This window comes from Psammomys obesus, unplaced genomic scaffold (assembly GCF_907164565.1).
Source record: "Psammomys obesus unplaced genomic scaffold, mPsaObe1.curated_primary_1811, whole genome shotgun sequence".
In the NCBI taxonomy this organism is placed as follows: Eukaryota; Metazoa; Chordata; class Mammalia; order Rodentia; family Muridae; genus Psammomys; species Psammomys obesus.
In genome coordinates, this window is record NW_026588752.1 from 5,728,215 (window position 1) to 5,794,685 (window position 66,471).

General features: G+C 50.3%; 6 protein-coding genes across 18 annotated transcripts in view; 3 read left to right on the forward strand and 3 right to left on the reverse strand.

Moving 5' to 3' along the window:
* Positions 1-7,203, forward strand: part of Srrm2 (serine/arginine repetitive matrix 2) — a 20,474-nt gene extending 13,271 nt beyond the window's left edge. For 2 of the 7 annotated variants that reach the window (XM_055604494.1, XM_055604495.1), the window contains exons 11-15: positions 1-4,220; positions 4,938-5,225; positions 6,264-6,377; positions 6,490-6,597; positions 6,698-7,203. The exon at positions 1-4,220 is cut by the window's left edge and continues 2,355 nt beyond it. In XM_055604494.1, the coding sequence (XP_055460469.1) occupies positions 1-4,220; positions 4,938-5,225; positions 6,264-6,377; positions 6,490-6,597; positions 6,698-6,707 (4,740 nt within the window). In that variant the 3' untranslated portion in view covers positions 6,708-7,203. Of the gene's footprint in view, positions 4,221-4,449; positions 4,841-4,937; positions 5,226-5,499; positions 6,378-6,489; positions 6,598-6,697 lie in introns of those variants that run through there. The other 5 variants (XM_055604496.1, XR_008719807.1, XM_055604498.1 and 2 more) reach the window with 5 other exon arrangements.
* A 243-nt stretch (positions 7,204-7,446) lies between these two features.
* On the reverse strand, positions 7,447-12,260 carry Elob (elongin B). 2 transcript variants are annotated; one of them, XM_055604523.1, is made up of 5 exons: positions 12,174-12,260; positions 11,936-12,070; positions 10,513-10,618; positions 10,274-10,359; positions 7,447-7,621 (listed from the first exon to the last, which is right to left on the reverse strand). In XM_055604523.1, exons 1-4 carry the CDS (start codon positions 12,174-12,176, stop codon positions 10,301-10,303), a joined length of 303 nt encoding a protein of 100 aa, XP_055460498.1. In that variant the 5' UTR covers positions 12,177-12,260; the 3' UTR covers positions 7,447-7,621; positions 10,274-10,300. The 2 variants fall into 2 exon arrangements, with proteins under 2 accessions (XP_055460498.1, XP_055460497.1); XM_055604522.1 differs by lacking the exon at positions 10,274-10,359.
* Positions 12,261-17,513: 5,253 nt separating this feature from the next.
* On the reverse strand, positions 17,514-19,366 carry Prss33 (serine protease 33). The gene is made up of 6 exons (XM_055604514.1): positions 19,321-19,366; positions 18,936-18,959; positions 18,657-18,819; positions 18,240-18,511; positions 17,840-18,009; positions 17,514-17,672 (listed from the first exon to the last, which is right to left on the reverse strand). Exons 1-6 carry the CDS (start codon positions 19,364-19,366, stop codon positions 17,514-17,516), a joined length of 834 nt encoding a protein of 277 aa, XP_055460489.1.
* A 6,766-nt stretch (positions 19,367-26,132) lies between these two features.
* On the reverse strand, positions 26,133-38,498 carry LOC129674505 (serine protease 41-like). Of its 6 annotated transcripts, XM_055604510.1 has the most exons (8): positions 38,395-38,498; positions 33,889-34,019; positions 33,769-33,795; positions 33,652-33,687; positions 33,282-33,450; positions 32,287-32,567; positions 26,817-26,971; positions 26,133-26,514 (listed from the first exon to the last, which is right to left on the reverse strand). In XM_055604510.1, exons 2-8 carry the CDS (start codon positions 33,953-33,955, stop codon positions 26,275-26,277), a joined length of 975 nt encoding a protein of 324 aa, XP_055460485.1. In that variant the 5' UTR covers positions 33,956-34,019; positions 38,395-38,498; the 3' UTR covers positions 26,133-26,274. The 6 variants fall into 6 exon arrangements, with proteins under 6 accessions (XP_055460485.1, XP_055460483.1, XP_055460482.1 ...); XM_055604508.1 differs by having other exon boundaries at positions 33,652-33,795; XM_055604507.1 differs by having other exon boundaries at positions 33,769-34,019.
* Positions 38,499-39,540: 1,042 nt separating this feature from the next.
* Positions 39,541-45,671, forward strand: LOC129674507 (serine protease 27-like). The gene is made up of 5 exons (XM_055604513.1): positions 39,541-39,729; positions 40,160-40,322; positions 41,458-41,738; positions 43,231-43,394; positions 45,000-45,671. Exons 1-5 carry the CDS (start codon positions 39,600-39,602, stop codon positions 45,264-45,266), a joined length of 1,005 nt encoding a protein of 334 aa, XP_055460488.1. The 5' UTR covers positions 39,541-39,599; the 3' UTR covers positions 45,267-45,671.
* A 7,343-nt stretch (positions 45,672-53,014) lies between these two features.
* LOC129674513 (testisin-like) lies at positions 53,015-57,884 on the forward strand. Its single transcript, XM_055604525.1, has 6 exons — positions 53,015-53,150; positions 53,257-53,283; positions 53,549-53,714; positions 54,200-54,483; positions 57,230-57,384; positions 57,645-57,884. Exons 1-6 carry the CDS (start codon positions 53,045-53,047, stop codon positions 57,882-57,884), a joined length of 978 nt encoding a protein of 325 aa, XP_055460500.1. The 5' UTR covers positions 53,015-53,044.
* Positions 57,885-66,471: the final 8,587 nt, after the last annotated feature.

Sequence of the window (66,471 nt, forward strand, 5' to 3'; positions counted from 1 at the left end):
TCTGAATTAAAAGAGAAACTAGGTTTAATTCAAGAGGATGTTGCTGCCTCATCTTCTATACCAGGAGACAAATTTAGTCCTACACAGGACAGGCCTGAGTCCTCTACAGTACTGAAAGATATACCTAGAGTACTATTAAAAGAAAGAAGTGGAGCTGGCTCACCTCCAGACACAGGAGACCAAAATAGTTTGTTACCTAATTTAAGCCAAGATGAACTAATGGAAGTAGAAAAATCTGAGCAACCATTAAGTCAAGTTTTATCCAGTTCATCTCCAGAACATAAAGAAATGCCTGCAAGCAACTTTGAGTCATCTCCTGAGCTAGAAGAAAGGCCTGCTGTATTGTCTGCTCTTGACCAAAGCCAGTCACAACCTTCTTCAAAAGCAGTGGAAATCCCTGCAGTATCTTCATGTTGGAGTGGACCACAGATTTCTCCAGAACTTAAAGAACTGTCTCATTCTCCCCCCAGGGAGACTAGCTTTGAGTCACCTTTAGAGTTTAGAAACTCAGGCTCTGTTTCAGAACTAAATACTGGATTTTCTCCTGAAGTTAAAGAAGAATTGAATGGACCATTCCTTAATCAAACAGAGACAGAGCCATCTCTGGACATGAAAGAACAGTCAACGAGATCCTCCAGGCGCAGTAGTTCAGAGTTATCCCCAGAAGTAGTAGAAAAGGTAGGAATATTTTCAAGTCAGAGTGTGTCTTCTCCTGTACATGAGACTGTACGTAGAACACCTTCAAGAGAAAGAAGTAGTTCCGCATCTTCTCCTGAGCTGAAAGATGGTTTACCCAGAACTCCATCTAGGAGAAGCCGGTCTGGGTCTTCTCCAGGACTTAGAGATGGGTCTGGGACTCCTTCTAGGCATAGCCTATCTGGATCTTCTCCTGGGGTCAAAGATACTCCTCAAACCCCATCCAGGGGACGAAGTGAATGTGACTCTTCCCCTGAACCAAAAGCATTGCCTCAGACTCCCAGAGCACGAAGTCATTCTCCATCATCCCCAGAGCACAACAACAAGAGTGTTACCCCTCAGAGAGAAAGGAGTGGGTCAGAATCATCAGTAGAAGAGAAAACTGTGGCTAGGACCTCTCCTGGGCAAAGAAGTCGATCTGGGTCTTCCCAAGAGCTTGATGGAAAACCCAGTCCATCCCCACAGGAAAGAAGTGAATCAGACTCTTCTCCAGATTCTAAACCTAAGACTCGCACTCCTCTTAGACAGAGGAGTCGTTCTGGATCATCTCCAGAGGTTGACAGCAAATCTCGACACTCTCCTCAGCTCAGTAGGTCTGGTTCATCTCCTGAAATGAAAGATAAGCCAAGAGTGCTACAGAGAGCTCAGAGTGGTACGGATTCTTCCCCTGAACACAAAATACCTGTCCCGCGGGCCCTGCCTAGACGTAGTAGATCAGGTTCATCAAGCAAAGACAGGGGCCCTTCACCTGAAGGAAGCAGTAGTTCTGAGTCCTCTCCAGAACATCCACCCAAATCCAGAACTGCTCGAAGAGGCTCCAGGTCCTCAGTGGAGCCAAAGACAAAGTCTCGCACACCACCTCGACGTCGGAGTTCTCGTTCGTCTCCTGAGCTAACCAGGAAGGCTAGGGTCTCTCGTAGAAGCCGCTCTGCTTCCTCATCACCAGAAACCCGCTCCAGAACTCCACCAAGACGACGAAGAAGTCCTTCAGTATCTTCACCAGAGCCAACAGAAAAGTCAAGGTCTTCACGGCGGCAGCGCTCAGCTTCATCTCCCCGTACTAAGACAACTTCAAGGAGAGGCCGGTCTCCTTCACCAAAACCACGTGGACTCCAAAGATCCCGCTCCCGCTCACGTAGAGAGAAAACCAGAACAACTCGACGCAGAGATAGGTCTGGATCATCTCAGTCAACATCACGGAGAAGACAGAGGAGCCGGTCCAGGTCCAGGGTTACTCGTAGACGGCGGGGTGGCTCTGGTTACCATTCAAGATCACCTACCAGACAGGAGAGTTCCCGAACCTCTTCTAGACGCAGAAGAGGCCGCTCTCGGACACCCTTGACCAGTCGGAAGCGCTCTAGGTCTCGAACATCACCAGCTCCATGGAAGCGCTCTAGATCTCGAGCTTCACCAGCTACCCATCGGCGATCCAGGTCCAGAACACCCCTGATCAGCCGGCGCCGGTCCAGGTCTCGGACCTCACCTGTGAGTAGGAGACGGTCAAGGTCAGTGAATAGGCGTAGATCTCGATCAAGAGCATCCCCAGTGAGCCGAAGGCGATCCAGGTCTAGAACACCACCAGTAACTCGCCGTCGTTCAAGGTCCAGAACACCAACAACACGTCGTCGTTCTCGTTCTAGGACTCCTCCAGTGACTCGAAGAAGGTCCAGATCTAGGACTCCACCTGTAACCAGGAGGAGATCTAGAAGCAGAACTTCACCTATTACTCGCAGAAGATCAAGATCCAGGACATCCCCAGTCACTCGGAGAAGATCGAGGTCTCGCACATCTCCAGTCACCAGGAGGCGGTCCCGTTCTCGAACCTCTCCTGTGACACGCCGCCGTTCCAGGTCCCGAACTCCTCCAGCTATTCGGAGACGCTCTAGGTCTCGGACACCACTGTTACCACGCAAGCGCTCTCGAAGTCGCTCACCACTTGCTATCCGTCGCCGTTCTCGGTCTCGTACTCCTAGAGCAGCTCGAGGCAAACGGTCCTTAACAAGATCTCCTCCAGCCATCCGTAGGCGGTCTGCATCTGGAAGTAGTTCTGATCGGTCACGTTCTGCTACTCCTCCAGCAACAAGGAATCATTCCGGATCTCGGACACCTCCTGTAGCACTCAGTAGTTCTAGAATGAGCTGTTTCAGTCGTCCTAGCATGTCACCAACTCCTCTTGACCGATGTAGATCACCTGGAATGCTTGAACCCCTTGGAAGTGCTAGAACACCCATGTCTGTCCTACAACAAACTGGTAGCTCAATGATGGATGGTCCAGGTCCCCGGATTCCTGATCATCCAAGAACATCTGTTCCAGAAAACCATGCTCAGTCTAGAATTGCACTTGCCCTTACAGCCATCAGTCTTGGCACTGCCCGGCCACCTCCATCTATGTCTGCTGCTGGCCTTGCCGCAAGAATGTCCCAGGTTCCAGCTCCTGTACCTCTCATGAGCCTCAGAACAGCCCCAGCTGCCAACCTTGCCAGCAGGATTCCAGCAGCATCTGCAGCAGCCATGAACCTTGCTAGTGCCAGGACATCTGCTATTCCAACATCCGTGAACCTTGCTGACTCACGAACACCAGCTGCTGCAGCAGCCATGAACTTAGCCAGTCCCAGAACAGCAGTGACTCCTTCAGCTGTGAACCTTGCTGATCCTCGAACCCCTGCAGCCACGGCTGTGAACCTAGCAGGAGCTAGAACACCAGCTGCATTGGCAGCTTTGAGTCTCACAGGCTCTGGGACACCCCCAACTGCTGCAAATTATCCGTCCAGTTCCAGAACACCCCAGGCTCCTACCCCAGCAAACCTGGTGGGTCCTCGATCTGCACATGGCTCAGCTCCTGTGAATATTGCTGGCTCTAGAACCCCTGCAGCCTTGGCTCCCTCAAATCTTTCCAGTGCCAGGATGGCTCCAGCGTTGTCTGGTGCAAATCTCACAAGTCCCAGAGTGCCCCTTTCTGCTTATGATCGAGTCAGTGGCAGAACCTCACCTCTATTGCTTGACAGAGCCAGGTCCAGAACACCACCATCTGCCCCAAGCCAGTCTAGAATGACCTCTGAGCGGGCTCCTTCCCCTGCTTCAAGAATGGTCCAGGCTCCTTCACAATCTCTTCTCCCTCCAGCACAGGATCGCCCTAGGTCCCCTGTGCCATCTGCTTTTTCAGACCAATCTCGTTCAGTTGCCCAGACCACTCCTGTAACAGGGTCTCAGTCCCTTTCATCTGGGACTGTAGCAAAGTCCATATCCTCTGCTAGTGATCACAATGGCATGCTTTCTGGCCCTGCCCCTGGGGTGTCCCATGCTGAAGGTGGGGAACCACCTGCCTCTACTGGGGCCCAGCAGCCTTCTGCATTGGCTGTTCTGCAACCAGCTAAGGAACGGCGGAGCTCTTCCTCCTCTTCGTCGTCATCTAGCTCCTCCTCTTCCTCATCGTCATCATCGTCATCCTCTTCTTCCTCTGGCTCCAGTTCTAGTGACTCTGAGGGTTCCAGCCTTCCTGCTCAACCTGAAGTGGCACTGAAAAGGTGAGAGAATTAAGGAATCTAGGGAGACAGGGATTTACAATGGATGAGGGAGTTGGGAGGGAGAAATTTGTCACAAGTACTTGGCTTTGAGAAAGTCTAGGGGACCTTGGCCTTCAAGCGGGGATTAAAAAGAATGCTGGGTGGGGGCTTTGTGGGGAGGAGTGGGACAGATAAAAGTCTCCAAAGGTTAATTCTCCAGAGGATAATGATAAGTTTTCCATCTCTACAGAGGACAGAACTAGAGGAAATGGACTTAATTTTACAGCAGGAGGGATGGCAGTTAGACCTCAAGAGGAACTCCCTGGGCTGGAAGGATCTTCAGAGGTCATCCCATCCCTCTCCCTGCCTCCAGGCAGGACGGCCCCTCCCCAGCCAACCTGCACACACAGGGGCCTCCCCAAGCTGCGGCTCTCCAAGGAGGAGACCACCCAGCTTCAGCTTCCACATCTGAGTCCAGGGTCCTTATTCCTTCATCAGGGACATTCTTGAGGTTTAACCTTGATCCCTTGTGCTTCGGGCCCCAGCCTGTTGCTTGTGTTAGCAGAGGTTTGGTCAGCTCCGTGCCACTGCTCCAGAGAAGTGCTCACTGGCCTGCCTTCAAGTGTTCCCAGGGCCTTTCTCAGGCACCCCTCCCCCACTGCCGTTCCTCCAGGCCAAGGAAGGTAGGGTTGGGGCTGGGGCATTTTGTCTCCTTGTGATACCTTTCCTCTCTCACAGGGTTCCCAGCCCCGCCCCAGCCCCAAAGGAGGCTGTTCGAGAGGGACGCCCTCAGGAGCCAACCCCAGCCAAACGGAAGAGGCGCTCTAGCAGCTCTAGTTCCAGTTCCTCCTCCTCCTCTTCTTCCTCCTCCTCTTCTTCCTCCTCTTCCTCTTCCTCCTCTTCCTCCTCCTCTTCTTCTTCCTCCTCCTCTTCTTCTTCCTCCTCCTCCCCATCCCCTGCTAAGCCTGGCCCTCAGGCCTTGCCCAAACCTGCAAGCCCCAAGAAGCCACCCCCTGGCGAGAGGAGGTGAGTGTTTTCTTACCTGTTGTGGAAGGGGGATTGGGGGTGAGTTCTCCAGTAAAGGGACCCTGGGTGAGGTTCCTCGTGTGGACGTCTGTGTCTGGTTGTACGGGAGGAGCTCGGCACTCCTCCCATTCTCCCACAGTGTTGTATTATGAAGGGCTGCACTATCCATCTGAGGGCCCAGGCCTGGGAAGTCATTCTTCCTCCCTCTCCCCTCCCCTGACAAGCAGCCTGGTCCCAGAGGTTCTAGCTCTAAGTCTCCCCATTGCTGCTGCAGGGCTCTGGTCTGGCCACCGTCATCTTCTCCCGACTCTGTCCACAGCCTCCTCCCTGTCTCCCTGCCTCCACGCCATTCTCTTCCACACGTAGCCAGAGGGATCTTTCTAAAACGCACATCTGGTTACTTCCCTTCACTCCACAAATCCTTCCGGAACGCCCTGTGGCCTGCAGGATAAAGTGCCACCTCTGCGGGAATGGCGTGTGAGGCTCTTCACCAGCTGCCCTTGCCCGCCCTGTGTTCCTCCTGCCCGCCCCCACACATGCCCTGTGCTCCGGCCATACTCAGCGCCTTGCAGTCTAAGGAGAGCCCCATGCCTTTGGAATGCTGTTCCTTCTGCCTGGGATTTCCTTGTCTGCCTGGTGAACTCGTTCTGCAAGACTGCACTCAAACAGCACCTCCAAGAAGACTGCCCTGCCATTTCCCTGTCCTGCCCAGGCCCATGCATATCCATCCCTGCTGGGCTGTTTCCTATTTAGGGGGCGTGTGTGCCTTCATTGTTGACCTCCTTTACTACCAAACAAAATTCCTCCAAAGGCAGGGACTCTTTTATCTTTGCATCCCCCGCTGCACCCTGTGCCCTGTCCACTGGGGCACTCGGTGGATGGTGTGCGGGCGGATGGGTGAGTGCGGACAAAGGTGGGTCTGAGGCTGGCCCTGTGTGGTGTGAGGTTTGGTGGTCAGGACCTGGGTGGGTGGTCCTGAATGCTTGGCTGGTGGGTTTAGGAGGATGTGGTGCTATAGAGACCTACTCTGCTCCCTAGGTCTCGAAGCCCTCGAAAGCCAATAGACTCCCTTCGGGATTCCCGATCCCTCAGTTACTCACCTGTTGAGCGTCGCCAGCCCTCGCCCCAGCCCTCACCAAGGGATCAACAGAGGTACGGCCCGTAGCAGGTGCTAGTAACCTGGCTCATCTAGTCACCATTAATTTGTAGGCAAAGGGTTATTTTATTGGTCCTGTTCTAGTGCCTAATTTCTGTTCTCTTGTAGCAGTGAGCGGGTTTCCTGGAGAGGCCAGCGAGGGGACAGCCATTCTCCTGGCCACAAGCGTAGAAAGGAGACGCCTAGTCCCCGGCCTAATCGACACCGCTCCTCCAGGTTTGTCTCCTTGAAGTCTGGCCCTTCTGAGAGCCAGTAGTTAGTTGGGACCAGAATAAAGTCATGCTTGGTGATAGTTAATCAGTCTTCTCTGTTGCAGGTCCCCATAATCTGGATTCCACCTCGTGCTCTGGAGACATGAGTATTCTTTTTCCCAGAAAAATCATGGGAGGAGTCTTTGTCTGCCTTCCCTTGAACCTTGGCAGCATCTTGAGGGGAGGGCAACTTCCCCCTCTTTTTTTTTTTTTGTTCCTGTGAAATGTTGGTATCTGTGAGTTTTTCCTAGTTCATGTGTTTTGGGGGGTTGGAGTGGGAGGGAATGTGAGTTTAGGGAGGGAGGGGCACAGTTCCTGACACCTAGGCCCTGGAATTGTAATGACCCAGGGAAGCTTTTCCCCAAGTTCTTGGGGGGGTGACTGATGGTTTAGGACTTGGTAAGTCATGTGTTCTTAGAAGAAAAAGGAGTTGAAGTTGGTTAGCCCTGCTACACCCCCTTGACAAGGTGTGACACCCTCCCCCCATCTTTGTTTCTTAAGGCATTTTGGTTTTTTAAAATCTGTACAGCAAAAGCAACTTTTCTGTCAAATAAAATGAGAAATGCAGTGATTGGTCTGTAGACTTTACTTTTGAGTCTGAAGTAGAAGCCAGGTGGTAGCACATACCTTTAATCTCTGTGTTTGGGAGTCAGATCTCTTATCAGCTTAAGGCCAGCCTGGTCTACAGAGGAAACCTGTTCTTTAGTCCTTGGCCCAACAGGCTGGTCCAGAACTAGGCTTTCAGTCCTAGTGTTCGGTTTGGCCCAGTAGTATATATATAGTCTTAAGGGAGCAGAGAAAGTCAACAGCCAGGTAGACAGCCAAATCTTTTTTTTATTGGGGAAATGGGTCTCTAGGGGGTGGGGCCTGGGGCCCTCACTGCACAGCTTGTTCATTGGCACTTCCTCCAGAATCCTGTGGCTTCATAACATCTGGAAGCTCTGGAGGGCTGGAGAAGGGCTCAATGCGCAGGGCTTCAAAGGCATCATCTGTGGAAGGGAACAGACAAGTGGTTTTTTACATAAGCACCCTTAAAAATGCCAAGGCCATGACCTTCCCTAGGTTGCCTGTCCCCTAGGGACTGTTCCATTTGGTATTCTATGGTTCAAATCAACCAGTGTGTCCAGGATACATAGCTTTTCTGTCCCCAAATTACTGTTGCCCTCCACTGGGATTTCAATTCCCTTGACACCAAACACCAATTGACAATTGAAAATACCAGGCATTTTTTGTTCTGACTTTAAGGCTGCCAAATTCAGGCTAGTTGCTGCTATGCATTCACATTGGAGTTCAATTCAAATGTCACTTAGTACTTAGGCTGAACTGTGCTTGGGGGGAAAAGTCAGGGTTATGTACCCAGAGTAGCCAAGGAGAACCTTATGTTACCCTTATCTGTCTGAGATCACAGGCATATGTAGTATCTGGTTTCTTAAAATACAGTGTTACAGATTAGATCCCCAGTTCATGCCTGTCAGGTTTAGTGCAAAACACCCCCCCCCCATCCCTACCACCAATCTTTTTCTCCTGTGCTTGTACCCATGACTCAATACTGTTGGTTTGTATAACTAGGGAAGGAGGAGGGGAACAGCTGGGACTGCTTCCAGGAAGACAAGGATAGGCTGCCTGTGAGTGCTTGGACCCAGGTGCTCTGTAGGAGCAGCATGTATACAATTAAGCACTCTGGTCACAGCCAGCAGTGCTGAGACCAAGAAACTGACCCACTGCCCAAGTGGTGGTGTGTGCCTTTAATCTCAGCACTTAGGAGGCACAGGCAGGTGGACCTCTTGGGTAAAGTATCATAAAACAAAAGGGCTAGAGAGATGGCTCAAAAATTAAGAGCACTGACTTCTTCCAAAGGTTCCCAATTCAATTCCCAGCAATCACACGGTGGCCCATAAGCATCTGTGAGATCTGGTGCCCTCTTCTGGCCTGCTGGTACACATGCAGGCAGAATAGTCTATACATAATACACCATAAAAAGCCATTTAAAAAAGCTACAAGTCTACACTGATACAGCTCTTACTCCCTCATTCCAGTTACCAGTCTAGTTAAAAAATGGCCACTTCATAAAAAACAAAAAAACCTAATAGCAGTTATTGGACAGTGAATGGCAGAGGGAGGGAAGACACCCTCCTCAGAGGGAGTCTGCTCCATATCCAACACAACATAAATCATGAAAACACAAGTCACTGCCCCTACTTTGACAACTATAAAGGAACCTGTGGTCTGTTCTGCTTCACTAGCCCTACAAGTATCTCAGTGTTAACCTCAAAGGCAGTTTCTAGGGGGAAAATTCTCATAACGGCATTTGTAGCAGGCCCTGCTTGGAGTGCCCTGTGGAGATGGAATTCCAGGCTGGGTGGGGCAAGAGTGACAATTGCTACAGCTGAAGATAGCTTGCTGGGCTAAGATTTACTTTACAAACACTAAAAACTAAACTAGAACTATACTTTTCCCATCTAGGCTTTGGTTACATTTTCTTTGAAGATAGTATTTTTGGAACTGGAATCATGAATGGTCATATGAAAGCTGCCATGTGGGTAGTGGGAACTGAACCCAGGTCTTCTGCAAGAACCAGTGTTGTTAACTGCTGAGCCATTTTCCCACATTTTCTTGCCCATCATATACACAGCACCTGGGTCCACAGCCGTGAGAACAAGCCCTATGACTCTTGTTTAAATTCCCAGAGGCAAATAATAAAATTTTTAAATCTTGCCCTTACATCCAGGCAGGGTCTCTACATTGCCCTGGTTGTCCTGGAACTCCCTTTGTAAAACAGGCTGGGATTAAAGGTGTGTGTGCATCAAATGCACAATATGTGATCCATCTTTCCCAACTCACTTTACCTGTCCTTAAAATCTGGGGTGCCTTTAATCTGAGACAGACAGGTGGATCTCTGAGTTAGAAGTGATTTGCTTGCTTATATAGTGCCTGGCACGGTATCCGACTCCTTATATAGCTTGCCTCTCACCCATAGCACCTCAAGTCTTGGCTTCCCTGTCTTCAAAGTAAAGACAATGACCTCCTAGGACTACTGTGAAAAGATTAGGTGGAACTGGGTGCCATAGTGAATTTTTTAATCCCAGCAATTTGGAGACACAGGAAATTCTAGAACAGCCAGTACTATATAGATAAAACCTGTCTAAAAACCAAATAGTACACACCTTTAATCCCAGTGCTCTGGGAGACAGAGGCAGGCAGATCTCTTGAGTTGGAGGCCAGCCTGTTCTACAACAGCCAAGGCTGCACAGAGAAACCCTGTCTCAAACAAACAGACCCAAACAAACAAGATGAGGTGCGAAAGAGCCATATACTCAATAAATCCTATAAATGTGGCTGGTACCAGAAACCTGCAAATCATCCTTAATTTCCAAATTTCCTTTTGGTGTCTAATTTTTTAAAATTATTTTTCATGTATGTAGACATTTTGGCTGCATGTACGTCTGCTCCATGTATATGCCTGATGCTTGAGGACACTGGAAGAAGGCTTCAGGTCCCCTGGACCTGAAATTACAGTTCTGAGCTGTCATGTGGGTGCCAGGAATGGAACCCAAGTCCTCTGAAAGAGCAGCCAGTGCTCTTAATTGCTAAGCTATGTCTCCACTCCTTAATGTTTTGCTTTTTAATAAGGGAACAAATACCTTAGCTGGGCATGGTGGTGCACGCCTTTAATCCCAGTGCTCAGGGAGGCAAGTGGATCTCTGTGAGTTCTTGAGGCCAGCCTGATCTACAAAGTGAGTCCAGGACAGTCAGAGCTACATAGAAAAACCCTGCCTCAAAAACAAAACAAAACCCAAATACTTCATGCTCTTTGTGAACTGGGAAGGCATTTCCTGAAAGCTACAAGCTCCCCAAAGTCCTTCCAGGTTAGCCATCTTACCTGCTCGGAAGGCCAGGCCCACTGTGGCTGGGGCCTGTGGCCGTGCTGTCTGGCTAGTGAAGCCACACTCGCCCAGAGTTTTTCCGTCATCGAGGAGCTGGTCATCCTGAAGAGAGAAGCAGGGTTTGGAAAGAGGTCCTAAAGGGACAGGTCCCAAAAGAGGGCTTGTTGGTCAGCAACTGGGGAGAGTCATCCCTTAGTCCAAAACACACATTCCAGAACTATAGCCAAGAATTTCCAAATCTGGCTGAGTGATGGCTAACAGCAGTTAAAAGCTCTGGCAGAGATTCCCAAGTATATTTTCTAGCACCCATATAGATTGGCTCAGAACTCCATTTCCATTTCCATGGGATCTGATGCCTCTGGCTTCCACAAGTACCTGGACTGTGTGTGGGGGGGATGGGGGCCAGCCAGGTACCACACAAAAATAAAGCTCACAAGGGCTCTGAATTCTGTCTTTTCTGAGCTCTCTAGGTAAAGCTAACCCAAAAAGGTAGCTGGATTTTTTTTTTTTGAGAAAAGATTTCATACAGTATTTCTTGAACTTCTGATCCTCCAGCCTCTATCTCCCAATAGGATTATTGCCCAGTTTTCCCTCGGGCTCCATGCAGGCTGTTAGCACTCAACAGAGCTGCATCCCTGACTCCTATCAAGTTTCTATTTTAAACCAGCCTTAACTTTAAGATGGGAGTTGCTGGCATTCCCAACTCACTCTGCCGGAAGTTTTGATAATCCGGGCCGGGGGGGGGGGGGGGGGGGGGGGGGGGGGGGGGGGCACGGAAAGCAGTACTCAGAACCCTACGTGATTCCTAGAATAGCAGAAAGGTCCTTCAAGAAAAAGCCCTTTAGAGACGGGAACCCAGGCTCTAATCTGGAGCACAAGGTCAGCTCCCACTTAACAGCGGGAATTAGCTCAATGTACTTAGGTATCTGACATCATGCTTCTGGGAAACCTGAATTGGATTTGAGGCATGAAGATCAACTCCACAGCCTAGCTTACTGAAAACTAGAGCTGACTTCTCAAATAAAAAAGCGTGCTTGAATGCGAGGTGGTTCTAGAACATCAAGAGACTGGCGAGGATAAACACTGGCTAGGTGAATCACTAGAGGGATCTTGACCTACCTTCTAGACAACACTAGCACTCACGGAGTTCCACCCCACCCTCTGGCAGTGGGATTCCAGTGGGCTCCCAGCAGGACGAAGATTAGGCACACGATGGTGGCTAGCTAGGAACAAACCCTGGCTCCTCCACGACCTTCGGATGCATAAGATTACCGAGGCCTCGGTTTCCCCAACCGTTAAGCAAGGCCGCCTGGCAGGGCGGGGCGGCTGGCCCGGGGACCCGATGCACGATCTGAGACCCCCTTTCTGAGCGTCCTGCTTGGCACCCACGCGCGCAACCGCCACGCCCGCTCCTCGTACCTTGTACAGCCGCTGCTCGTCCGGCGGCCGCTTGAGGATGCCCTCGACGATGCGCTTCAGCTCGAACACGGTGCTCGATTCCTTGGCGTCCGTGAAGATGGTGGTCTTGTGACGCCGGATCATGAGAAACACGTCCTGAGAACGGCGAGCCCGCGTCAACGATAGCCCGCGGCCCCCGGCCGGGCCCCGGAGCCCCCGCCACCCCCGGCCCGCGCCCCTCCCCCCCGCGCCCGCTCACCATCCCGGCGGCTGCTTCTGGCTCGACGCGCCGGCGCGGCCGCGCTCCGCCCCTTCCCAGCAGCCCAAGCGCGGCCCGGCGTTCCCTGCGCCGCCCGCTCCGCCCCTTATCGCCCTCAGCCTCGCCCACACTGTCGCCGCCATCTTAAGCGATCCGGAAGTGACTGGCTCTGTGTGGCCGCCATCTCGGTGTCTGGGCTATAGATGGGCAAAAGCTGAAACCCTCACGAGTTCGGGGCGCAAGCCTGGCTTGCTTTAGATCGTAGAGCGAATCAGGGAGAGCGAGTCAGGCGCATCTGCCATAAAATTTTTATATGAGTTTTTTAAATCTGCATTTATGCCTTTGCACTAATTACATGCAATGCTTGGGGAGGCCAGAAGAGGGCGTCGGGTCCTCTAGAATTGGAATTACAGACGGTTTTGAGCCCCCATGTGGATGTTGGAAATTAAACCTAGCTAGCTCCTGGAATAGAAGCCAGTCCTCATAATCACAGAACCATCTTTTCAGCCTACATTTGTTTAAGAGTCAAGCTCACGTAAGGTTGCGAGGGGGCTAACTTTACAGCCATTTTGAGGTGTACAATTTTGAATTTTGTCGCCACTGTGTGTTGTCCTCATTTAGCCTCAGACTTGGGTCTAAGGGTTTGTTAAATCCAACTCAGGCTATGTTTTGTGGCCTGTTAGGAGCTAGAGAATGTGTTGCTTTTAGAAACTAGGCCTGTTGTTATTAGGGTCAATGCCTGGGTCTTGTCAACCCTAACTGGCGGTATACCTAGTATACCTGGTATACCTAGTCCCAGTATACCAACTAAAAAGTGATAATAGTGAAAAGCAGAGACAGATTTATTAACTGTGGCCACATGAGGAAGAGGAATAGTGGTGCAGGGATCCAATAACTCTCCCAAGTCTGTTGTGGAGCTCTTGAAAGGTTTTTAATCTGAAATGGAATAAATAAGCATTCCTAGGAAATGTGCAGCCTGTCATCTGACTGTCATTGTTTCAGCTAAAGTCACTCCTACAAGCTTGCCTGATGAGCTGTGACATCTATTTCAGGACATGAGAATCCTGTGAAATTCTGATTACTTGGGGACAATTGTTTTTAACAGTCTGATAGCTGAAGGGGGCTGTCATGGTGGGGTGCCACGAGTAGCTCTTTGGATTATCTTCATTCCTTTGACTATCTCAGGTACACTTCCTGGGATTGAAGAAAACAGGATAGTGTCCCCAAGACACTTTGAAGTTGTAGGGTCCTTGAGAATGGACAGAGCCTGGGATTGTTAGGGAGGGAGGGACTCAGTGCTAAGCAGCTCTATTTGTAGCAAGTTTCCAAGACAGTGTTTCTCTCTGTAGCCCTGCTTGTCTTGGTACTTGCTCTTAGAGGAGGCTGGCCTTGAACTCCATCTTTCTGCCTCTGCCTCTCTAGTCCTGGGATTAAAGGCACTGTGAGCCACCATGCCTGGCTAGAGTGAGCTTTGGTCATTATCTTACTGTAATACTAAGCTCTCTGCTAGAGGTGTTCCCACCCTATGAAATAATTTCATGTTAAATTGTGTGTGTGTGCGGGATATGTGCATGTGCACGTGGACGGCGGGAAGTGAACTCAGGTCCTCCGCAGACAGGTCCTCCGCGGAGCGTTCGGACTGCTTTAACCGATGAGTCATCTCTCTAGCCCCAGCTTATTTATTTTGGTAGGCTGGACTGGCCTTGAGTTCTTGATTCTCCTACCTCTAACCCCCTGAGTGCTGGGATTACAGGTGTCTACCACACCACCTCCTGTTTGCCCTGGAACTCGCTCTGTAGACCAGGCTGTCCTCTTAACTCAGTGATCCTCCTGCCTCTGCCTCCCCAGTGCTGGGATTAAAGGAGGTGCCACCACCACCAGCTTTTTTGTTAGTTAGTTTGTTTTGTTTCTCTGTGTAGCCCTGACTGTCCTGGCCTCCCTTTGTAGACCAGGCTGGGCTCAAACTCACAGAGATACACCTGACTTTGCCTCCCTGAGTGCTAGGATTACAGGCATGTGCCCGGTTTCATCTTTTGTTTTAAACATGCAACGGGACTGAAAAGAGCGTTCTGCACTGCTTTAACCGATGAGTCATCTCTCTAGCCCCTACTTTTTTATTTTGGTAGCCTGGCTGACTCAGCCCCCATGATAACAGAAATTATTGCTCTTGAAGAGTTCTGTTTCCAGTACTCGCAGCAGGGGGCTAACAATTGCTTGCAGCTCCCACTCAGGGGATGTGATGCCTCTGGCATTTGTGGGCATCTGCACTCATGTGCACAGAGAGATATACATACTCACACACATAATTTTAAAAAATAAAAATAAATAATATTTTTTAAAAATGCAAACATGAGCTGGGCATGGTGGCTCACGCCTTAATCCCAGCACTCAGGGAGGCAGAGGCAGGTGGATCTCTGAGTTCAAGGCCAGCCTGGTCTACAATGTGAGTCTAGGACAGCCAGGGCTACACAGATAAACCCTGTCGTCTTGAGAAACAAACAAAAATAAACATGCAATTATGCTGGCAGGTAGAGCACAATTTAATCCTAGCACTTGGGAGGCAAAAGAAGGTAGATCTCCGTAAATTCAAGGCCACCCTCGTCTACAGAGTGAGTTCCAGGCCAGATAAGATGGCACAGTAAGACACTGTCTCAAATTTTTCTTTTAAAAGTGAGGCTATGAAGCATGATCTCAAACTGTGCATATGCAAGAATGCACCTCTTATGATGACAAGTTTTTTTGGTATTAACTTTGGTGAGTCTTCTAATACATTTCCCTTTCTCCTTTTGTACTCGAGACACTGTTTAAGGAAAGTTCCCCAGGGCTCTCATTTGCTACAAGCAATCAAGCTTTCTTCTCTCTCTTATTTCCTGGCTTGGTTCAAAGTGAACCCACTGTGATACTGGCTTGGCCCTTCATTAGACTTGGTGACTGACTAAACTTGCTCCTGAGGTGAACTGCAGCTTTGATCAGCTAACCCCATCCAGGCCCAATTTTCTTTAATATGAGAGAATAGGGTTAGGGTGTTAGACTGTGGTTTGTGGGCTCTCCTGGCATGTACAAGGCTTTGGGTTCAGTGCAGGGACTCAGGGAGGTAACAAGGCTACCAAGTTTTTCCTTTTGTCTTTTGACAGACAGGGTCTCAAGTAGCCCAGGCTGGCTTTAAACTTTCTATGTAGCTGAGGATGACCTTGAACTTCTGATCCTTCTGCCTCTATCTCCCAAGTGCTGGGTTTATAGGGGTTTATATCATAATGCCCAGCTTTATGGGGTAGTGAAAATCAAACCGAGAACTTTGTGTATGCTAGGAAAGCACTCTAGCAACCGAACTCCACCGCAGCCTTCTGAAGTAGTAGTATAGGGCCGCTCCAAGTGTTAGCACTCAACATATGCTTCCTAAGGTATGACTAGTAATTGTTATTTTGAGCTAGTAGCCTCTGGCTCCTCAGGAACCCTCCGAAATCTCTTCTCATGTGTAACATCCCTCCCTCATCTTCATGGCAGTCCCCTAGTCCCTGAGTCTCTCATCCAGTCAACCAGAGGATCAGGCCTGCAGTGAGGGCGGTGGCCAGTGGATAAGCTGCAGCTCATAGCTTCTGATGGCTTCCGCAGGATGGTCGCACCCTGAATCTGGCCTTGCTGTCAGACAAGATGCAACAGACAGCATAGACCTGAGAGTTATGCCTGTCTAGCAGCGTGCACTGACAATCCAAGAATGGGCTGGGAGACCACACAGTTACTGAAGAACTTCGAGCTATGTTCTAGAAACTGTCTGGATCATGACTTCATCTGATCAGTTCTCTCTCTCCCTAAAAGACAAGGTGAAGAAAGCAATGGGCCACACGGAAAAGCAGACTGCGTAGGTCTCCCTCCCTGCCACTTGTGATTGGTCTCAGCTGTAACTTTGGGCTCCATTTTTCTCACTTGGCAAATAGGAAAACCAAGTATTTGATGAAGTGGTGCAGTGAGCCTCCTCCCTCTCCTCGCTAAGGCTCCTATCACAAGGCGTAGTGGTGTCATTAGCTGACCCCCCCCCCCCCCCCCAGTTCTCTGCTTTTAGAATCCCTCTTTGGCTGCCCAGTCATAACTAAGAAATGCTGGGCTCTCTGGATAGGGATTCATGATCTATATCACGGCAAGCCCAAAGCCCCGAGGTTGCTCTCTTTCAGCGTTTCCTCGTTACTACCCTCTTACGCTTCCTGGAAGATTGCTTGACTGGCCGAGGCAAGGATGATGGTGGTGGCAGGGGAGGGAGGGGCATGGGGTGATGTGCTCACAGTAGCATCCTGGGCAGTCAGTGTTCTCTCAGCAGGAGCTCCAGGGCCCTGCCGCAGACTGCCCACGGCCGTTTGTGGGTTGCCCTGCAGTCATTATGCGCCGTCCTGAGCACCCTCATCCTTTAACGGTGATCCGGTTCTGTTATACAGTGGACTGTTCTTAGACTTGGGCAGGAAAAGCAACCTTGAGCTCTTCTCCTACACAGCATCCTTCTTGGGGCCAGTGACCATCTCATACAGTATCTCTAGCATATAGGATGAGACAGAGAAGAAGAGGTAGGTGGGGAGGAAATAGACACTCAAGGCTTTGATCATTCTCCACCACATTTTCTGCTCCCGAGAGACAGCGTTGAAATCCTCTGGATCTCTCTGAGACTGCAGGAGCTAACCTCTATTGATATGAGCAGTCCTAGGCTCTGTGAGCCTAGAATGTGCTATACAAAAGATGAGCCCATTTTTCCTCTGGCATACCATCACAGTTGGGCTAAGTCTATATATACTAGACTTTATGGCCATGTAATAAATTGCCACAAGAGTAGCAGCTTAAAAACCACATAAATTTATTAAATCAAAAATCTGTGGCTCAAAAGCTTGGATGGCTCAGTTGAGGCCTCTGTTGAAGGCTTACCTAGCACAAAGCTAAGGGATTAGGAGATGAGGGAAATTTGTATCTAGTCTTCTGGCTGTTGGCAGCACGAGGTTCCTGGTAGCTGCCAGTGCCTTACAATGCCTGGCCCCTTGACCTTCAAAGTCAGCAAAGGGGAGTCTTCCTGGTGTTGCATCCCTCTTACGCTTTACATTTTCTGACTTCCTCTGGGAACAAAGGGCACACAGGCCAGATGGGCCACCAAGCTGGTCTGCCCATCTCTAAAGCTAAAAGAAGTAAATACTAGCCGAAAGGAGGGGGCAGAAGTGTAACCTCAGGGACTCACAGGAAATCCCTGAGTGAAGGAAGCTGAGCCTCAGGGAGGGGAGGAGGCAGGGAGCGGGCAACGTGTAAGAGACAGGAGCAGGGGGGCATGGGCCAGGAAGCTCTGGACTCATATTCTCAAACCCAGCAGCATCAGAGGCTCAGGAGAGCCTGGATCCAGGGAGTATACTTGGCCACGTCAGTATAGACACCTGGACGGTTGGGGAGGGCACAGCCCTTCCCCCAGCTCACCACACCCACCAGGACCCAGCGGCCGGACTCCAGACAAGTCAGGGGTCCTCCAGAGTCACCCTGCAGGAAAAAGGTGAGCTTAGGCCCTCTCTCAAGGCCACTTTCCCAGTGCCAGTTCCCTGGGGCAGCAGCTTTAGGTTGGGGGTGGGCAACCTCTATGGTCCTGGGTTCTAGTGAGATAAGCGGCTGGAGCAGCGATTCCAGAGGATGTGGGTTAGCAGACACACCTGGCAGGCATCCTTGTGGCCCCTGCGGTAGCCAGCACACAGGTTTCCTGGAAGCACTATGCGCTCATCCCGGGGCACACTGGCACCCACGTGGTAGAGGCGGTCACAGGCTCGAGAGTCCAGCAGCGGCACCCTCACCCCTTGCAAGGGTCGCCCCTCTGGGAGTGGTACTGAGGGAAGAGAGAGACCTGAGGATCAGGAGAGAGGAGAGCCTGAAGAGGGGCGACTTGGTTTGCAAGGGCCAGACTTGCAAACCAGGACTCCTTGAGTCTGAGTAGAAGGGAGGTTCGGGCCCACATGGCTCTGGTTCCCACACTGGGACTGTGATAGACCAGGGTTCACAGTCAGATGGAGGAGAAAGGGGTGCCCTGATGTCCGCACAGCCGGACTATAGGTTTACCTCCTGGCCTGAGGCTACCCCAGCCAGTGACCCAGCATGGAGACCCGGGTGGTGGAGGGGACCCTGGTGCAGGCAGGCAGACAGGCTGGATGCGGGCGCTCAGGGACACTGGGTGGCGCAGCCGCAGCAGCGCCAGGTCACCACGGGCCTCATCCTCGGAGTAGTCAGGAGGCAGCAGCACCCTCCGCACAGGGACCAAGAGCTCGCGGGATGACGCGCTGCCCAGACTCAGCGCTCCCAGGAGCACACTGTACTCTGACGGCAATACCGGCCTGCAGGATAAGCATGCGCGCTGCTCACAGTACCTGGACCACGGGGCCTGTCAGGAGCAGCACCGCCCGCACCTCCCCAGGCAGCGCCTCCACGCTTTCTTGGGCCTTGTTTCCCCGGGAGCTGGAACAGTGAGTGAGCGCTGACCTGGGGAAGCAGTGAGCTGCTGTCAGCACCCACTGGGGTGCAACGAGCGACCCTCCACACACGTGGGCTCCACGACGCTGGACGCTTGTTTGCCACGGCCACTCTCCATCGCGAGCATCCCGGCCCCCAACGATCCGGCTGGACATGCTGGGCTGCCCACAAGCTATGGCGGACAAGTGGGCAGTGAGCGTTGTCTGGGACTTGGGGTCTGGGAAGTAGGTGTAGGAAGGGGGACAGGGCCAAGCTGAGGAGGAAGTGGTGGTTTTCAGGCTTCCTTACCGGCACACTCCTGCACCCTGGCTCCTGTATGAGAAAGCAGGCAAGGTGCTAGATTAGGGGTTTGCTGCCAGGTAACGGCCTGGGTCAGAGATTAGGTAGGAGGTGGAATGTATCTGTTACACTGACCTCATGCTAAGCCTCAGTCCCATTGGTAGCCTCCATCACCCTCCCCAGAGTACAGGAAGGAGGGAGGGGAACTCAGGTACTACATGCACACAGCACCCTCAGATTTGGAGAGCCCACGGCCAGTGCCAGGGAGACCCCCTGCCTGGGATAAAGATCAGACGCCCCGAGGTGCTCAGGAGGCGCCAGGCTCGGGGGAGGTGAGGCAGGCGGCCTGTAAATCAGTCCCCTAGGAAGCACCCCTCGCCCTCACCCCACTCACCCAGCACCAACAGGAGCAGGATCTGGAGGCGGCAAGCATCCTTCATTCTATCTTCAGGGCTGGCCTGGGCTTGGTCTGCAGTCTGGAGGTGGCAGGGAGCAGAGAGGGGCATTCCAGACTAGGGAGCACGTCCTACCCAACCCTGTACCTGTGTGTCCGTTCTGTCTGCCCTTAGTTTCTACTTGGCCCTAGACCTGTCGCTGCAGCCCAGACTCTACACCTCTCCTTGCGCTTTAGACTTCATGTGACTGTGACCAAGCGCCAACCTCTGAGATCTGGGCACCTTAGACCTTAGCAGCAACCCTGGAGCCTCACCCTCTGCTTCCCATCAGTCATTTCCTAGCAGCCCTTGGGTCCAGCTCTTACCCTGGAGGCCTGGTGTCTTCTCTGATGACTGGGGCCAGGGGAGGACCTGGGGCTTAAAAGACAGAGGAGGTGGAGGCCCAGGTAATTAACGTGGCCAAGGCGGAGCTGTGGCCGCACCTGAACAGCTGCAAACAAAGATGCTTTGAGCCAAACTTAAGAGGTGTAGGAAAAGGACACCAGGTGCTAAGAAGTGGGGTGGGGCGGGGCCTGGGGGGCTGCGGTCAGGCCAGGAAGCTCCAGAAGATGCTTGGCAGCTCATCTCTAAACCTGATCCTGCTGCCTTGTGAAATCTACTCAAGGAGCTTCTGAGCTCTATTGTTCTGCTCAGTAATTCCAGCTCAACCAGGCCCGCTGGCCCCACGTGGAAGCTCAGGCCTGCAGCTGACTGCACACAGAACGCAGTCTGGCCAGGCCCATCTAAATCCCAGGTCTGTCTGTATGAGCTTGGCGCGAAGAATGACTGGGGTACCTTTTTTTTTTTTTTTTTTTTTTTTTTTTTTTTTTTTGTATTACAACAAATGACCAATTTCAAATTGCTACATGCTACATTTTGGTCACAAGCAGCGCTGTGCATTACACGGTGGAACAGTGTGTACTCTTTGGCTTGGGGGTGGCCAGGGTAGAGCAAGGAGCCCTAGAACTGAGCTGATGCCCGTGCCATGCCTTTGGATCTGTAAAACTATGAGATAAGAAATCTCTTTTCTTTATAAAGGTAACCTGCTTCTAGTATTTTGTTATCGTCATGAAAAGCTAATAAAGAAGGGGTACATTTGTAAGACCTGGGGTCTCACAGCTCAGGAGTTCAAGATCGTGCCCTTCCCAGAAACTCCCCCAGACCACGACTCCATTGCAAAAGCAAGAGGTTTATTAACCATTGCGCAATGGGGTCACCCCTGCCGGTCAGCAAAGAGTGGCACACTTTATAAAGGGGCTAGCAAATCTTATGAATCTCATTATCTTTTTAAAAACTTAACAGCAAAAAGCTTTACACACTGGGATCAAATAAGTTTTAGAACCAATTGCCTAACAGAACAGTACAGAACAAACAACAGTATAGAACAAACAGAACAGTATAGAACAATTTTAAACTGTATGAATTATTTTGTCCACATCAAACCTGTCAGCCAGAATTTTTTTTTTTTTTAAAGACCACAAGAAAACATTCTGCAATGAAGAATCACCAGCCTTTTTACAGTTTTTTTTTTCAAATCATATTTGCAGGTATAAAGAACCAAAACAAACATCATTCATATGTTCATACGCCCCTGGCCCCATAGACATACACGGACCCTCCACAACATTCTATTTACCTTCAGGTTTATAGCTTCGTTCTTCTGGCTTAACCAGACATTTTTGCTTTAGACAAACTATTCTTTTTCTTTGACATTTCTTTTCTTTATTATTATTTCAGTCTTTTTGCCTTCTCTCTTGCTTTTTAGACAACATAAAAACTTTCATTAAAGTTCTTCATATGGGTTCTTTCAGCAGTATAGAATATACTAAGTTATTTTATAGATCTTTACCATCCTGACACGATACACTGTAATAACTGCAGTTTTCTTAATTGGCTCAGACAGCAGGGCTTGGTTTTACTTTGCAAAAGTAATAAAATAAATACCAAGGTCTTTTGACCTCCCCAAAGGTTTAAGAAACTGTTTTAAATTTTTTGTTAGACTGCCCAAGGGTTATTGCTTTGAAAACCTGATAAAGGACTTAAACATTCATTCCAAGGGAGTTTCCACTGAGCAGAACTATACTCAATACAAAGCTGGCATCGAAGAACTGGGAGTAAGGGGGAAAGGCTGAGCAAGACAACAGGCTGAAGGCAAGACAGAGAGAAATAGGGAGGAGGCCAGGTTTCAGACTTGGCTTGGCTTCTGCTGAAAAGACCAAACTTAAAACCACACTTGTCTTGAGAATGTGGCTAAGATGGCAGAGTGCTTCCACACATACGCAAGACCCTGCCTTTTAACCTAGGGTCACCTGGAGTGAGTTGTGCTGGCACACACCTATGAGTCGAGGAGGCAGGAGGATCAAAAGTTTAAGATAATCCTTGGCTACATAGCAATCCGAGGTCAGCCTGGGATACGTGAGACTTTGATTCCAGGAAACAAAGCCCCCATGTTTGTTGTGGGGTGGATCACTCAGTGGTAGAGCCTTTGCTTATTTGAGGGCCTGGGTTTGAGCCCCAGCAACACACACAGAGTAAGAAAGTGGATGGGGAAAGGAGGGAGGGAGGAACAGAAGGTGGGGTGGGGCTGGTGGTATCAACTGATCCCACTAGCTCAGCTCTCTGGGGTTTGGCCTTGGCATGTTCTCTCTCCAGTGCAGAGGCCCTGGTAGAGTTACTCAACTTCCTGCACACCCCACTTTCCTCATCTATAAAGCCAACCACTTGGTTGTTATGAAGATTAGCTGTGTGAACCATTCGGAGCCTGGAGCAGTGCCAGGCATGTGGCAAGTTCTATAAAAGTGCAGGAAGACGAATGTGCCCATCCTCCTCCAACTCCCAGGTTCTTTTGCTGCTCCAGGTCTGGCTGCCCCTAGAAGGTGAGTCACAGCCCCCAACGCAGCATCTGTGGCTGTCAGAAAGATTAAGGACTAGTGGGGTTGGTCAGCTCTGGGGTCACGGGCCAAGCTTTGCAAGTCAGGTGGGCATGAGGTGTCAGAAGATGGGCACCCCATCTGGCACAGGTCTTGGAAGCTGCAGTTTGCAGTGAAGGGGCGAACCTGGAGGACATGGGGAGATGGATGCATGGAACAGTGGTCTCTGAGAATTTGGCTCAGTTCAAGGGCAAAGTCTGCAACTGTTTGAATGTTGGACCTCTGAACCTTGGGAGAAAGAAGAGAGCACCCCCAAACCCAACCCAAATGGAGGCACAGACTGTGTGCTCAGCCCATTGCCCTGTTAGACTCAATCTTCTCATTCTAATGGCAAACAACCTGCACCCTGTGCCAGGCATGTGGCAAATCCTATGGCAGTGCAGAGAGCCCATGCTTCCTGGGCTTGCATTCCCCAATAATCTCCATGCAGCTAAGTGCTGATCCGAAGACGAGCCGCATGTGCCGTGGTGAGGCGCACGTGGCGCTGCTGTGATAGGCACACTCCGATGCCAGCTACGGTTAGGAGTTCTTCCATCGCTCCCTCACCCCAGTCTTCCCAGCACTCAAACATTACTGAGTCGATACCATCATTCTATAAGTCATCTGTTGTGTTGCATTAACAGCAAGAGGGTCTTAGGCAGGAGAGAAAAACAGAAAGTTAAAGGACACAGGAAGGAAAAGGAGGCCCTCTCCCTGGAGTGTGGCTGATGTTTTCCGTCTGCTGAAGTTCAAGAATGCCACCAATTAGCTGGGCGGTGGTCGCACACACCTTCAGTCCCTGCATTTGGGAGGCAGAGGCGGGTGTACCTCTGAGTTCGAGGCCAACCTGGTCTACAGAGCAAGTTCCAGGACAGCCAGGGCTACACAGTAAAACCCTGTCTCAAAAACCAAGAACAAAACAACACAGAATGCCACCAACTAACAAAATCTGTCAAAGGATGCCTATTAAGAGACAATTCTTTTCTTTCTTTCTTTTTTTTTTTTTCTTTCTTGAGACCAGGCCTCGCTGTGTAATCCTGGCTGGCCCAATTCACTACGTAGATCAGGCTGGCATTGAACTTATGGAGATGGGTTTGCTTCTGCCTCTGGAGTGCCAAGATTAAAAGCTTTGAGCCACCACATTTGGCCACTATTCCTTTTATATAGCGATGTTTAAAATAAGACTGAAAAAATAGAATGAACACACTTAAGGTCTGTAGTTACAGATGGCCGTGAGCCATCACGTCGGTGTTGGGGTGGAACCCCAGTCCCCTGGGAAAGCAGTCAGTGCTCTTAGCTGCTGAGTCATCTCTCCTGTCCTTTATTTTTTGAATGGAAGGCAATTTCTTAGGTACCAGACATACATGTGGTACAGACAGACACTTGGCAAAACACTCAACATGTTAAAAAATAATAATCAAAAGAGATAAAAAAAAATAAAGAAAAAGATTTCTTAGCAAATTTTTTTTTGTAATTTCAGGGGCCAATCAAAATCATATATATGGCTAGTGTTCAGACATCGTGGTCCTCTCGAGGACCCCACACCCACACTTGGTGTGTCTCTTTTTATTAACCCTTGTCATGGTTAGATTTTGTTTGTTTGTTCTTGAGACAAGGTCTCTCTCTATAGAGTCCTGGCTGTCCTAGAACACAGTAGACCAAGCCAGACTCAAATTGAAGGCAGTGTGCCACAATGCCTGTGTGATGGCTAGTTTAATTGTCGACTTCACACTATGTAGAAGAATCACTTTGGAAGTTTTATTTTCTCTCTCCCCCTCTCTTTCTCCCTCCCTTCCTTCTTTCCTTTTTGAAGTTTTCTGAGACAGGGTTTCTGTGTAGCCATGGCTGTCTAGGAACTTGATTCATAGCTAGGCACAGGCCTATGATCCCAGCACCCTGGGAGGCAGAGGCAGGAGGATCTCTGTGAGTATGAGGCCAGATTGGTCTACAAAGTGAGTCCAGGACAGCGAAGGCTACAGAGAAAACTGTTTTGGAAAAAAAAAAAAAAAAGACTTGGGGGCTGGAGAGATGGCTCAGAGGTTAAGAGCACTGGCTGCTCTTCCAGAGGTCCTGAGTTCAATTCCCAGCACCCACGTGGTGGCTCACAACCATCTATATAATAAGATCTGGCACCCTCTTCTGGTGTGCAGGTGTATATGTAGACAGAACATTGGATACATCATAAATAAAATCTTAAAAAAAGAAAAAACTCAAACAAACAACAAACCAAACCAAAATAAAACCCTTGATTTATAGACCTGAACTCACAGATCTGCCTCTGTCTCCAAAGTTATTGGGATTAAAGGAATGGGCTACCTTGTTGAGGGAAGGGAATTCTGGTGAAGGACTGTTTAAATCAGGTTAGCCTGTGGCCAAGTCTGGAGGGAATCATCTTGATTATGCTAATTATGTAGGAAGACCCAGTCTAAAAAGTGGGTGGTGCCATTTCCTGGATTTGAGTTCTGGACTGTAAGAAAAAAAAAAAAAAAAAAAAGCAAGTGGACTGAGAGCTGGCAAGCATGTCTGATTCAATTGATCTCTGGCCTTGATGATGAATAAAACTGGCTGCTTCAAGTTCCTGCCTTGACTTCTCTGCAATGATAGTCTGGAATTATATGCCAAATAAGCTTCTTCCCCCTTAAGGCTGCTCTTTCCAGGGGCATTCTAAATAGCAATAGAAATGAAGCTCAGACACTCCTATGCAGAAATCTGTTAGACCTTCTTAATAAACTCCTACTCTAGGGCCGGGTGTGGTGGTGCACACCTTTAATCCCATCACTCAGGAGGCAGAGGCAGTCAGATCTCTGTGAGTTTGAGGCCATCCTGGTCTAAAACAAAAACAAGTCACCCCAAACTCCTGTTCTACTTCCTACTGGCTGTGCTGGTTGGCTTTCGTCAAGTTGATACAAACCTAGACATATCTGGTAAGTAGGAAAGTTAATTGAGAAAATAACTCTATAAGATTTGACTAGGTGTACTTCATTCTTGTTTATTCTTCTGTGTAGCCCTGGATGTCCTGTCCTGGAACTTGCTTTGCATAGCAGGCTGGCCTTGAAATAACAGAGCTCTGCCCACCTCTCCAGAGTCCTGGGATTAACGTTGTGTGCCACCGTGCCTGGCTGGCTAGGTATACTTTAATCTATGGAGTGAGTTCCAGGACAGCTAGGGCACCGTCTTGAATAAACAACAACAAGAACAACTAAGGTTTGTTTGTACACCCGTCTGGAGGTATTGTCTTGATTAATGATTGATGTTGGCAGTGCCATCCCTGATTAGGCAATCCTGGCTTTTATAAGAAATCAGGCTGAGCAAGCCATGAGGAACAAGCTTCTTCCATGGTCTCTGCCTCAGTTTCTGAGTCCATGTTCTGCCTTGACTTCCCTCAGTGATGAAGTGTGACCTGAGAGTTGTAAGCTGACATAAACCCTTTCTTCCCCAAGTTGCTTTTGGTTGTAGTGGATTTTTTTTTTTTTTTTTTTTTTTTTTTTTTGGAGGGGTGGTGGTGGTTTTGAGACAGGTTTCTCTGTGTAGCCCTGGATGTCCTGGAACCCACTCCCCACTCCATAGACCAGGCTGGCCTCAAACTCAGAGATCCTCCTGCCTCTGCCTCCTGAGTGCTGGGAGTAAAGGCGTGGGCCACTGCTTGGCTTGTCCGTGGTGTTTTACCATGGCAACAGAAGCGCTTCGCATGAGCAGAGCTCTCTGAGGAGTTTCTCAGGCTGCTGCAGGCTCCGGGACACACTCCACCATCTCTGACAGGTCTGCTGTCTGCAACCAAAGCCTATCCACGCTATCAGGGTCCTGGGCTGGACCACTCAAGGTGAACCCAGGGAAGTGTCCCGGAAGTCACAAGGTCTCCATAATGTTCTGAAAAGTGCCAACTCAGATATGCACAAGTTTATTGGCAAAGGAGACAAGACAACAAGAGCCTACCCTACACTGAACGTCCTGGGGCTGTGGGGCGGTGCGGTGGTGCTTTGGGCCCAAAGCTGCAGCTTCATGGGCTCAGGCGGACCTTGGAAGCCAGGGAGCCCGTAGCAGAGTAAGGCACAGCAGCGGCAGGGCCAGACCACAGCTGACAGCACTATTGAGGGTCATCGTGGTCTCAATCCAGTTGTAGTACCGGCTCACGTTGGTGTAGATCCCAGGCAGGTTGGGCCGCCCACAGCCTATTCCCCAGCTCACGATTCCGATCTGATACCAGAGACCATCCACGTCGCAGACCAAGGGTCCTCCTGAGTCCCCCTGAGGAGCAGTAGGGGTGAGCCTGAGGGTTTGCTGGGCGGGGCAGGGAGCACTGTGGGGACCCTGCTTCACCCCCTGGCAAGCAATAGAACCTCTGCCTCTTCAGCAAGGAAGTGTCGCCCGTGGTTTCTACCTCTGAGGTTCTCAGGGGTTATGGGAAAATTAGTATAAATAGAAGATGGGAGGTGTGTTCACAGGCTGGGTAGCTAAAGGCTGTTAAGTAATTCCTCATGGATGAAACCTGAGGACAGGCTGACGGCAGGAGAGCTCCCAGGCTTGCGCTGAGAGGCAGGCATACTCACGCTGCAGGTGTCCGCACTCCCGTCCTCAGCGCCAGCGCAGATCACATCATTTCTGATGAAGGGGAGAGAAGACAGTTTGTACAGTTCATGGCACCTGCTGGTGTTCAGGACGGTGACCTGTACTTCTCGGAGGAGGTAGGGTGGTGGCAGAGGTTCTGGGGGTAGGACAGAGACAGGGCACAGTATTATGGTTACCTCTACTCTCTAGGGCAGGAGGATACAACCTACATGGTGCTGGTGTCCCCTGCTGGTCACCCCTCACCCTGGACAATCCAGAAGGCCAGGAGGACAGTCCCCCAGGTCCTCTATGTCTGCCCTGGAAGAGCTTGCCCCTGATTTTGTCAGTGGCACAGGCGGAGACAGGCTAGAGATGCTGAGATAGTTTGGGGACACAGGATCCAAGATGGAAATTCTCAAATTCACAGTGCTTAGTGATGCATGCCTAGGACCTCAGCACCGAGGTGATAGGATTGTGAGTTTGAGGCTAGCCTAGACTACAGAGCAAGACATTGTCTTTAAAATGTTCTCAGGGTTGGGCTGGAAAGCTTTAATACACTTACACTCTTGCAGAGGACCCAGGTTTAGTTCCTAGACTCACAGTTGTCTATAACCATTTCCAGGGGATTTTGCTACTTCTTCTCATCTCTGTGGGCTCCTGCATGAATATGATGCACACACACACACACACACACACACACACACACACACACACACACACATAAAAGAAAATAAGATGAATATTTAAGAACTATTCCCAGGCTGAAGAGATGGCTCAGTAGTTAAGAGCACAGAGTGCTGTTCCAGAGGTCCTGAGTTCAATTCCCAGAAACCACATGGTGGCTCACAACCATCTGTAATGGAATCTGACTCCCTCTTCTGGTGCGCATGAAAACAAAGTGTTCATATACAATAAATAAATAAATCTTAAAAAAGAAATGTTCCCAGGGCCAGTAGGATGGGCTCATGAGTAAAAACACTTGCGGTGCAAGCCTGACAGCTGGAGTTCAAGCCCTACAGGAGCCAGCTCGCTCCAAAGAGCCCATGTGAATGCCGGATGTGGAGCTGTGCATCTGTAATCCCAGCAACTCTACTTCAAGATGGAAGGTGGAGACAGGAGAATGGCCTGTAAATGCACGGGCCAGCCAGCCTTGGGTACATCATGCTGCAACAGCATCAAGAAAAATATGCCAAAGTTCAAGGCATTCTCAGATAGGATGTAGAACGTTTAGGATCAACCTGGGCTATTCAAGACCCTACCCAAAAAACCAAAACAAGAAATAAAAAGATTAACATGCCACAGACAAAAATTTATGAGAAATGGCAAAAGCAGATTTAGGAAGGAACTGACAGCTGCCAATACTTATGTTAACAAAGAGGGAAACCACAAACCAATGTCTTCCCCTTAGGGCTAAGAAAACAAAATAGGAGGGCTGGAGAGATGGCTCAGAGGTTAAGAGCACTAGCTGTTCTTCCAAAGGTTCTCAGCAATCCCAGCATGGTGGCTCATTATGCAGGCAGAACAGTGTATAATGATAAACTAATAAATCTCTTTTAAAAAAGAAAGAAAAGAAAATAGATTAGAAGAGCAAATTAAACCCAGAGTAACACACCTTTAATCCCAGTACTCCTGAAGCAGAGGCAGGTGGATCTCTGAGTTGGGGGCAGCCTGGTCTACAGAGGGAGTTCCAGGACAGCCAGGCCTACATGGAGATAAATAAACAAACCGCAGAGCTAGCCTTTTTTAAAAGGAATAACGAGAGGAGTGGAAGTCTAGTGGATGCTGATGGATGCCTGTAACTTTACATCCAGGAGGCTCAGGTGGAAAGACTACCTGTTCAAAATAGCCGGGGCTGTACTGAGTTCCTGAACTCTGTAACAAACAGACAGGAGAAGAAGAAAAGGAGAGGGTGATAAACAAGCCAGACAGAAAAATCAATGAACCCAAAAGTTGGTTCTTGGAAAAGTAGCACAAAAGACAAAATGAGGATATTACTCCTTAAGAATCAAAGGGCAGCTGGGTGCGGTGGCACACACCTGTAATCCCAGCACTTGGGAGAGGCCGGTGGGGATCTCTGTGAGTTCGAGAGCAGCCTGGTCTACAGAGTGAGTCCAGGACAGCCAAGGCTACACAGAGAAACTCTGCATCAAAATAAATAAATAAATAAATAAATAAATAAATAGATAGATAGATAGATAGATAGATAAATAAATGAATAATTAAATATTCTTTCAGAGAAGCCCACACCCATACTCTTTTTAAAAACTTAATTTATTTATGGGGTAGGGGAGACAGAGCATGATGGACAACTTTAAGGAGCCAGGTCTCTCCTTCCACAAAGTGGAACCTGGGGATTAAACTCAGATCATTAGTCTTGGCAGCAAGGCTCTTCATCCACTGAGTCATCTTGTCAGCCCATCCCAATGTATTTGAATATGCCTTTCTCTCTGAGCATTTCTCTCTTACCCTTCATGCTTAACATCTATAGTAAAATATTGCAACAGGCCCCAACTCTACTCTATAAAAACAGTAACAAAAGCAAAACAAAAAGGAAAGCAAGGAAATATTAGTGAGTATGCCAACGAATTAGACAGCCTACCACCGAGGTCAGGCCACAAACCCCTGCAGTCTCTCTGTGATAAACAGAAACAATCGAGATCTCCCACAAAGAAAGTGCCCAGGGTTCACTGGTGAATTCTACCAACACGTGAAGAAAGCAGAGCTGCAATCCTTCCAGGACTTTCCCTAAAAACAGAACAAGAAAGAAACTCTTCCAATTTACACACCAGGCCAGTGAGACCCAGAGGCTGAAGCCAGACAAAGACAAGAGCAACCAAAAAGAAAACTAGACCTCAGGATCCCTTATGAACATCCTAAAGCCAGGAGGTGGTGGCGCATGTCTTTAATCCCAGCACTTGAGAGAGCTAGAGGCCGGCAGATCTCTTGTGAGTTCAAGGCCATCCTGAGCTACACAGCGAGTCTCAACAAATAAATGAATAAATAAATAAATAATAAGAAAACCCCAACCCTGTACATATCCCAGCATGCAGCAGCTGAGCCCACCGGTGCAGGAAAGGGCTGGGCTCCACGAACAAGCACAAAGGTCCAACCGTACAGGAGGGCTCTGCCTGGAAAACCAACACAGCAGAGACACACACTAACAGCCTGAAGGATAAACGGTCTCCGTCCATGCAGAGAAAGCACTCGACCAAATTCCACACTTCATGTAACAAACCAGAACTCAACAGCCAGGCCTGGCAGAGGGGGACTGCAACGCCAGCGCTGGGCAGATGGAGACAGGAGGCTCTCTGCTTCACAGGCAATTTCTGGCAAAACTGATGCGCTCCGGGTTCAGGGAGAGACCCTGACTCAAAAGGCCCCAGTGTGGGGCCATTGAGATGGCTTATCTGCTGAGCTCAAGGACCCGAGTTCTCTTCCCAGAGCCTTCATGGTAACAAGAGCCTTGGTTCCTGCTGCTTGTCCTCCGACCTCCACACGAATGCTGCTGTGTGCAAGTGCCCTTGCCAAAAGAGTAAAGTTTATATGTTTTTATGTCTGCATATTTTGTGTGCATACTTTATGTGTGCATAAAATATGCGTGCATAAAAACCGAGGTGGAGAGCAATTGAGGAAGACACCCAGGTTGACCTCTAGCCTCTGCACACAGGTATAAACACACTTGTGCACTCACAGACCTGGAGCTGCACAGACACGTGGAGATGCACCCTGCTGCTCACAAGGAAGACATACACAATTCAGTGTTCTTTCTTGATCAAAGTACCAAGCCAGTTAGGATCCAAAGGAAACCACCTCCGCAAAGCCACGGCCAAATTGTGCTCAGTGGCGAAAACCCAAAAGCTTTTCCTCCAGTAATGATAAGGTGGGGTGCCTCCTTTCTGTGCCCCATATCCTGGAAGTTCTAGCCAGAGCAATTAGGTAAAAAAGAGAAATAAGGGCTTGTGAGATAGCTCGGAGTTTAGAGGCAAAGCCTGAGGATCCAAGTTCAATCCCCAAGACTGCATAACAGCAGAGAACAAACTCCTTTGTAGGTTGTTCTCTTTCTCTCTCTCTCTCTCTCTCATCTCAACATACACACTATACACATATACACATAACACACATACATAGCACATAAAACATATGCACACACATACATACAATATGTAAAACACACATACCCCCACAACACACACATACATACATACATACAACACAATACACAACACCCACATCCATACACACACCATACGTGCACACAGAATAAATGAAAATCATTTTTAAAGAAAGAAATAAAGGGCAGGAGAGATGGCTCAGTGGTTAAGAGCACTGGCTGCTCTTCCCAGCAACCACATGGTGGCTCATAACCGTCTATAATGTGATCTGATGCCCTCTTCTGGCCTGCAGGTGTACATGCAGCTAGAGCACTCATAAAATAAATAAATAGATTTTTAAAAAGAAAGGGAAAAAAAAAAACATTCAAGCTCGAAAGAAAAAAAAAAAGGGAATATTGAAGATGGGACGGTGTGTGAAAGAAGCCAGAGTCACTGAACCACAAACTGCATTCCGTTTATGGGGAGAGTCTGAACATGATGGCTCCCTGGTTATCAGGGGCCGTAGGGAGGGGATAATGAGGTAAAGGACGGGTGGGAATGAAGGTCCCTAGTGGAGCAGCATGTACACACACTAAATGAAGTTGGTGTGTATTCTTTAGGTGGTTCCTTAATGCTGAGTTAGAACTTACAAGAGAGAGAAGCAGTTCCCCAAACCGCCACGGGGGCGACATTGAAGAGACTACATTACATCAAAGAATCCCAACAGAAAAGGCCGTTTTCTCTCACTGTATTCGTGTAGACTATCCAGAGCCAGCAAAAAGAGACAGAGAAGAGGCCTGGGTGGCCACGAGTTACATAATCTAGAGAAATGAGGAGCCTAAAAGAAATGACAGAGGGATATGAGGTTTTCCCTTTTTTTTTTTTTTTTTTTTTTGACAAGGCTACATGTAGTCTAGGTAGATCTCAGACTTGCTATGCAGTCCAGAATATGGAGTCTAGGGCAGGCTTGAACTCCTGACCTTCCTGCCTTCACTTCCCAAGTGCTGGGATCATGCCAACTGACCCTTTTCTTGGTTTGGTTTGGTTTTTGAGACAGGGTATCTTTGTGTAGCTCTGAAACTAGCTCTGTAGACCAGGCTGACAAGTCCTTGTAAATTAAATCTCAGCGTAAAGGAGAGCTTTCTCAGAAGGCCTTGAGCACCCATCTGGGTTAGCTGGGGACTGCAAGCCTGGCTGAGAGTCCCTCTCTTGCCTGTCTGCCCACTGGACCCACACCTTCTAGAAGAGAAGGGAGCTCCTTGCAAGGGGGGGGGGAACAAGGAGAGAAATGGGGAGAATGGGGGGCAGGCAAGAGGCTTTGGGGGCTCCAGGGAACAGAGATAGCCCACCTTCATGACCACCCCACCATCCCTAATCTCACTCATATCCTCCTGAAGGGCTCCCCAGCCGGTCACCCAGCAGCTGGGCTGGTGCTGGAACGTGAAGGTGGAGGGCCGCACACAGACGGGCTGGATGTACTTGCTGTAGGTGACTGAGGAGGCCAGCCTCAGCAGGGCGAGGTCGTGCAACTTCTTTGTGCCTTTGGAGTTTACAATGATGTCCTTTACCCTGTAGCGGCTAGAATAGGCATTCTTGTTCCAGAGAGATGGCTTGGAAGTAAGCTGCCCAAGCTGGACTGTCCACTCTGCTGGATCAAGGAACCTAGCAAAGAAGAAGAAAGTTATCAGGACCCTCGGGAGAAGGGCAGGCCACCTGGGCCCACTGCATCCCTGTGAGAGGTGAACCACGGGGCCAGTACTTATTGGCACTGTGGTGAGAGAGACAGGAAGCCCACTGGGCCCAGTGATCTCCTCACTTCCTGAGGACGCTGAGCCTCTCTGAGGGAACGCCTGTGCGATCCAAAGAGGACTGAGAAGCTGGGGAGGCTTCTCTGGGAGAACAGATAAACATCTTGTTACAGGGCTGGGCATGTAACTCAGCCGGCCGAGTGCTTGCTTAGCGCCAGTGAATCCAATAATCTCAGCGTGCCAAGAGCTAGAAGCAAGACAATCAGAAGTTCAAGGTCATCCTCAGCTAAGTATAAAGCCTAAGGCCAAACCTGGGCTCTACCACTTCAAAACCAACCAACCAGCCTTGGTGTGGGCCTAACATCTGCCTCCTCCTGCTCCGAGGGAAGGTGGAAGGAGGCCTCCACTTTCCTGATTCCATTTGGCTGGGGGCCGTGGGCACAAATGGATATACCCCAAACCACATGGGAATGTTTCAGTAAGACATCCTGAAGATTCAGAGAAGTGTCCCTTATGGGGCAACGAGGAAGGCTATTCTACCGTGACCCGCTGCCGCTCGACAGGGAGGGTACGAGGAGATTCGGTTCGAGAGCACTGGCCCGCTAGGCTCCTGCCATGCCGGACTCACTTCCTGAAGCAGTGTGCGGCAGTGAGCACCCACTGGTGGCTGAGAAGGCTCCCTCCGCAGTGGTGGGACTTCTTCAGGCGCAGGCTGGCCTGCCATGGCCAGCGCCCCGGCACGGATTCGACCCCGCCCACTATCAGCGACTGAATGTCATTCCGGTGGCCACACGGCACTGGGACAGACAAATGAGACACTTGCTGAGCAGCTGAGGCTGCCCCGCAGCGTCCCCAGGATGCAAGTGTGTGGGAGGGGCTGGGGAGAAGGTGCAACCGTACGCCCCTTCCTCCGGTATCCGGAAGAGCCAGGAGATGCCCCAGGAACCCCTCCCACGTGGTCCGCAGACACCCAGCCCTCCACGGGGCCCATCAGTCACTTGAGAGGAGCTTGATGTCTGTGGCGTTCTTGAGGCCTGTGGGGGACGAACGGGAGAGCTGAGGCGACCTCCCTCTGCCCGGCCTGTGTGCTCCTCGCGGGGAGCGCTGTTCCTCACCTGGCGCCTGGCTTTCTTCACGCGGTCCTGGGTGGAGGCGAGAAGGTGAGCTGCCGTGGACCTCCGAGTTCCCGTACTCCCCATCAACCCCAGTCTGGCGCACGAATCTCCTCAGCTCACCAGGCTTCCCTAGCACCGCGGGCACCAGCAGCAGCAACAGAAGCAGCGCCGGGCTCTGCACACCCATGGCGGCCTGTCTGCGGCTGGGCTCCCGGCTTTGCTTCCCGCCGTTATAGGCTCAGTGGCGCCCCCTAGGGGGAAAAGAGGCAGCGTGGGAGCCTTGCTTGGCCCCCCCACGGCTTGACTTCTGACAGGTCCCGTGGCACGCGCTTTCATGTGTTGTTAGAAGTGATAGCCTTGCTCTTGCTCTCTTGTTCTCTCTGCTCAATCTCCTCTCTCTGTCGGGGTCCCCCCCTTCTCCCCACCATGTCTCTCTCTTTCCTTCCCTCTCTCTCTCCACCTCCATCCAATAAATATCTTTCATAGAATTAAAAAAAGAAAAAAAAAGAAGTGATGGTCTTTTGCTGGATGAACTGAACAAAGGCTGGTCCTATTTGAGGACAGACAGTGCTTAGAGCCCTATACTCGTTCTGCTGCCATGCAGTAGGCCCTACACACTCTATGGGGATCACCGGAAACCCTTCTTGTGTAAGGACATGCCAGAGGCTACATTACAATGCTGGTCCATCAGTTATCAGCTTTGAAGGCACAGCCGGCCGGGCACCCACACCGAACCCCTCCGGTTCCATGATTGCTCAGAAGTTCTCACAGAACTCAGAGATCAGGTTGGCCTGTTAGGGGTTAGCTGAAGTGAGAAGACCGACAGTCAAAGTTTGCTTTCTGTTGCTGTGACAAACACCGTGACGAAAAGTAACCTGGAGGAAAGAGTTTACTCGGCTCTCAGGTTACAGCTCACCACCATAGGTAGCCAAGGCAGAAACCTGGAGGCAGCAGCTGAAGCAGAGGCCATGCAGGAGTGCTGTTTATGGGTCTGCTCATCCTGGCTTGCTCAGCCTGTTTTCTTATACACCCCAGGACCCCCTGCCCACAACTGCCCACAATGGGCTGGCCTTTCCATAGCAACAATCAAAAAGCCCAACAGATATGCCCACAGGCCCATCTGATGGAGGCAATTCCTCAGGTAAGGTTCTGTCCTTCCAGGTGACTGAATTTGTGTCAAGCTGACAAAGACTACCCATCACTGATGGGCAGCACTGATTCAGAGGCTGGACCCCGAAGCTGAATGCAAAGGAAGGAGGGGTGAGCGCGAGCACTCACTGCTCTCAGTTCCGTGACAGCCTGAGCAGCTGTCTTGAGCTCCTGCCTCTGTGATTTCCCTGCAGTGATGGACTGCAGCCTAGAACTATGAGCCAAAGTAAACTCTTTCTTCCCTTAGCTAGTTAATTTTTGAGGTAGAGTCTTTCAACACAACCCCAGAACTCTGTAGAACAAACTGACCTTGAACTTAGAAATATGCTTGCCTCTGCCATCCAAGAGCTGGGATTAAAAGAGTACACCACATCACCCAGCCTTATCTATCTATCTATCTATCTATCTATCTATCTATCTACCTACCTATCTATCTATCTGTTTTGGTTTTTCAAGACAAAGTTTCTCTGTGTAGCCTTGGCTTTCCTGGACTCCCTTTGTAGACCAGGCTGGTCTCGAACTCACAGCGATCAGCCAGCCTCTGCCTCCCCGAGTGCTGGAATTAAAAGCTTGCTCTACCACACCTGGCTCTATTTTATTTTTTTAAAAGAGCTGTTTTGGAGAAAATACCCAGTGGTTCAGAGCACTTGCTGTTCTTACAGAGGACCTCAGTTCAATTCCCTGTAGCCATAAGGGAGCTTACAACTGTCCATAGCCCAGTTCTAGGGATCTGATGACTTCTTTTGCGCTCTGCAGGCACCAAGCACACAGGTGCAGCACAGACGCACATTCAAGCAAAATATTCATGCATTTAAAATAAAATAAGTAAAATTTAAAAATTATTTATTGTCTTTAATCCCAGTACTCAGGAGGCAGAGGGAGCTGGATCTCTGAATTCAAGGCCAGCCTGGTCTACAAAGTCAGTTCCAGGAGCACCAAGGCTACACAGAGAAACCCTGCCTTGAAAAAAAATTTTTTTAAAATTTATTTTGCTCTCTTGAGATAGGGTTTCTTTGTGTAGTCCTGGCTGTTCTGGAACTCACTTTGTAGACCAAGCTAGCATTGAACTCATAGATATCAAACTGACTCAGCCTTCTAAATGCTGGGGTTAAAGGCATGGGCCACCATACCAGGCTTTCTGCCTGGCTTCTAGAAAAGTTTTTTTTCAAGATTTATTTGAGCTGAGTGTGGTGACCTACACCTTTAAGCTCACCCAGCACTCGAGCAGTCAGAGGCAGGAGGATCTCTGTGAGTTTGAGGCCAGCCTGATCTACAAAGCCAGTCTAGGACAGCCAGGGCTACACCGAGAAACCCTGTCTCAAAAACAAACAAACAAACAAACAAACAAATAAACAAATGAACAGACATCATCAGGGCCAGCAGAGTAACAATCCAGGAGAGACAAAAAGAAGACCCAGCTCAGCATGACTCAGTGGCTGGTGCTGGTTCAAACTCCCAGAGTCTGACACCAGGCAGGTTACTGAGGGCATATTTAGGTACAATATAATTTGGATAAAAGTTTCCTGGTGTAATGCAATCCTGCATGCACAATTAGGCATAATTACATTAAAGTCTTTTCAAAGTACATGTCCCCTCTTCCATGAAGATGGATTCTAGAGAAAGGCTACAAGACAGGCCTGGGGAGAACGAGGAGAACGAGGTCTTCGTCATACAGAGCCCACAGAGGTCACCCTGGTGATTGACTGCTTCCAGTGCTGCTTGTGGGAGCCTGGGGGAGCCAGTTCTGGCCCAGCCCCACAGATAGCACAGGGGTCCTCTAGGCTATGGGCTACCTCCATTCTCAGCCTTCTGGGCATCTCCTCTGCCGAAGAGGCGACCTTTCCTGTTTAACATTCCCGGTTTCCCTAGTGCTATCTGTGAGCACAAGGACCTCTGTGCTCCCCAAATACAGCAACATAAAAGAAACGAGGCAGCAGCTGAAAGAGCTAGGGATTCCCTGGAGAAGACCTGCCTAGCACAGACAAGGCTCTGGGTTCGATCCTCAGCATCCCAAAAAGAAGAAGCGCAGAGAAAACCAAGATAATATATGAACAGCAGCCCTCTGGGGGTCTCCTACACTTTGTTTGTTTGTTTATTTGTTTTGAGACATAGTTCCTCTGTGTGATAGCCCTGGCTATCCTGGACTCACTTTGTAGATCAGGCTGGCCTGGAACGCACAGATATCCCCCTGCCTCTGCCTCTCAAGGGTTGGGATTAAAGGTGTGCACCGCTGCGCCCAGCTCTTGATCTTTCTTTTGAGAGACAGCAATTATCGAACTAGATAGATCACAGCCAGTAGGCCAAGCAAATAATCCCCCCCCTTACACACACACACACACACACACACACACACACACACACACACCATCAGTCCATCACTTCTGTTCCTCTAGAGAACCCTGACTAACACGGATCCCCAGTGTCCACTTAAGCTGGGGATAACGGCACATGCCTGTATATGGCGGCATAGACAGAGAATCCCTGGGGCTTGGTGGTTTAGCCAGTTTAGCCAAATCGGTGAGCTCCAGGCACAGTGAGAGAATTTGTCTCAAAAAAAAAACAGATTAAGTGAGTGAGAGTGAGTGGAGCGTAATCGAGGAAGACACCCATTGCCAACCTCTGGCCTCCACACGTGTGCCCTCACCTGCACACATGTGGGCAACGTACCTATTCCAACACACACACACTCACTCACACAAACTTTTTAAAACAACAGAAAGTGTTAGCTGGGTTGCAGAGCCAGGTCAGTGGCTGAGAGCCCTTGCTGTTCCTGCAGAGAACCAGGGTTTGGTTCCAGGCATCCACATGATAGCTTACAACCGTCTGTAGCCTCTAGTTCCAGAGGATCTGGCACCCTGTTCTGGCCTCCCTAGGCCCCAGGCGCACAGGCAGTGGTCAGACACCCAGGCCAGCAAAACACTCGTGCACATAGAAATGAATGAGTTTTACAAAAGAAGAAGGGTTAAACTGAAATAAAGTGTTTGAAAAAATCCAAACGGCACACCAGGCTCTCAGATCCCCGAGGAGCACGTTGGAGGTGGACCCATCCCTCTCTCTGTGTCAGGGGAAGTGTCCGGGATTGTGAGTTCTGAAGAGGAGGAAGTATGGGGAGTTGATTGTTCCCAGAGCAACACCTGCTGACGTAAGGAACATGCTGGTCACGCCTGGAAAGGAGGATCTGACGGGTCCTGGCTTTCCGGGGGGAAAAGCCTTCACAGGCCCAGGGATATTCACCAGTACCACACTCGGCAGGCTACCAGGTGCCCGGAAACACACCGTTGGTGCTGGATGGGTGTGAGACCTAAGCGCCGAGACTGATGGGGTGGGTACTGGCTCTGGTCTTGGAGGAATCCTCCAAGGCAATCGCTTTCTCCTACTCCCAATTCCCCCCCTTCCGTTTACTTCCACCAACGGCAGAGCCCAGAAAAGACTCAGCCCTAGTGTAGCTGGGTGAGCTAGTGAGTTTATTAGGCTTACGTGTTAGAAGTGGGTCACTCCAGCGCAGCTGCACCCCCAGAAGTACACACTGGATGTGATGACTCAACAGGCAGCTCTGCCGCAACTGCTAACTGCTTTTACAATCCAAGGGAAGCGCTTTATGAATTTTATCTTGCCACTCTGTTAGCCCTCCCCTTACCCACCCCTATGTGCTCGTGCGCATGTGTGTGTGCGCAGGGGCATGTAGAGGCCAGAAGTTAATCTCAGGTGTCATTTCTTGGGAGCTGTTTGCCTTGTTTATTTCCTTTCCTTCCTTCCTTCCTCTCTCCCTCCCTCCCTCTTTCCCTTCCTCTCCCTCGCTTCTTTAAAGATTTATTTTTAGTTTATATGTTTGAGTGTTTTGCTTAAAGGCATGTGTGGCACATGCAGGCAGGGCCCACGGAGGCCAGAAGAGGGCATCAGATCCCCAGAACTAAGGTTATAGATGGCTAGGCTGCCCTAGGAATCCAAGCCTGGTTCTCTGTAAGAGCACCAAGCTCTCTTAACTGCTGAGTGCTCTCCAGCTCCCTACCCTGGTTTGTTTGCTCTGAGACAGAATCCTCAGCAGACCCTGGGGTACGCTGATAGGCTGCCTGGCCAGCGAGCCCCAGAGATCTGTGGGGCATTTGGGGTGTTTGGAAGGCCAGTGAGCCTCTCCAGGGGCAATGCCTTCTTGAAAGGAGTTGCCTAGAGACTGGGCGGAGCAGAGCCAACAGAATGGAAGCTTCTGGAGAAGACAAATACCACAGAAGCCCGTCTGAAAGGGCGTCTACATGCCTCCTGCTCCATGCTGGCAAGCTCCCAGGATTGGGCAATCTCTGAGAAGCCCCCTGGAGCCAAAGGGCCAGGCCCACGGCTGTCCTCTCGTGGATAGTGGGGGCCATGAAGGCTCCCGAGGGTCCCACCCGTGGCTGCTACAGTCTCAGGCACACTAGATAAGGGTTCCACATCCACATCAAGAAAAGATGAGGTCGTAGCCGCTCTGATTCCTGGACCGGGATGGGAGGACCAGACCCCAGAGCATAAAGCATCTCTGGAGGCCACGGTCTCCAAGCCCAGGAACCGTGAAGGTGTCAGGCCTCTCCCATGGCTGCTGCGTGGCAGGTGTGGTGGCTGGGCCCCACCCCAGGGCAAGTCCAGAAACCACCTCAGAGCTGCAGTCACCTTCCTTCTTCCTGGAGTGCCTGGCCCCTAGCAGGTGCACCATGGAGCTGGCCCTGCCTGCCATCATATTCACCCTCTTTCCTGGAGCCCTTCTGGGGAGTGAGAACTTCACAATCGACTCCTACAGCCTGTCTTCTAGGACAGACAGGAGAAGAATTAATCTGGATTCAGGTAAAGTGGGGAACAGGGGCTTTAGGAAGATACATGGAATATAGGTTTTGTTGCTGTTTTTCTTTTTCCTTCCTTTCTTCCTTCCTTCCTTCCTTCTAATATATAGTTTTATTCTGTTTTTTTTAGTTTTGAGCGTGGGTCTCATTGTAGCCCAGACTGGCCTCCACTTTATTTCATAGTTGAAGCTGATCTTGAACTCCTGATCCTCCTGCCTCAGCCTTCAAGTGCTAGGATTACAGGAAGGAGCCAGCAGGTTTGTGGTACCTTCTGGCCTTACATCAGGCAGGGGCTGTTGGGAGCCAGACACTGGGGACAGCCTCTGGCCCACACTGGTCAAGTCCCCAGGGGCTGCGACAAATGAGGCAGGTTTGAGGGCTTAGGGGGAGGGCTGAGTAGTCACGTGTCATCCGATTCTCCTGGTTCCTTGCAGTGTGTGGACGCCCCAGGGCATCAAGCCGCATCGTGTCAGGGCAGGACGCCCAGCTGGGCCAGTGGCCTTGGCAGGTCAGCCTGAGGGAGCACGGGGAGCACGTGTGTGGGGGCTCCCTGATTGCCGAGGACTGGGTGTTGACCGCTGCCCATTGCTTCAGCCAGTGAGTGTCTCCCTGGGGGGTCACATGGGCTGGGGCCAGCTGGCTTGACTTCTTCCAGAGGCCCTCATTCTCCATTTGGACCACAGCCCCTGCCTGCCATGGCAGGAGATGAGGCAGGGCCATGCCTTTTTAGTATCTCAGTTACCAGTCCTAGTTGTCTACCTGACTCTGGCCTGGCCCTAGGTTAGTCACCTAGTCTTCTTATTCCCAAGGATCAACTCTTGGGCAGAGGGCAATAAAATAAGAGAGTTTGCTAAACAAGCGTGAGGACCTGAGTTCTCCTCCCTCTCCCGCCCCAGGTCACCTAAAAAGCTAGCTGTGGCCAGTGCTAGGGGTGTGTGTGGAAGATCTCCGGGGATTGCTGGCATCCGGTATAGCTCTGGGTTCTGTGAGAAACCCTGTCTCAAGGTCAAGAGTAACAGAGCAGGACATCTGATTGTATCCTGTGCTTTCTGTTATCCTGTGCTTTTCCTGTGCATACAGGAGTGAGCACATACACCCCCCCCCCCACAGACATACACACACACACACAGAATCAAGAGTTTCTGAAACATCCCTGGAGAACCCAAGGCCTTTGAGTATGCATGTGTGCATATTCGAAGTATGTGTTCGTGAGTGTGTGAGAATGTGGGCACAGACAGGGCACGTGAAGGTCAGCGGCCAAGCTCAGGGATCAGTCCTTACCTTTCACCTTGCTTTTGGAGATGGTTTCTCTTTTTGTCCACCGCTGTGCGTACCAGGCTAGTTGGTCAGCAGGCTTTTACTAACTCTCCTGTCTTCACCTCCCCCCTCTCCGTAGGGACAGGCTGGGGCCACAGATGTGCACACTACCGGGGTTGGGTTTCTGTGGGTTGTGGGGACCCAAACTCAAGTCTTCATGCTTGTACTGCAAGTCTTCTCACATGCTGGCCCATCTCCCCAGACCCCAAGAACATCAAGTCTTGAATACGCTGCTCAGTAGTCAGGTGGCCTTTGGGTGTATGGGTAGCAATGATCATTAATGGTGGCCATTAAAGGGGGTGCTTGGCCTTGCTTCTGTGCGCTTAGTGCTCAGAAAGGCCCAGTAGCAATCTTAGAGCCACTGCATAATGAAATGTCTTTCATTTTCACCCACTGACAGTCCCATTCTTCCCAGGGACCAGCTCCTGTCTGCCTACACAGTCCTGCTGGGTACCATCTCTTCCTACCCTGAACCCAGCGAACCGAGCGAGCTGAGAGCTGTGGCCCAGTTTATCAAGCACCCGAGCTACTCAGCGGATGAGCATGCTGGTGGCGACATCGCCCTTGTGCAGCTGGCCTCATCTGTCTCCTTCAATGACTATATCCTTCCAGTCTGCCTCCCAAAGCCCGGAGAGCCCCTGGATCCTGGCACCTTGTGCTGGGTCACTGGCTGGGGGCATATTGCCACAAATCAACGTAAGGGTGTTTGGACTAGTGGCAGGGAAGTGGGAAGGAGAAGGGCTGGTCCTGAAGCCTTTCCTAGAGCCAGTCCCCACCCTCAGACAGGACCCGTAGGGAATCTATGCAAACAATGTCTACCACAGAGGGTACATTGAAACATCGCCACAGGAGCTCATCGCCAGCTGGCTTCTGCCAGTGCCCAGATGTCCGCCTAGCATCTAGTAGCCAGAAGTATAGTGTTGTATCCAGCAACGGGTTAAGAAATGCCAACCCAGCCTGTATTACAGCCTTCCTGCCATCTTTGCTGCCAGGGCCCTTGTGGACAGTGCTTGCCAGGGGACCATTTTTGACTGGGCAGCCTTCACTATTTAATGGGGCCCTGGTCCTTCCTCTGGTCAGTGAGCTCTCCAGAGTATTGACCTGGTAGGGTTCATATCAGAGGTACATGGCATGATGCTTTTTTTTTTTTTTTTTTTTTTTTTGTGGGACAGGGTTTCTCTGCGTGGCCTTGGCTGTCCTGGACTTACTTTGTAGACCAGGAGGGACAGGGACTGACAGAGTTCCTCCTGCCTCTGCCTCCCTGAGAGCTGGGATTAAAGGCTTGCACCACCGCACCCAGCTGTCATGATGCTTTTGAAGGCACTTCCATTTCCAACTCTCATCAGCATGGTCCTAACCACAGTTGTCATCTTTGTGATCTCATCTTGTTTTAGTGTCCTGAGGCTGATGGTAAAATCAGCCTCTCAGTTCAAGAGACCAGAAGCCTGAAATTAAGGTATCATCTGGGCCTCTATTTCAGGCTCTAGGGAGGGCCCCTCTTTGGTTCTCAACCTCTGCCAGTGTTGGGTGAACTTTGGCTCTTAGCTGCATTATTCCAGTCTTGGCCTTGGGGTTCTCACTGACCTCCACTGCCATGTGTCTGTCCCCCCAGGTCTGCCTTCTGCGTCTGTTAAGAGTCTCTCATCCTAACCCATGACCTCATCTTAGCCAATCACATCTGCAGGTCTCCTGTTTGATGATAAGGTTACGTTCTGAAGTTTTGGATAGACATGAATTTGGGGCTACATTATTTAACCCACTTGACACCTAAATCACCTTTGACTTGCTATTTGGAAGGCTGGGAAGAGTAGGGTCATGTAATGGATATAACTTGACCACAGGCCAGTGGCCTGAAGCCAGGTACAGGCTCCTGCTTGTCCTGTGCCCATCCACCCTGTGTCCATCCCATTCCACTGCCTTGACCCTGGCAGAGAGGCTGAGAGCCATAGAGCCATCACCCATCTGTGTGTGCCCAGCTCAGGGGAGGAATAGCTTAGACCTCCTAAACCTATGTCCTTATGCTTGGATACCACCTTCTCAGAGCTTTCAGAACTTCATGTGGGGAACAAGGCTCTTCTCAAAGAAGCAGAAGAAATGGCCCTGACAACAGGGTTCAGCTAGCCATGTGGAGCTGAGGGGAGATGGACTGCCCCTTCCCCTAACTCAGCTCTCTCTCTCTCAACCCCAGCACTCCCACCACCCTTTACCCTGAAAGAGTTGCAAGTGCCTCTTATTGATGCGCAGACCTGCAATGACTACTACCAGGAGAACTCTGTTTCCAGTGTGGAGCCTGTCATCTTGGAAGACATGCTGTGTGCCGGCTTTGAGGAAGGCAAGAAGGATGCCTGTAACGTGAGTGAGCCATATCTAGACAATGCCATCTCTCCAGCAACCCCCAAGGGCAGGTGCTCCTCTCCTGGTCACATAGAGAACCTCCCAGCAGAGCTGGACATCTTAAAAACAACAGCAGCAGCAGCAGCAGTAACAACACACACACACACACACACACACACACACACACACTTCAAATCCCAGACATTGTCTCCCTTCCACATATATAAACATAAGTATAATCAGAGGGCTGGGAAAGTGGTTCATTGCCTGCATCAACAAGCTGGAGGAACTGAATTTGAGTCATCAGCATCCATGAGAGGATAAAAAGATAAAAAGCCCCGTGAAGCCAGGTGATGACACAACCCTGTAAGCCCAGCACTCCGGAGGCAGAGGCAGGCAGATCTCTGTGAATCTGGGGCCAGCCTGGTCTACATAGTGTGTTCCAGGACAGCCAGGGCTACACAGAGAAACCCTATCTCAAAAACCAAAAAGACTGTCCTCTCCTGGGAGCAGGGACAATCCAACCCTGGATTCCTCCCTCCACAGGCAGACTCTCCCGATAAATCTCACGAGAGTGTATTAGAGATAATATTAAAAAAATGACTTGTAGGCTAGCACAAGCCTACAACTGCATCGCTGGGTTGGGAGTGTCAGAGGCAGGCAGGTTCCGGGGGCTTCAGCCAGTCTAACCAAAATGCGTGTTCCCAGGTTTAGTCAGAGACTCCTGTCTCAAAATCCAAGGTGGAGAGTGATGAAGGAAGACATCCATGTTGACCTCTGGCCTCTACATGTACACACAGGAGAGCACACACCACCTCCCAGATCCCCCGTGCCTCACCCGTGACAAATAAAATAAGATAAACGGTAGAGCGTGTACCAAATGTTTGAAAGGCCTTGGGCTCCACCCTCAGCAGAATTAGGAGGATGGGGCGGGGGAGAGAGAGACCTTACCTCTATCCTGAGAGTTCCCTTTAGGGCCAGGCTATACCCCTCCCCTTCCCCAAATAACACTAAAAGCCTTTGATTGCATTTTCGTGAGGAGCAGGCCACGGGTTTGGTCGATTTTTACCTTTTCTCATTTGCTCTTCTGAACACCCCGACAGCCAAATACCTCTTGATTGTTACTTCGAAAAGGTGTTTTTAGAGAAAACCAAACAAGCTGAAGCAGGATGCACTGTCGGCAGCTCTCAAATGGCCTCCCGCTCTAGGCTCTGATTACCCAGCTGGGGCAGAGGTTCATATTTTACTTAGACACTTGGTTGTGTGTCCTTCAGTTCTCAGATCACCCGTCTCTGCAACCATCTGGAAACTTCCAATTCATTGGTCCTGTTTGCTATGATGAAGGGAGTGTGGTGGGGGGCTGGAGAGATGGCTTAGTGGTTAAGAGCACTGGCTGCTCTTCCAAAGGACCTGGGTTCAATTCCCAGCATCCACATAGCAGCTCACAACTGTCTGTAACTCCAGTTCTAAGGGATCTGACACCTTCACACCAATGTACATAAAATAAAATAAATTAAAGAGAGAGAGAGAGAGAGAGAGAGAGAGAGAGAGAGAGAAAGAGTATGGTGGGCCTGGAGAACTTCAACAACCCCAACACCTTTTGGATCCCTTCTTTCTCCTCAGGGTGACTCCGGAGGTCCCCTGGTCTATGATGTTAACGGCATCTGGATGCAGGCAGGGGTGGTGAGCTGGGGATCCGACTGCGCTCAGTTCAAGAAGCCGGGAGTCTACACCAACGTCAGCTTCTACACCTCGTGGATTGAGAACACAATGTGGAATTCAGCCGTGGAAACAAAAAGTTTCTCTCCCAGCCTTTTGGGGCCCCCACTTTCTACCCTGTTGCTATTCCTGGCTTCCCTCAGTAGCCCCTTCCTCTTCCTGGGGCCCTAACCTGCAACCTCATCATCCCAGCCCCTGTAGTCGCATCTTTTGCCCTCTGTCTGCTCCCAGGCTAGTGCAGCTTCGCCAGGGACCCGCTTCCTGCGCCCTCCTTTCGTAGCCACCTGTAGACAAGCGCCCCATCCGTGCTCTGTCCTTCAAGGAGCCTCTCCTCATCCACAGACGCCTCCTCACCCCCATATCATCAAGACCCTTGGGACCCTTAGCTAATCTCTGGTTTCTTTGTAGTCCCCATGGGCGCTGAGCTGCCGTTCACTCCCTGGGGCCCTGTCGGTCTCCAGGGTGGAGCACAGGCTACAGCCACCTTCCAGGGCAGCCTTTGGTGGCTTCTGCGGCTGGGCTGGCCTCTCTATAATGTGTCTGTATCTAAAGCAATAAAGATTGGATCCAGAGGTACACATTTCCCCCCTGTGTGGTTCCTCCTATCCATAGGTGGGCATGAGGTAAATCCTAGAGGTCATTGGTATGGCTGAAGTGAACGGCAGGTTGGAGGCTCAGTCCCTGAGCTGTGGGCAGGGATGGTGGTGAGTTAGGCCTGGGCCTGCCTGGGCTAGGCAGGCCAGATGCCAGCTCACACTTGTGGATATGGTGACAATCTGGGGGTGCTTTCAAACTCTGTCCTTCCCTGTCCTGTCCCTTTAGGGGAGCCTGGAAACTGGCTGAGTATAAGATGCCACAGCTGGAGGGCAGCGCTCAGGCCGCAGCCTAGGCTGTGGTAGAGATGTGAGTGGTTGCCTCCCAAGGAGGGGAGGGGGCAGGAGGTTTGGGTGGAAGCTTCAGCCTGTCCCAGGATAGCCCTCTGGCCCAATGGTCATATTGTTCCATAGGTCGGTCTGCCATCACTCTTTATTCCTGCTGTGACAGGACTGTCAGCCTCCAGAGCTACCTCCTGCTGGCTGGTTGGCTCCTGGGCCTTGTGACAGCCTAGCTGCAGATGGGAGTGGGGACTGCAGTGGGGATGGAGATGGGGTGGTGCTGGCTGGTCCTCGGGTGGTACAGCATGTCCACCATGCCCACCCGGCCCCGCTGAGGTAAATGGCACATGCTTGCCTCCAGATCAGTCATTCAGCCAGTCAGGTACCACTGTGACCATGGCATGGCTCCCATGTTCCCTGGTCCCCTTCACCTGTCACCTGAGGTGCTCCCCCCAAACACTGTGCTTCCTGGCTTGGCTACATCAGGGAGGAGTGTGGACTGCTCGCACCCTCTCCTCACGTGAAAGATTCTCCTGCACTGCCCAGCTGGGACATGACTTCCAGCTGTCACTGTCCACTTTCGCAGGAGCCCCACGGAGTGGCAGCCTAAGGACACAGAGCAGAGAGGTCGGGGAGGGAAGGGGCCTGGGGTCAGCCAAGGCTCTTCTTGTCTCAGGCTTCCAAAGAGCTAACAGGGCTGCTCCGGGACAGGCTACTTCGCTTGGCCTCACCCCCTTGGGCCTCCTTTTCCTCTTCCATTTTCCCCATTCTTCCCTCCACCCTTCAGCTCAGCAGCTTTTCATTCAGCAAGCCACCCGACACACAGGGGCAGCTCCGAAGAAGTCATAGATCACCAGGGGAGCTTTCTGCCTCTTCAGTCCTGGGCAGTAGATGGTTTATAGGGCTCTCTACCGTTCACTTCTATGAAGATCGGGGTGCAGTGGGCCCTGCTGAGGAGATGCCACTAGACAGGGACCTGAAGGCCAGGGAGGTGCCAGTTCTGTAGCTGTCCGGGAGACAGTCTGCAGCCTCCTAGCGGCTGGGCAGCTGTGGACATTACTGTAAAAGGGAGTCAACCGTGGCGGGAAAGGCTGTCAAGGAAGTGGGTAGGGCCAGTGACATGCAAAGGCACTTGTTACTAAGCCTGATGACTCCACTTTGATCCCTGGGACCCAGATGGTAGAAGGAGCAGACAATTTTTCTAAGTTGTCCTCAGACCTCCACAGACAGACAGAAACACACACAAACACTCATGCAGACACGCATGCATGTACCCACACGCGCATACTCTCTCTCTTTTTCTCTCTCCTTCTCACACACACAAATGAACACATACTCACACACACACACACTGTGTAACAATTTAAAAAAAAAGTTTGGATAGCCTGAGAGGTCAGGTAGGGCTGTGTGGCCTGGGCAACCCCTTGGGCTGCCATCAGGGTCAGGATCGTGTCCCAGTGTCCCCAGGAAAAGCTGGCACTGTGCCTGAGTGGTGAGCTGTGCTCGGCTGTGGGAGTCCCAGAGGCTGGCTGAGATGAGAATACTCATGTGCCTAGGGACCCTACCATTTTCTCAAAATGGTTCTGGGGAAAATCTTGCTCCTTTACCATCCCGTGGAGCTGGTCCTCTAACCTGCTGCCTTGGCACCCATTCTGCCCTTGAGTGTCTTGGCCAGCTCCCATGGTCCAGCTCCCACCGGGCCCTTCCTGGCAGGAGGGACTGAGCACAGCATGTTGTGGGTGATTGGGAGCGCTCCCCAAAGCCCCTCCTGGTGGGGTCCCTGGCTGGTGGCTCCTGTCTTGCCACCAGGCTGAGGGCTCAGGACTCCCAGGAGTAACACATAACAGCATGAATGCCTTGCCTGGAAGCAGCCCCTGCGGGCAGTGCTGGTGCAGTCACCACTCTCCCAACCTCACTGTGTCCTGGAGGACGTGGGCTTTGAGGCACACAGAGGGACGCTAAGCAGACACACACCCTGTGATCAAGAGCCTTCTTGTTTTCTGGAGACAAGGCTTCTCTATTATGTGGCTCTGGCTGTCCTGGAACTCACTCTGTAGACCAGGGTAGCCTTGAACTCACAGAGCCCCACCCGCCCCTGATGGGATTAAAAGCAGGAGCCATCCTACCTTCGCAAAGATGGTTAATATTAACTTTTACCTTGACAGCCTTGAGAACTGTTTAGATTACAGACAGCAAATATTTTCTGGGTGTGTCTCTGAAGTGTTCCCAGAGATAATTTGATCTCCAGGGTTCTGATGTAAGCAATGAAGCAATTCCTCGATAGATCTATAACCTGGTGGCTACGGTAAAAAGAGGTGCGGTGATTTGAATGGGAATGGACCCCATAGGCTCATGTATTTGAATACTTGGTCCCAAGTTAGTAGAAATGTTTGGGAAGGAATAGGAGACATGACTCTCTTGTAGAAGGTGTGTCACTGGGGATGGGCTTTGAAGTTTCAAAAAGACTTCACCATTCCCAGTTAGCTCTTTTTGGCCTTGTGTTGTGTCTCAAGATCTGAACTCTCAAGCACCATGCCTGTATGCCTGTATGCCAGGCTCCTGCCACAACAGTCATGGACTCTAGCCCTCTGAAACTGTAAGCCCCAAATAAACCCTTTTCCCTAGGCATTGCCCAGATCTTGGTGTCTTATCACAGTATTAGAAAACTAACTGAGACAATAGGTGAGGCCTAGCAGGAGGAATTATTTTACTGGGGTGTTGTCCTTTGTGGACTGTATCTTGCCCTTGTTCTTTTCCTCCTCCCCTTTTCTGTCCTGCTTTGTGCTTTCCATGATGTGGTGTTGTGCTCTGCCATACTTTCCCTGACATGACAGCCTGACACCTCGAAACTGTGAGCTGACACAAAGCCTTCCTCCCTCTAGTTATGTTGGGTATTTTGATCATAATGACAAGAAGCTATTCTATACAGACTTCCTCTGGTGGCCCTGGGTCACTGGAGCCTTGGGGTGGACAATTAATTATCAATTCATATGTGTCAGCATGGCATGCCGGGCATTACATGTGTCACAGCTGAGTGCAGAGGTCAGAGGATGGATGACATTTTCACAAAGGCATCCCTTCATGTGGCAGGGGAGCTGAAGGCAGAGGCAGGGGAATGGCTGCTTTGAATTTCCAATTTAGTTTCAAAGGCCTGGTGTAACACATCCCAAAGAGGAAAGGTTTCCACTGGCCTATCCTCCTGCCTTTTAGAAGTGTACCAGAACTGAATGTCTCTACCCACCTTGTCCTACTTCTTCAAGTCCAAAGTCCCTTGTTCCAGGAAGCAAGGGCTACATTGTTGTACAAATCATAAGAAGGCTGTTAGCCAAGAAGAAGGAACCTTAGTTCCTTTTTTCTTAAGAGTATGCTGCATTTTATCAATAAAGAGTCGTCTGTCTTTCTTCAGACTCATTGTGGCCCATGACTCCTCAAGCTTATATGTTCTTGCTTTTTACCTAACTCTTACTTAGCCTTTTCTGCTAAGGAGTCTGCAGAACCTTAGGTAAAGTCCTATCCACACTGAAAACAGGGGGTTGGGACTGGCTACCTCTTCATATCCCTTTCAGGCATCAACTTCTGGAGTCTAGCTTCCGTAGGGTTGGGTCCCAAAGAGGGGGTGTGCGGTTGGCAAGGGAAGGGGACAGATACGATCTGAAGATGGATCAAGAGAGCTATGTTTATTGACAAAAGGCTCCTATTTTTATAGATCATGATTACGTGATAGCTTAGCACAAGCAATATTGAAAGCAGAGTTAATGATTTCAATAGATGTATGATCTTTTTACAGATTGTTTTTCTAACCTATTTTGGCCCTATTTTTGGGTGTCCAGAATGAATGAAGTCATGAGCTTTATTACAGTATTTTTTCTTTGAAGCAAAAGCAGTAGGTTCAGCATCTAAGCATCTAAGCCCCTATTATTCCCGAAGGTTCAGCGACCTTACCAGGAACCCTTACGTTTCCCCTGCACGGTCTCAGCTGGGTCTGGGTTCACTGTTTCTCTCGATTTATGCTTTCATTCTTGGAACCAGGTGTATCCAAGAGTTTCTGGCACCGTCTTTCAGTTAGTAAATCTTTAACTTCTCTATTCTCGGTGCAAGCGGGATTCTTGTGTTGGAGTAGGCAGAGTTATCACGCTATATGGTTCCATGGCGATGCAGGCTTTTCCAAAGAGTTACTTTGTTTAGAGAGGCTGCCACGGTATGCGTTCACAGCCTCTACCAAAGTCCAAACAAAATTCCCCCAAGCAAAAAACCATAAGGAAACTCCCATAACACAGTGTGAAAATCATCAAAAACAAAAGCAAAAGGATGCTGGAGAATTGTGACTCCTGATGTCAACATGCTGGAACTTTGTCAAGCAGCAGTGGTTGCCATGCGGTCCACATCAGTGTAGAGAAGCCAGAGGTCCTGAACCAGACCAGTGACTCATTGCCATGGACATTTGTAGTAAAGATGTGAGGACAAAAGGGAATACTGTGTGACACACCAGGACACACTCCCACAGCAAGATTTTATTGTTGTTGCTTTGATTTTAATTTTAATTTTCTTTTGTAGGGGTTTTTTGCAAGGGCAGAGGACAGACACAAAGGGATGGGGAGGTGAGTGGGATTGGGGTGCCTGATGTGAAATTCACAAAGAATCAGTAAAAAGTTTTTAAAAAAGAAGAGAGAAGAGTTAACCAGAAGATGAACATCACACTTTTTCATTCATGTGGAATCTACATTTAAATTCTTTCTACTCTTTTTTTTTAATTAAAAATATATGTAGAGCCTTTTGCCTGCATGTATGGATGCATGCATATGTGTGTATGTGTGCGACATACGTGTCTATGCATACATGTGTATACATATGTGCATGTATATGTTCTATATGTATGTATGTATGTGCACTACATGTATCAGAGGTCAAATCCCTTAGGATAGGACTTACTTATGTTTGTGAGCTACCATCTGAGTGCTAGGAGCCAAACTAGCGTCCTTGGCAAGAGCTACAAGTGCTCTTCACTGCCGAGCCTTGTCTCTCTAGCCCTCCACTATTTTGAGGAGTGTTATTTGGAAGGAGACCAGTGGGAAGGAGCCCAGAGAGAAGAATGAGGTGAATATGAACAAAGAGTAATGACACACAAGGAATGGAAATGCCGACACAACCTATAGTTTTGTAAATTAGTGAAGAAATCATTTGAAGATTTGAAGAAGGAAGACACTTAATCCAGATCTTCAGCTTGGACCTGTTCACTGAAGCAGCATCCCAGAAGCCAAGCCACTGGCTCAGCAGAGACACCCGGTAACAGACGAAGGATGGAGAACATGGTGCAGCTGCATAACTGAATGTTACACAGCCACAAGTAAAACAAGACCCTGTCCTTTGCAGCATCATGGACAAGACTGCAGGCATTGTGTACGTGAGTTAAACGAGACACAGGATACGTAGGAAGAGGTGGATAAGCAGCTCGTTGGGAGAGGTCTCGCCTAGCATGTACAAAGCCCCGAGGTGCACCCCATCACAGCAGAGCAAGCCACCTCCTTCCAAAACCCAAACAAAACCCAAACACCGTAAAAGTCAATCCCAAGGTACAGAACAAAAGAGTGGTAGCCAGAGTCTGGGAGGTGTGGAAGAGGAGGGTGGTGGAGAGAATGGTGAATGATAGGGGCCTGGGGTAGAAAGAGTAATTTCTAAACTGCCATAGCATGTGAGGGAAATATGAGTGACAGCAATCTATTGATTATTTCAGAAGAGCAGAGAGCATTAATATTCCCAGCACAAAGAAATGATGAATATTTGGTGGTATGGATTTGCCACTTCTCCTAATCTGATTGCTATAAAGTGTGTATAGGTACTGAAATATCATACTAGCCAGGCATGGCACTATATGCCTTCGACCACTGCTTTTGCTTCTCTGATGTTGACACATGAGTGGCACACACACACACCACACACACACAGAGAGAGAGAGAGAGAGAGAGAGAGAGAGACAGAGAGACTCACAAACTTTTTTTTTAAGAGAAAATAAACTGGACATGATGGCACTCAAGATGAAGAGGCAGAAAGATCTTTATGAGTTCAAGGCCACCCTGTTCTACATAGAGAGTTCCAGGACTGCCAGAGCTATGTAGTGAAACTGTCATAAAAAAATAAAAATAAACACCCCCCCAAAAAAACAAACAACCCTCCAAAATATTTTTAAAAGAGAGAAAATAAATATTTAAATAAAATCTTTCTCTCTGCTAGGTGGTGGTAGCAAATACCTTTAATCCCAGCACTCAGGAAGGAGGCAGATCTCTCTGAGTTTGAGGCCAGCCTGATCTCCAGTGAGTTCCTGGACAGCCAGGGCTACAGAGAGAAACCATGTATGGAAAAACAAAACAAAACAATAGCTCTCTATATGTTTAAAATATTTCAATACCGTGTGTGTATGTGTGTGTGTGTATGAAAAGAAATTCTAAGAGGCACATGTCTGTAAACCCAGTGTTGGGGGAGCTACGACCTGAGGATCATAAACTTGAGTCCAGTGTGGGATATAAAAATGAATCACTGTCTCAAAAAGAAAAACAAATAAACAACGATAAAACCAAAGAAAACAGACAATAAGAAAAACATACATTAAAAACAAACAAACAAACAAACAAGATTCAGCAAGGAGGAAGGCTATTAGTGATGAGCTTGCCGCCAGGGGTCCAGCCTAAGCCGGGTTGGCTCCGCCGATTGCCTGCTAAGGGAGAAAGCACAGGCTTTCGCCAGGAAAGTCCTGGACGGGGCTAGTTCTTGGCTAATCCCAACAGGGGTAGGCCTCAAGAAGGGCTCATGGATCTTCCCGGTGGCCACTGGCCAAGTTTGGTGCTGGAGGGAAGTCGTGGGCGGAGGACAGAGGGCAAGAGGGGAGCCAAGCAGCACCCCTGAGCTCAGATGACAGAACTGCGCCATTTCAACAGCTTTAATAGACGCCCTGGAAGACAGTGTTAGGGCACCATGGCCCCCAAACATCCCTTGGGCCTAGGGATCTGCTTCTTCTCCAGTGGGCGCGGGCCTGGCGCAGCAGGAAGTAAGAGGGGGTGCCAGGTGGCGAGAGAGGTGGCCATGGGCGCGAGGGGCAAGACGTTGGTACCACTGCTGCTGGTGCTGGCGGTGGTGGTGGCGGCGGACTCACCGCCAACCACTTTGCAGGTGAAATCCGATAATCCCGGTGAGCTGCTCTGGGGGTACTGTTGTGGGACTGGGGGCGGTGACAGGTAGAGGGGGGAGCGAAGGCGACAGGTGGCCTGTTGCTCATTTCTCTCTCTTCCACCCAGCATTGCAGTCACTGGACCTGTTGTCAGGTAAGGCGCCCAGAACGTGCTTCCTGTGTGGTGGGCCTGCTTCCGGGTGCGCTTCAACCATCCCTCTCCTCCGTCCCAGGATCAAGAACTCAACTGTGTTTGATAGTAACAGCCCCCACCGGGGGGGTGGGGGTGGGGCAGGTGCTCGCGGATCACCTGGAGTGTGTCCTCAAGAAGTTACCTCCCTCCCCTCACCCTGAGGCTACTAAGTGTCAGTGTGGAGGGTGGGCGTGGGAATCTGTGCTCAGACCGATCCTCCTCACAGGGCCCTGTGGTCACAGGAGCATCCCTTCACGTGTAGTGGGCGGCGTTGAGGCGGAGCTCGGCCGCTGGCCATGGCAAGGGAGCCTGCGCGTGTGGGGCACCCACTTATGTGGGGCGTCCTTGCTCAATCGACGCTGGGTGCTCACGGCTGCCCACTGCTTCCAAAAGTGAGTCTGAAGTCAGGCGGGGGCAGTTGAGGGGTGGGACGGTCAGTAACCCTGGCCCTGAATTCGGCGCCTGGGTAAGCATTTTAGTGGAGCCTCAGGAGGGGCGGTGACGGTTTTTACATTAATGTCCCTGGAGGGAACCCTCTTCCAGCTCTTCTAGAATGTTCTTTCAGTACATTCTCATTACCCATGAGTGTACTGACTGCTCTGCTTTTGCTTCCTTCCTCAAGTCCTAGCCAAATATTCCCACAACGGTTCCCACATTTGGTCAGCTCCTTGGGGGCTACACAAGCGTCCACCGAGGCTCACCTTCTGTCTTTAGGACAGCTCTAACAGATGACAAGACCCCTGGGGTAATCACTCTTGCTCCTCCCCTCACAGTGCCCAGGAAGTGGCAGCAGCCCTACAGTGTCCTTACATTGTCACCTCAGGGAGAGGTCCAGCAGAGCTTGGGTGGCCTGAACTGCTCTCTCCTTCTCTGGCAGGGATAACGACCCCTTTGATTGGACAGTCCAGTTTGGTGAGCTGACTTCCAGGCCCTCTATCTGGAACCTGCAGGCCCATTCCAACCGTTACCAAATAGAAGATATCTTTCTGAGCCCCAAGTACATCAACTCATACCCCTACGACATAGCTCTGCTGAAGCTGTCGACGCCTGTCAGCTACAATAACTACATCCAACCCATCTGCCTCCTGAACTCCACACAGAAGTTTGAGAACCAATCTGACTGCTGGGTGACCGGCTGGGGGGATATTGGAGAGGACCAGAGTGAGGCTGAGTACAGATGGGCTGGGGAAGGGGCGCTACCCTGTTTACCAACCCCGGCACTCCATCCCTGAGCGTCCTGAGGCTCTCACTCAACATCTTAGCATCCTCTTTCCTTCCTTCCTTCCTTCCTTCCTTCCTTCCTTCCTTCCTTCCTTCCTTCCTCCCTCCCTCCCTCCCTTCCTTCTTCCCTTCTTCCCTTCCTTCCTGTTCTCCCTTTACTTCTTTTCTTTTTCTTTTTTTTTTTTTTTTTTTCTGAGACAGGGTTCCTCTGTGTAGCCTTGGCTATTCTGGGCTGGCTTTGTAGAACAGGCTGGCCTCAAAACTCACAGAGATTGCCTGCCTCTGCCTTCCTAGTGCTGGGCTCAAAGGTGTGCGCCACCACACCTGGCTTCATCTTTTTTTCTTACTTCTGCATGCAAGAATAGGAGACAGTGCTTTTCTTCAGGACAGGGTGTGGGCTGGATGTCAGAGGTGCCAGGATAGCCTGTAAGGCTGGGGAACTCCACCCAGAAGCACTGATTAACAGTTTCCCCCTAGTTGCCCTAGGGCTTATAGCCCCAAAGCCTGGGGCATGTCCTTTGTGCCTGGAGTGACCCTGCTCAATCCTCTCTGAGCTGGTCCATTTCTGCATGTCCCTTAGGAAGAGTGATAGTAACAGATTTGACTCCTTTTCTGAACACCGTGTGCTTGGCGCTATTGTAGGTTTGGGGATCTTGGTGCATCAAGGCAACACATATTTTTTAAAATTCATTTTTTTATTATCTTATATGTATATCAATGTTTTGCCTGCATGTGTAGTCTCAGATCTCCTGGAGCTGGAATTACAGACAGTTGTGAGCTGCCATATGGGTGCTGGAAATCGAACCTGGGTCCTTTGGAACCAGCTCCCTAGTCCAAGGGTATAATTTTTAAAAAGGGATTCAAAATATTTCACTTAATTTGTATGTGTGTTAGTGTGTCTGTGCATATGTGTGCAGATGTCCATGGAGGACAGGAGAGGGTGTGGGATCCCCAGGAGCAGGAGTTATAGGTGTTTGTGAGTCTCTCAGCAATGCTGGGACCCCAACTTCAGTCCTCATGATTAAGAAAGTGCTTTTAACTACCGAGCCATCTCTCCAGCCCCATTTAAAGGAATTACATATATTTATTTTGTTTTAAAGACATTTATTTAAAAAGGGAGAGCAGGTGTACCTTTAACTTGGGAGGCAGAGGCCTCTATGAGTTTGAGGCCAGCCTGGTCTACAGAGTGAGCTCCAGCAGAGCCAGGGCTACATAGAGAAACCCTGTCTTGAAAAGCCTAAAAAAATACATATGTATATGTATATTATATATATTATGTGTGTTTGTGTGCTTGAGGGTATGTGTGTATGTATACCACAGTACCACACGCATGAAATACCTGCAGAGGCCAGAAGAGGGCGTTGGCGTCCCTGGAACTGGAGTTGCCTGTGGGTGCTTGGAACTGAACCCAGTTCTCTGAGAGCGCTGAAGGATCCCTTTGCTGCTGAGCCTTCCCTCCAGCCTTGGTTGTTTTGTGTGAAATGAGGATGTAAATTCACGCCATGGCCCACATGGGAGAGTTGTCCTCTCCTTTTACCATGTGGGTCTCACCTGTACAATCATGTATTTTCACGTCCACTTCATAGCTGAGGAAACGGAGAGCATTATGGAAAATATTCCAGGCCCCAGAACTAGTACAAGGAGGTATGGCCAGGTTCTATGGCTTAGACAGCATAAGGGATTTCCCCAAGGCCATACAGCTGGAATTGGTGGGAGGATAGAGAGCTCAATGCTTAATCTGTCTGTGAGTCGGAGACCATTTCCTTCTAGAGGGGTGTTTGTGGGCCTAAGGACCCATTCCAGGCCCACTTTGCAGCCCTCTTTCCCTGTGCAGAACAGATGGGTGTGGTGGTAGTGGATCATCTCCGTGAGCCTTGGCACATGGAGCAGGTCATTGCACCTCTGGTGTGAATACAGTTCTGTTCACCCTGGAACAGGGGAATTTTTTCCTTTGCTAAGTGCTAGCTGGGACACTTTGAACAAGCACTTGGCTAAACCATGCCTCAGTTTCCTCTTCTGTTAAACAGAATAACATAACGACAGTTCTGGCTCCCTATAGCACTTCTGAGATTTGAAGTCTTAGAGGACAGGAAGCACCCGCCGTCACTCTTGTCACTGCCTGCACACTTGACAATGCCTGGAGCCTAGGAATTGTGGGAATTAGGAATCCCGAAGATATGCATTGTCATCTGGCTCTGACAGTTCCCTAGTACATTTTAGTAATGAGCTCTTTCCCCAGAACTGTGTTTTAGATTAATGTATCCTGCCCTGTTATACTCTAGAGCTGTTTTAGGGCTCTTGGCTCAAGCCGAAGGAAAGCCCAGAAAGAAAGGGAGGCCTAGAGCCGCTGCCCCTGGTCCCTGGATGTCTCCACAGGACCTGGCCTGCCGCGTCCACTCCAGCTCCTTTCTTCCCTTGTACATATCTTGGTTACCAGCTCAGGCAGTGACTTTATGTACATTCTGTATCCTGTGTCAGTTGGCATTAACAGTGGCTCTGTCCACTGAGTCCTGTGATACTGTTGCTGGCCCATGACATCATTGTGGGGCTGCAGCTGGGAGCCATTGATAGTGATATCTTGGGCACACTAGGTGCCCAGGGCACCCCTGTCCCCATACCCTGTGCCACTCTTTCCAGGAAGAGGATCCAGGGGTCTGTCTCTCTGTCTTCCATTCCTCCCGCACAGGCCTGCCATCTCCCAATAATCTCCAGGAAGTGCAAGTATCTATCATCAACAACACCATGTGTAACCACTTGTATAAAATGCCAGACTTCCGCACGAACATCTGGGGAGACATGGTTTGCGCTGGCAACCCTTCAGGTGGCAAGGACGCCTGCTTTGTAAGTGTTGCCTCACCCCACCATGGTCTTCTGGGCCCAGTACCCTGCCATTCCCACCTCCAACTTCCACCCAACCATCTCACGCCGACCCTGGGAGGCAGATGGTGACCCCACTTCACAGGTGAAGGTCCCCTCTGCTGTCAGGGCAAGGAGCAGGATCCTCACCCAGCCCGCCAGCTCCGAAGCACCCCCTTCTGCCCTGGCCTCTCCCAGTCCCACTTGTCACCCTCCAGGCCAGGCTTACCTGTGCTGCTCCTCAGGGTGACTCAGGAGGACCGTTGGTCTGCGAACAGGATGAGGTGTGGTATCAGGTTGGAGTCGTGAGCTGGGGAATAGGCTGTGGCCGGCCCAACCGCCCCGGAGTCTATACCAACATCAGTTATCATTACGACTGGATCCGTTCCACCATGATCCACAACGGGATGCTCAGGCCTAACCCAGCCTCACTGCTGCTGTTCCTTACTCTGCCCTGGACCCCCTCTCTGCTGAGGCCTGCCTGAGCCCACCTGTGAGAGTCAGGCCACCTGCAGAGGCAGGCTGTACTTCTTTTGTATCTCGTTTGTTAATAAACACGGCTGTTATTTTCATATCTTTCCTTGAACTTTGATGGCTTCCTGTTCAGGCACAGGAAGCCTTATCTGTCAGTCCAAGACCTGTATTTAACAGCCACAGTCTTGGCTCACCTGCATTCGCCAAGTTTTGGTGGCAGACAGTACCACCCTCTCCGTTCAGTGCAATTACAAAAACCATGATTTGTGTCTGGGTGTGGTGGAACCCACTTGTGACGGCAGAACACGGGAGGCCGAGACAGGAGGATCACAATCCTCTGCAAAGACCAGCCCCCAGGAGAATGAGCCCAGCCGGGCTGTGGTCCCTTCCCCTAACAGTGCAGGCTGGGCTCCCTCAGTACACCAAGCGGGAGCCCCGATTCTTCCTGAGTCTGTCCCCTCCCCTTCCTGGTCCAGGGTCACAGCACCCACAAACCTCATCGTTTGTTGGTGTGGGACCAGTGTACCGGCACTGCACCAGCCACAGTATGCACCCTAGGGCTCCTTGGGAGCTGTTCTGATCACAGCACAGGGACTGAGACTCTGGGGTAAAGGATGAGGTCAAGCCCTATAGGGGTAAAGCCAAAAAACTCCGCCTTCTGTTAGTACGGCAGTGTTCAAGGAGATGGAAGGGGAACAAAGTGGGCATGAACTGAAGAATGCCCTGGAGAGGGCATTCTAGGAGGTGCCCTGGCTAGGCAAACCTCACTCTGCCCCATCAACCACTCACGTTTCAACCAGGGCCGGGGGGGGGGGGGGGGGGGGGGGGGTCACAGGAAAAGCCCTGCAGGGTGACCATAGAGCAGGCTCCTGCATGTCCACCACTTCCCACCAGGGGGCAGACATGGGCCTGGCTCAGTGGCCAGCCGAGGAAAGGCTTGCCAACATGGACCTGGTGCAGGTCGCTCTGACTCCTCTGGTGTTCTGCTTCCCCATAAATTTTTGTTCTGTTGGCTATCTTCCATTTAGCCTCTGGGCTAAGATCTTTCAAGGGAGCATTGTATCTGAGGGGCTTGCCGGCTCCCAGAACCCCAAATGCACCACTGAATCTGAAATCCTACCTGGCTATTTGATAAGTCTGCTTTTGCCTTTACATCCTCTAGTTAATTTCCGGAAAAGCTGGTGAGGGCACGGGGGCTCTGTAAGTGGAACAGACGCAGATGGTGGCTCAAGGGAAGGTGTTAGAGACAAACAGCAGTTCACAGCTGTCAAGTGAGCCCTTCGTGTGTGGGCCACCGACACAGGCTGCTGGAGCTGGGAAGACTGCCAGCAAGAAGCAGCTTTTCAGCCGGGGTGTGGTGGCGCACGCCTTTAATCCCAGCGCTCGGGGAGGGAGGCAGAGGCAGGTGGATTGCTGTTAGTTTGAGGCCAGCCTGGTCTACAAAGCAAATCCAGGACAGACAAGGCTACCAAGGCTACACAGAGAAACCCTGTCTTGAAAAACAAACGAGAGAGAGAGAGAGAGAGAGAGAGAGACATACACACACACACACACACACACACACAGAGAGAGAGAGAGAGAGAGAGAGAGAGAGAGAGAAGATGGAAAGCACAGAACTGGAGCCTAGGGGTGGGATCCAGAGCGGGGGTGGGGGGCCATTGTGGAGAAAACAGTGGCCTGGACTGGGGCAGGTGTCTGAGGGCGTCTCCGTGGATGCAAGGGTTGATGAGGAACCGGGGTGGCTAATTAGATGCATCACCTAGAGCAGGACTTCCTAACTTTCTGCACTTCTCTTTTCACTGGAGGATTTTTTTTAGAGGCGATCTAGTTAGTCTTTAAATTTTAATTATGTGTGTGCATGTGTCTCTTGTGTGGGGCCATGAACATAGGACAGTTGCAGGCACAGGCCAGAAGAGGGCGCTGGCTCTCCAGGGCGGTTTTAAGGTTCTACCAGCTGAGGAAAGTGCTGGAAACTGAACTTTGTCGGCTTGAGGAGCAACAGTGTTCTTAGTCACTGGGATAGGTCTCCAGTCCCTGACTGGAGAAGTTTTTGATGGGACCCCAGAATATGAGCCTACAAAATAGGGGTACATATTTGTTGACAATAGATCACAAAGAACCTTCTTCTAAAACAATTCTTTAGTATATGCAAGTTTTACTTTTTAAAAATACTCATTCCTGTGTGTGTGTGTGTGTGTGTGTGTGTGTGTGTGTGTGTGTGTGTGTTCCTGGGGAGGTTAGGAGGGGAGGGCCTGTCAAGTCCTCTGCAGCTGGAGTCACAAGTGGCTATGAGCCACTGATATGTGGTCCTTGGGAAGCACAGCGAAAATTCTTAATCACTGAGCTGTTTCTCCAGCCCTCTTTCACTATTCAAAAATTACTATTTATGTGTTGGGTATTTTGTTGTGTATGAGTGCTCTGTTCGAATGTATGCCTGCATGACAGAAGAGGGCATCGGACCCTACTACAGATGGTTGTGAGCCACCGTGTGGTGGCTGGGAATTGAACTCAGGACTTCTGGAAGAGCAGCCGGTGCTCTTCACTGCTGAGCTGTTTTCCCCAGCCTTTCCTTTTCACCATTTTTTTTTTTTTTTTTTTTTTGAGACAGGATTTTAGTATGTTTCCTTGGCTAGCCTGGAACTTGCTATGTAGACCAGGCTGGACTTGAACTTACAAAGATCAGCCTACCCCTGCCTCTGAGTGATGGTATTAAAGGTGTGTGCCACCATAGCTGTCCTTCGCCATTGTTTTTAATGAATGTAAATCTGTGTGTTAACGAGATGCTTACTTGTCTACAATCCAAAGACATAACAACTGGATACTTAACGTGCTGAAGAATGACATGGGAAAAAAAATCTGAGACTTTGTTTCCTGTTATTAAACTATTACATTTCCATAAGAGCAGAACACTTTGAATGCACAGTGAAAACCACTGCAATTGATATCATACAATAGTCTTGAATCTGAGCCCGAGCCCTTCTGGCAGCTTTTGTTGGCCTTGTATGGTACGGGGGCACAAGACACTGAACACGTGTTTAGAACCACGGCTGCAGCGAAGCCCCAGGATGCAGCATGAACAAGACCCACCAGGAAGACCTCAGATTCATTGTGAATTTGATTTTTTTTAGTCATCACACTTTCAGAACTCCTTTGCTGTTACTGCTCCTCACTCTTACATTCAGTGACGTAACCCCACGGTTTAACGGCTTTGGACTAGATGCCTGAATGTGTCCCTTTGTCTCCTGGTTGTATGTGACTGATCCTGGGCAGTCCAGGAAGCCAGCAGAAAGGAGGTGAGTCTAGAGACTTGCTCTGAGGATTGGAGACCCAGTAGGTAGTACGGCTAGGTTGGGGTGAAAACTGATTAGAGGAAAAATGTCAGAACTCAGAATTACACTCACAGCAGAGCAGTTCCTCCTTCCAAGCTGCTGGGACAGCGGCCTCATAACTCCTCCTGTTCCAGTCTCAACTGGTGTCAACACCAAACACCCGAGACCAGAAGCACATACACCTTCCCGTACTCAAGGTGGGGCTACCCACCTGTCATAGCCCAGCTCTGCTTCAACCCATTTCCTATCTTGAAATTGTCAGAGGACAACGTGCAGGAATCGTTCTTTTCTTCCATTGTATGGGTCCCAGGTAGAGAACTCAGGCTGGCAGGTTTGGGGGCAAGCACCTTGACTCACTGACCTACTGATGGAATTTTAATTATGTTCATGATGAGGAAATGCATATGATTGGTACCTTGGTTTTCTAGTAAAGTGTTGAGTTTCCTGGATAGCAAAAATGCTTAGCACAGAGAAAGGCACCCAGTGGGATTTTGGAGACGGTTGCTGGGTATTTCAGTAATACAGAAATAACTCAACCTCTACCATTCTGGTTGCTTCTTAGTGCCTTTTCCTGGTAGCATCAGCTCAGGTCTGTGTACAGGGACAGCCTCTGTGCCTCTTTGTATAGATATGCCATTTGGCTTCTGGTCCTTCACCCCCTGTAGTCTCCTCTGGTTCCTGTGGCCTCGGGGATCAGCTGGGGACATGTGGAGGAGCCAGCTTCCTCCTTGGCCCCAGAAATCACACTCTGGCCAGAATGTCCCAAGATCAGAGCCAGGGACCCAGGATCTAGCCTCCAAGTGAGGACAGAAGCTTTCTGTAGTTGACTGGGATGGGGCGGTGCAGGTGCCTCTAAGTGGGCTGCCAATGGAGACCCAGTTGGTCGTCCAGAGTGTCCGGAGGGGTCTCTGCTAGCTCCACACGGGGAGAGGAGGGAGATCAGAGCCGCATGTTAGGACAAGCTCCTGCCACACGGGGGCTCGGCAGTCCAAGGCCCACTTCTGCTGAAGGAGAAGGCCCCATTGTTCCAGTCCCTGGCACAGTGCAGACTGGGCTGCGCCCAGGGCAGTTGATAAATGCCTAGTAAATCCCCCTTTGGGGGAGTCCTGATCCTGAGGCACAAAGGGCCTGTGTTGAACACTCCTTAGCGTAGGCTCAGGGCCAGCTCTGTAGCTGAGGGGTCACAGAGAAAGACCCTTTTGAGACTGGAACCCCCCACCTGTGTATGTGAGGATTGTACCTGTTCAGCGTGGGTGTAGCCGGGTGAGGGTGCATTCTCAGGTGTGGGTGTATGAACGTGTGCTAGCCATCATTGCATCCCAACACTAGGAACGCGTTCCTTACTTATGGAACTGGGCAAAGCCCACAGTTCCCTCTGGTGAGAGGAGCCACTGTCTGTTCCTTCCTCTGCATCCTCCACTCAGGGGTACTTCCTTGACTCTCAATCAGACAGACCGTCCTTTTGACACTTGAAGTGACAGCAAACCCACAAAAAGCGCCCTTGGGCTGGGTTGGGACAGAACACAAGCCCCCTTTGTGTTCCTTCCAGGCTCCTGTCTCCAGGAGTATGTCTGCCAAGAGCTTAGAGCCTTCCGCCTCCGCCTCCGCCCCCGCCTCCGCCTCCGCCCCCGCCTCCGCCTCCCAGGGATCCTCCTGGGGCATCAGGAGGGGACCTGCTGCCCTGTGCCCAGCCAAGCCTCCACATATCTGTGCCTGTGGAGTAGGGAGCAGAAGTGTGAGGAGGGCTGGGAGGGCGGGGGAGGGGGCGCTCACCCCTGCAGCACCCATCGGGAGCTTGAACCTCTCTGAGCCTCCTTAAGTGCAGTGCAGTTCTCAGAGCCAGGGGCAGGCGTGGGGGTAAGAGAGCCTCTTCCTAGCCCCCGTTAGAGATAGCTGCTGAAGAGAGACCCCTACATTCTAATTTGTCCAGCCAGCCAGGGACAAGGCTGCAATTGCTCCAGGGTAAGGAGTATGTACAGGGTCAGCGGACTGTGTGAAAAGCTGGACAGCACCGCTGGGCACTTTGTGAGCCATAAGCAGTCGCTGAAGGCTGACAAGTACCCTGGCCCTTGACTTTGGAGACAAGAAAAGCATAAAGATTGCAGAAATCTTCCTTCCTTCCTTCCTTCCTTCCTTCCTTTCTTTCTTTCTTTCTTTCTTTCTTTCTTTCTTTCTTTCTTTCTTTCTTTCTTTCTTCCTTCCTTCCTTCCTTCCTTCCTTCCTTCCTTCTTTCTTTCTTTCTTTCTTTTTTTCAGGAGAGGCAGAAGTAGACAGATCTCTTTGAGTAGGAGGCCAGCCTGGTCTATATAGTGAGTTCTAGGCTAGCCAGGGCTACATTGTAGGACCCTGTATTCAAAAAAGAAAAGATTGCTTTTTAATTATGTGCATGTGTGTGTGTCCACGCAGGAGGTATGTTCATGTGAATATAGGTGTCCCTGGAGGCCGAAGAAGGCATTCCATCTCCTGGAGCTAGAACTGCAAGTGGTGTGAGCCACCAGATGTGAGGCTGGCTGCTGACTCTGAGTCCTCTGATCGCCCACACACTCTTAACCACTGAACCATCACTCCAACCCTGAACGCTTTAATGAGTCACAAAATATTTTTCTGTTTTTTAAATTTTCTGATGATTAACAACACATGAAAAGCATTCTTATCACAGAAACACACGACAGGCTAGTTCGGCCTTTGGGTCTCCAGTGTCCCTACCCCTTTCTGTAGGTATTAATAGCTCCTGGCTCAGGTAACAGAGGTCCCTCCTGGCTCTGCAGACCGTCCCTCACTGTCATCCCCATGAGACCAGTTCTCAGCCAAGAGCCAGTCTGTGTAAAATAAGGCCATTGTTTGCAGCCCTTTGTAAGCACAGAAGGGTATCAAGACACACTGATTTGCTCTCAAAATCCATTCACCAAGGTGAGGGAGACAGCACAGGGAGGAGTCATGCTCCTTCTCATGACTCCTCCTCAGTGCTCCAAAACAGGAGACTCACTGTGGTATTGGCCCTCTGCCACCCTAGAGACACGTATCTGTTATTTCTAGGCCTTTGTCCTTTCTTCCCGGAGAATGACCTTGACCTGCACAGCACGGGCATCTTAGGCGGAAAATCTCTGGATCCTCATAGCAACACCGAGGGTAGATTCTGTGATCCCCCCCCCCCCCATATATAACAGATGAAAGCCACAAGGCACAGCAGAGACCAAAGTTCATCCATCACATCCCTCATGAGCAGGAAGTCTGGCTTCCACTCACTATCAGCAATCATGATCTTGTACTATTTCCAGAGACCCTGAGGATTCTCTTCCTAAAGTTGCTCTCTGCTCCAGGTCAGGTACCAAATAGTCTTCATCTCCTCCATCATTATCTTACTCACTCCCATCTTTGGCAGACCACTCCAATGGGCTGTTTTTCAGTCACTGGGGTGAAGTCTGGGAATGACAGTATAAAACAAACAGGGGTCTGTGAGTTCCTTCCATGGGTCTTCCTTCAAAAAGGGGCTGAGCAGGGGCAGATGGAGGATGGACAAGGGGAAGTAGAGCAAGCTACCCAGGACATAAGCCTGGAGAGAAACATCACCACCCAGATAAAGGAGGGGCTCTTGGGGCTTAAGGGGGTAAGAGGGAGATGGTAGAGTTGGTAAGGCATTTGACATCACACGTAAGGATCTGAGTTTGATTCCTAGCACCCATATAAAAAGTGGGGTGCAGTAGCCTATGCCTGTGACACTAGTGCAGGCAAAGGAAAGGATCCTTGGAAAGGAGGATGCTTGGCGTCTGTTGACCAACCAGTCTAGCTTAATCAGTGAGCTCTGGGTTCAGTGAGAGATGGTCTCAACATAGGAGTCAAGGGCGAGCGAGGGGGCTCAGCAGCTATGAACAGTGGCTGTTCTTCCAGGGGACCTGGGTTGAACTTCCAGCACTAATGTGACTGTAACTCTAGTTCCAGGGCATCTGATGCCTTCCTCTGACCTCCAGAGGTACCAAGCATAAAAGTGGTACACAGACATATATGCAGGCAAAACCATCCATATTCGCACAATTTTTTTTTAATTAAAAGAAAGGAAAATTGCAGGTGTAGAAAACCAGGCCTTTAATCGCAGCTTTTGGAAGGCAGACTCTGATCTTTGAGAATTTGAGGTAAAGTGAATCTACGTAGTGAGTTCCTGGCCAGCCACAGTCATAGAGGGAGATCCTGTCAAAGAAAAAAGAGAAGAAGGAAGAAGAGGAGGAGGAGGACAAGAGAAAGAAAAAGCCGCTTGATGCCCACCAGGCACCCACATTCGTGTGCCCCAACTCCACGTGCACATACATAGCAACAGGAGCTGTATGTGCCAGCTCCGAGCCACAGAGCCGCTGACGTCAGAAACTCTACCTGGTGGTTGGTCGAGCACTTGCCAACCAAGCTGGTTCTCAGTAACACACATGCCCACTCACCGGCACACGTGCAGGCATGCGTGGAACCTACCTCAGCATGCTTTCTTGGGTTCTGCCAGATGGGTAAGACAAGAGATTTCACTCTCTGCCTTTTATCAAGGCAACTATCACGTCTTGTGTGTCTCCCTATCCCATGACCTGTGAGTCTCTCATTGTGTTCACCCTTACCATACCTAAATCCAGCATCGGAGAGAGACCGCCACAGACACCTGAGAGACAGGTCAAGCAACTGTTTTCCAAGTGTCTCTTGTTTGTTCCTTAAGCAGGGCAGAAGGAGCAAGGCTATTGTCTCAGGAGCTTTGATGTTGGCTGGGAGCTTGTAGGGACTCTGTAGTATGAGACCAGGAGGCGGCCTCAATTTACTGAGACCCTGGGCCTGCTCTGTACAGTTTCTGAGGTCAGTAGTTCTGTCACCCATAGCTGGTTGACACCTGCCAGGCTGAGCTGGGCTCTCAGCAAACCTCCCCCACTTCTACAGTCAAGTTCTGCTCAGGTGCCCATGAGAGAGAACCCAGAGGTGACAATGGAAACAAATACTTGTCACTGTCTCCAGCCCTGTTGATGTAGGCTGCAGTGCCAAGTAAGCAAACAGTGTGTCCGGGAGACTCCCCAGATGGCTTTCGGAACTCCCCCAGGGAGAGCCCCCCACCAGCTCCTTCCTGTTCCTCTGGTGGCCTGTGGCTCCTTCCTCCTGGACAGGGGCCCAAGAGACTCCAGGAGCATATAAGGGGAAGGGAAGGAGGTCCAAGTACAAGGCACCCAGAGAGAATCCTCCCAGCCAGGTAAGGTGCGATGTCTCCCAGGGGTGGGCACGGCGAAGTCCAGCTGCCTCCCTGTCTAGG

Bases quoted from the DNA above. Each gene is read 5' to 3' on its own strand.
- Elob (XM_055604522.1), bottom strand. The intron at 10,619-11,935 runs GTACGAGGAGCG...TTCTCTCTTCAG, and splicing joins ACGAGCAGCGGCTGTACAAG to GATGACCAGCTCCTCGATGA. The intron at 7,622-10,512 runs GTAAGATGGCTA...TCCCTTCCACAG, and splicing joins GGGCCTGGCCTTCCGAGCAG to ATGATGCCTTTGAAGCCCTG.
- Prss33 (XM_055604514.1), bottom strand. From the start codon at position 19,366: ATGAAGGATGCTTGCCGCCTCCAGATCCTGCTCCTGTTGGTGCTGG. The intron at 18,960-19,320 runs GTGAGTGGGGTG...TTTCTCATACAG, and splicing joins CCTGCTCCTGTTGGTGCTGG to GAGCCAGGGTGCAGGAGTGT. The intron at 18,010-18,239 runs GTAAACCTATAG...CTCTTCCCTCAG, and splicing joins GGGTAGCCTCAGGCCAGGAG to TACCACTCCCAGAGGGGCGA.
- LOC129674505 (XM_055604506.1), bottom strand. From the start codon at position 33,955: ATGGGTGTGCAGAGCCCGGCGCTGCTTCTGTTGCTGCTGCTGGTGCCC. The intron at 33,451-33,651 runs GTGACTGATGGG...TGTCTGTCCCAG, and splicing joins AGACATCAAGCTCCTCTCAA to TGCCGTGTGGCCACCGGAAT. The intron at 26,972-32,286 runs GTGAGATTAGGG...TCCTACCCCCAG, and splicing joins AGCCCTTCAGGAGGATATGA to AACCTCTGCCACCACCCTAC.
- LOC129674507 (XM_055604513.1), top strand. From the start codon at position 39,600: ATGGAGCTGGCCCTGCCTGCCATCATATTCACCCTCTTTCCTGGAGCC. The intron at 41,739-43,230 runs GTAAGGGTGTTT...TCTCAACCCCAG, and splicing joins GCATATTGCCACAAATCAAC to CACTCCCACCACCCTTTACC. The intron at 43,395-44,999 runs GTGAGTGAGCCA...CTTTCTCCTCAG, and splicing joins GCAAGAAGGATGCCTGTAAC to GGTGACTCCGGAGGTCCCCT.
- LOC129674513 (XM_055604525.1), top strand. From the start codon at position 53,045: ATGGGCGCGAGGGGCAAGACGTTGGTACCACTGCTGCTGGTGCTGGCG. The intron at 53,151-53,256 runs GTGAGCTGCTCT...TCTTCCACCCAG, and splicing joins GGTGAAATCCGATAATCCCG to CATTGCAGTCACTGGACCTG. The intron at 53,715-54,199 runs GTGAGTCTGAAG...CTTCTCTGGCAG, and splicing joins GCTGCCCACTGCTTCCAAAA to GGATAACGACCCCTTTGATT.